Consider the following 72,089-nt stretch of genomic DNA (forward strand, 5'->3'; position numbering starts at 1 on the left):
CTGTGTTCCGCTTCACTTTCTGGGGTATTTATATTTACTACAACTGTATCTGACGCTTGAGGGTGGTAGCCAGCGCCACTCAGACGACACGGGGAGAAGGGGACCTTCTTTTTCAACCCCCGGGGCGTAACGCGAACGTCTACAGCCTGTCATGAGCGGTCAACCCGCGGGAAACCCTCTTATGCTACCTTGGCATCAAGGCTGCCAGAACCGAGGCCCTCGCTAAGCTTTCGCGCGATAATAGGGTTTGGAAATGTGGGGCTCGTCAGGAAATACAGAAAGAAATGCCGGCAGTATACAACACCAAAAAAGGCATAGGGGAAGGTTAAACAATTTTTTTTACCGTTAGTGACGTTACATTATTATTAATTTTTATTAATTACGTGATAAAGAAAGAAAGAAAAACACGCGCCCAGAGTGGGGACCGAATCCACGCCTTTCGATTAGATCTCGAATGCCTTACCAATTCGGCTATCTGGGCGACTGTGTTCCGCTTCACTTTCTGGGGTATTTATATTTACTACAACTGTATCTGACGCTTGAGGGTGGTAGCCAGCGCCACTCAGACTACACGGGGAGAAGGGGACCTTCTTTTTCAACCCCCGGTGCGTGACGCGAACGTCTACAGCCTGTCATGAGCGGTCAACCGGCGGGAAACTCTCTTATGCTACCTTGGCATCAAGGCTGCCAGAACCGAGGCCCTCGCTAAGCTTTCGCGCGATAATAGGGTTTGGAAATGAGGGGATCGTTAGGAAATACAGAAAGAAATGCCGGCAGTCTACAACGCCAAAGAAGGCATAGAGGAAGGTTAGACAATTTTTTTTACCGTTAGTGACGTTACAATATTAATAATTTTTATTAATTACGTGATAAAGAAAGAAAGAAAAACACGCGCCCAGAGTGGGGACCGAACCAACGCCTTTCGATTAGATCTCGAATGCTTTACCAATTCGGCTATCTGGGCGACTGTGTTCCGCTTCACTGTCTGGGGTATTTATATTTACTACAACTATATCTGACGCTTGAGGGTGGTAGCCAGCGCCACTCAGACTACACGGGGAGAAGGGGACCTTCTTTTTCAACCCCCGGGGCGTGACGCGAACGTCTACAGCCTGTCATGAGCGGTCAACCGGCGGGAAACCCTCTTATGCTACCTTGGCATCAAGGCTGCCAGAACCGAGGCCCTCGCTAAGCTTTCGCGCGATATTAGGGTTTGGAAATGAGGGGCTCGTTAGGAAATACAGAAAGAAATGCCGGCAGTCTACAACACCAAAGAAGGCATAGGGGAAGGTTAAACAATTTTTTTTACCATTAGTGACGTTACCTTATTATAATTTTTTTAATTACGTGATAAAGAATGAAAGAAAAACACCCGCCCAGAGTGGGGACTGAATCCACGCCTTTCGATTAGATCTCGAATGCCTTACCAATTCGGCTATCTGGGCAACTGTGTTCCGCTTCACTTTCTGGGGTATTTATATTTACTACAACTGTATCTGACGCTTCAGGGTGGTAGCCAGCGCCACTCAGACTACACGGGGAGAAGGGGACCTTCTTTTTCAACCCCCGGGGCGTGACGCGAACGTCTACAGCCTGTCATGAGCGGTGAACCGGCGGGAAACCCTCTTATGCTACCTTGGCATCAAGGCTGCCAGAACCGAGGCCCTCGCTAAGCTTTCGCGCGATAATAGGGTTTGGAAATGAGGGGCTCGTTAGGAAATACAGAAAGAAATGCCGGCAGTCTACAACGCCAAAGAAGGCATAGGGGAAGGTTAGACAATTTTTTTTACCGTTAGTGACGTTACATTATTATTAATTTTTATTAATTACGTGATAAAGAAAGAAAGAAAAACACGCGCCCAGAGTGGGGACCGAACCCACGCCTTTCGATTAAATCTCGAATGCCTTACCAATTCGGCTATCTGGGTGACTGTGTTCCGCTTCACTTTCTGGGGTATTTATATTTACTACAACTGTATCTGACGCTTGAGGGTGGTAGCCAGCGCCACTCAGACTACACGGGGAGAAGGGGACCTTCTTTTACAACCCCCGGGGCGTGACGCGAACATCTACAGCCTGTCATGAGCGGTCAGCCGGCGGGAAACCCTCATATGCTACCTTGGCATCAAGGCTGCCAGAACCGAGGCCCTTGCTAAGCTTTCGCGCGATAATAGGGTTTGGAAATGAGGGGCTCGTTAGGAAATACAGAAAGAAATGCCGGCAGTCTACAACGCCAAAGAAGGCATAGGGGAAGGTTAGGCAATTTTTTTACCGTTAGTGACGTTACATTATTATTAATTTTTATTAATTACGTGATACAAAAAGAAAGAAAAACACGCGCCCAGAGTGGGGACCGAACCCTCGCCTTTCGATTAGATCTCGAATGCTTTACCAATTCGGCTATCTGGGCGACTGTGTTCCGCTTCACTTTCTGGGGTATTTATATTTACTTCAACTGTATCTGACGCTTGAGGGTGGTAGCCAGCGCCACTCAGACTACACGGGGAGAAGGGGACCTTCTTTTTCAACCCCCGGGGCGTGACGCGAACGTCTACAGCCTGTCATGAGCGGTCAACCGGCGGGAAACCCTCTTATGCTATCTTGGCATCAAGGCTGCCAGAACCGAGGCCCTCGCTAAGCTTTCGCGCGATAATAGGGTTTGGAAATGAGGGGCTCATTAGGAAATACAGAAAGAAATGCCGGCAGTCTACAACACCAAAGAAGGCATAGGGGAAGGTTAAACAATTTTTTTACCGTTAGTGACGTTACATTATTATTAATTTTTATGAATTACGTGATAAAGAAAGAAAGAAAAATGCGCCCAGAGTGGGGACCGAATCCACGCCTTTCGATTAGATCTCGAATGCCTTACCAATTCGGCTATCTGGGCGACTGTGTTCCGCTTCACTTTCTGGGGTATTTAAATTTACTACAACTGTATCTGACGCTTGAGGGTGGTAGCCAGCGCCACTCAGACTACACGGGGAGAAGGGGACCTTCTTTTTCAACCCCCGGGGCGTGACGCGAACGTCTACAGCCTGTCATGAGCGGTCAACTGGCGGGAAACCCTCTTATGCTACCTTGGCATCAAGGCTGCCAGAACCGAGGCCCTCGCTAAGCTTTCGCGCGATAATAGGGTTTGGAAATGTGGGGCTCGTCCGGAAATACAGAAAGAAATGCCGGCAGTATACAACACCAAAAAAGGCATAGGGGAAGGTTAAACAATTTTTTTTACCGTTAGTGACGTTACATTATTATTAATTTTTATTAATTACGTGATAAAGAAAGAAAGAAAAACACGCGCCCAGAGTGGGGACCGAATCCACGCCTTTCGATTAGATCTCGAATGCCTTACCAATTCGGCTATCTGGGCGACTGTGTTCCGCTTCACTTTCTGGGGTATTTATATTTACTACAACTGTATCTGACGCTTGAGGGTGGTAGCCAGCGCCACTCAGACTACACGGGGAGAAGGGGACCTTCTTTTTCAACCCCCGGTGCGTGACGCGAACGTCTACAGCCTGTCATGAGCGGTCAACCGGCGGGAAACTCTCTTATGCTACCTTGGCATCAAGGCTGCCAGAACCGAGGCCCTCGCTAAGCTTTCGCGCGATAATAGGGTTTGGAAATGAGGGGATCGTTAGGAAATACAGAAAGAAATGCCGGCAGTCTACAACGCCAAAGAAGGCATAGAGGAAGGTTAGACAATTTTTTTTACCGTTAGTGACGTTACAATATTAATAATTTTTATTAATTACGTGATAAAGAAAGAAAGAAAAACACGCGCCCAGAGTGGGGACCGAACCAACGCCTTTCGATTAGATCTCGAATGCTTTACCAATTCGGCTATCTGGGCGACTGTGTTCCGCTTCACTGTCTGGGGTATTTATATTTACTACAACTATATCTGACGCTTGAGGGTGGTAGCCAGCGCCACTCAGACTACACGGGGAGAAGGGGACCTTCTTTTTCAACCCCCGGGGCGTGACGCGAACGTCTACAGCCTGTCATGAGCGGTCAACCGGCGGGAAACCCTCTTATGCTACCTTGGCATCAAGGCTGCCAGAACCGAGGCCCTCGCTAAGCTTTCGCGCGATATTAGGGTTTGGAAATGAGGGGCTCGTTAGGAAATACAGAAAGAAATGCCGGCAGTCTACAACACCAAAGAAGGCATAGGGGAAGGTTAAACAATTTTTTTTACCGTTAGTGACGTTACCTTATTATAATTTTTTTAATTACGTGATAAAGAATGAAAGAAAAACACCCGCCCAGAGTGGGGACTGAATCCACGCCTTTCGATTAGATCTCGAATGCCTTACCAATTCGGCTATCTGGGCAACTGTGTTCCGCTTCACTTTCTGGGGTATTTATATTTACTACAACTGTATCTGACGCTTCAGGGTGGTAGCCAGCGCCACTCAGACTACACGGGGAGAAGGGGACCTTCTTTTTCAACCCCCGGGGCGTGACGCGAACGTCTACAGCCTGTCATGAGCGGTCAACCGGCGGGAAACCCTCTTATGCTACCTTGGCATCAAGGCTGCCAGAACCGAGGCCCTTGCTAAGCTTTCGCGCGATAATAGGGTTTGGAAATGAGGGGCTCGTTAGGAAATACAGAAAGAAATGCCGGCAGTCTACAACACCAAAGAAGGTATAGGGGAAGGTTAAACAATTTTTTTTACTGTTAGTGACGTTACATTATTATTAATTTTTATTAATTACGTGATAAAGAAAGAAAGAAAAACGCGCCCAGAGTGGTGTCCGAATCCACGCCTTTCGATTAGATCTCGAATGCCTTACCAATTCGGCTATCTGGGCAACTGTGTTCCGCTTCACTTTCTGGGGTATTTATATTTACTTCAACTGTATCTGACGCTTGAGGGTGGTAGCCAGCGCCACTCAGACTACACGGGGAGAAGGGGACCTTCTTTTTCAACCCCCGGGGCGTGACGCGAACGTCTACAGCCTGTCATGAGCGGTCAACCGGCAGGAAACCCTCTTATGCTACCTTGGCATCAAGGCTGCCAGAACCGAGGCCCTCGCTAAGTTTTCGCGCGATAATAGGGTTTGGAAATGAGGGGCTCGTTAGGAAATACAGAAAGAAATGCCGGCAGTCTACAACGCCAAAGAAGGCATAGGGGAAGGTTAGACAATTTTTTTTACCGTTAGTGACGTTACATTATTATTAATTTTTATTAATTACGTGATAAAGAAAGAAGGAAAAACACGCGCCCAGAGTGGGGACCGAACCCACGCCTTTCGATTAGATCTCGAATGCCTTACCAATTCGGCTTTCTGGGCGACTGTGTTCCGCTTCAATTTCTGGGGTATTTATATTTACTACAACTGTATCTGACGCTTGAGGGTGGTAGCCAGCGCCACTCAGACTACACGGGGAGAAGGGGACCTTCTTTTTCAACCCCCGGGGCGTGACGCGAACGTCTACAGCCTGTCATGAGCGGTCAACCGGCGGGAAACCCTCTTATGCTACCTTGGCATCAAGGCTGCCAGAACCGAGCCCTCGCTAAGCTTTCGCGCGATAATAGGGTTTGGAAATGAGGGGCTCGTTAGGAAATACAGAAAGAAATGCCGGCAGTCTACAACACCAAAGAAGGCATAGAGGAAGGTTAGACAATTTTTTTTACCGTTAGTGACGTTACAATATTAATAATTTTTATTAATTACGTGATAAAGAAAGAAAGAAAAACACGCGCCCAGAGTGGGGACCGAACCAACGCCTTTCGATTAGATCTCGAATGCTTTACCAATTCGGCTATCTGGGCGACTGTGTTCCGCTTCACTGTCTGGGGTATTTATATTTACTACAACTATATCTGACGCTTGAGGGTGGTAGCCAGCGCCACTCAGACTACACGGGGAAAGGGGACCTTCTTTTTCAACCCCCGGGGCGTGACGCGAACGTCTACAGCCTGTCATGAGCGGTCAACCGGCGGGAAACCCTCTTATGCTACCTTGGCATCAAGGCTGCCAGAACCGAGGCCCTCGCTAAGCTTTCGCGCGATATTAGGGTTTGGAAATGATGGGCTCGTTAGGAAATACAGAAAGAAATGCCGGCAGTCTACAACACCAAAGAAGGCATAGGGGAAGGTTAAACAATTTTTTTTACCGTTAGTGACGTTACCTTATTATAATTTTTTTAATTACGTGATAAAGAATGAAAGAAAAACACCCGCCCAGAGTGGGGACTGAATCCACGCCTTTCGATTAGATCTCGAATGCCTTACCAATTCGGCTATCTGGGCAACTGTGTTCCGCTTCACTTTCTGGGGTATTTATATTTACTACAACTGTATCTGACGCTTGAGGGTGGTAGCCAGCGCCACTCAGACTACACGGGGAGAAGGGGACCTTCTTTTTCAACCCCCCGGGGCGTGACGCGAACGTCTACAGCCTGTCATGAGCGGTCAACCGGCGGGAAACCCTCTTATGCTACCTTGGCATCAAGGCTGCCAGAACCGAGGCCCTCGCTAAGCTTTCGCGCGATAATAGGGTTTGGAAATGAGGGGCTCGTTAGGAAATACAGAAAGAAATGCCGGCAGTCTACAACACCAAAGAAGGCATAGGGGAAGGTTAAACAATTTTTTTTACCGTTAGTGACGTTACATTATTATTAATTTTTATTATTACGTGATAAAGAATGAAAGAAAAACACGCGCCCAGAGTGGGGACTGAATCCACGCCTTTCGATTAGATCTCGAATGCCTTACCAATTCGGCTATCTGGGCGACTGTGTTCGGCTTCACTTTCTGGGGTATTTATATTTACTACAACTGTATCTGACGCTTGAGGGTGGTAGCCAGCGCCACTCAGACTACACGGGGAGAAGGGGACCTTCTTTTTCAACCCCCGGGGCGTGACGCGAACGTCTACAGCCTGTCATGAGCGGTCAACCGGCGGGAAACCCTCTTATGCTACCTTGGCATCAAGGCTGCCAGAACCGAGGCCCTCGCTAAGCTTTCGCGCGATATTAGGGTTTGGAAATGAGGGGCTCGTTAGGAAATACAGAAAGAAATGCCGGCAGTCTACAACACCAAAGAAGGCATAGGGGAAGGTTAAACAATTTTTTTTACCGTTAGTGACGTTACCTTATTATAATTTTTTTAATTACGTGATAAAGAATGAAAGAAAAACACCCGCCCAGAGTGGGGACTGAATCCACGCCTTTCGATTAGATCTCGAATGCCTTACCAATTCGGCTATCTGGGCAACTGTGTTCCGCTTCACTTTCTGGGGTATTTATATTTACTACAACTGTATCTGACGCTTGAGGGTGGTAGCCAGCGCCACTCAGACTACACGGGGAGAAGTGGACCTTCTTTTTCAACCCCCGGGGCGTGACGCGAACGTCTACAGCCTGTCATGAGCGGTCAATCGGCGGGAAACCCTCTTATGCTACCTTGGCATCAAGGCTGCCAGAACCGAGGCCCTCGCTAAGCTTTCGCGCGATAATAGGGTTTGGAAATGAGGGGCTCGTTAGGGAATACAGAAAGAAATGCCGGCAGTCTACAACACCAAAGAAGGCATAGGGGAAGGTTAAACAATTTTTTTACCGTTAGTGACGTTACATTATTATTAATTTTTATTAATTACGTGATAAAGAAAGAAAGAAAAACGCGCCCAGAGTGGTGTCCGAATCCACGCCTTTCGATTAGATCTCGAATGCCTTACCAATTCGGCTATCTGGGCGACTGTGTTCCGCTTCACTTTCTGGGGTATTTATATTTACTACAACTGTATCTGACGCTTGAGGGTGGTAGCCAGCGCCACTCAGACGACACGGGGAGAAGGGGACCTTCTTTTTCAACCCCCGGGGCGTAACGCGAACGTCTACAGCCTGTCATGAGCGGTCAACCCGCGGGAAACCCTCTTATGCTACCTTGGCATCAAGGCTGCCAGAACCGAGGCCCTCGCTAAGCTTTCGCGCGATAATAGGGTTTGGAAATGTGGGGCTCGTCAGGAAATACAGAAAGAAATGCCGGCAGTATACAACACCAAAAAAGGCATAGGGGAAGGTTAAACAATTTTTTTTACCGTTAGTGACGTTACATTATTATTAATTTTTATTAATTACGTGATAAAGAAAGAAAGAAAAACACGCGCCCAGAGTGGGGACCGAATCCACGCCTTTCGATTAGATCTCGAATGCCTTACCAATTCGGCTATCTGGGCGACTGTGTTCCGCTTCACTTTCTGGGGTATTTATATTTACTACAACTGTATCTGACGCTTGAGGGTGGTAGCCAGCGCCACTCAGACTACACGGGGAGAAGGGGACCTTCTTTTTCAACCCCCGGTGCGTGACGCGAACGTCTACAGCCTGTCATGAGCGGTCAACCGGCGGGAAACTCTCCTATGCTACCTTGGCATCAAGGCTGCCAGAACCGAGGCCCTCGCTAAGCTTTCGCGCGATAATAGGGTTTGGAAATGAGGGGATCGTTAGGAAATACAGAAAGAAATGCCGGCAGTCTACAACGCCAAAGAAGGCATAGAGGAAGGTTAGACAATTTTTTTTACCGTTAGTGACGTTACAATATTAATAATTTTTATTAATTACGTGATAAAGAAAGAAAGAAAAACACGCGCCCAGAGTGGGGACCGAACCAACGCCTTTCGATTAGATCTCGAATGCTTTACCAATTCGGCTATCTGGGCGACTGTGTTCCGCTTCACTGTCTGGGGTATTTATATTTACTACAACTATATCTGACGCTTGAGGGTGGTAGCCAGCGCCACTCAGACTACACGGGGAGAAGGGGACCTTCTTTTTCAACCCCCGGGGCGTGACGCGAACGTCTACAGCCTGTCATGAGCGGTCAACCGGCGGGAAACCCTCTTATGCTACCTTGGCATCAAGGCTGCCAGAACCGAGGCCCTCGCTAAGCTTTCGCGCGATATTAGGGTTTGGAAATGAGGGGCTCGTTAGGAAATACAGAAAGAAATGCCGGCAGTCTACAACACCAAAGAAGGCATAGGGGAAGGTTAAACAATTTTTTTTACCGTTAGTGACGTTACCTTATTATAATTTTTTTAATTACGTGATAAAGAATGAAAGAAAAACACCCGCCCAGAGTGGGGACTGAATCCACGCCTTTCGATTAGATCTCGAATGCCTTACCAATTCGGCTATCTGGGCAACTGTGTTCCGCTTCACTTTCTGGGGTATTTATATTTACTACAACTGTATCTGACGCTTCAGGGTGGTAGCCAGCGCCACTCAGACTACACGGGGAGAAGGGGACCTTCTTTTTCAACCCCCGGGGCGTGACGCGAACGTCTACAGCCTGTCATGAGCGGTGAACCGGCGGGAAACCCTCTTATGCTACCTTGGCATCAAGGCTGCCAGAACCGAGGCCCTCGCTAAGCTTTCGCGCGATAATAGGGTTTGGAAATGAGGGGCTCGTTAGGAAATACAGAAAGAAATGCCGGCAGTCTACAACGCCAAAGAAGGCATAGGGGAAGGTTAGACAATTTTTTTTCCGTTAGTGACGTTACATTATTATTAATTTTTATTAATTACGTGATAAAGAAAGAAAGAAAAACACGCGCCCAGAGTGGGGACCGAACCCACGCCTTTCGATTAAATCTCGAATGCCTTACCAATTCGGCTATCTGGGTGACTGTGTTCCGCTTCACTTTCTGGGGTATTTATATTTACTACAACTGTATCTGACGCTTGAGGGTGGTAGCCAGCGCCACTCAGACTACACGGGGAGAAGGGGACCTTCTTTTACAACCCCCGGGGCGTGACGCGAACATCTACAGCCTGTCATGAGCGGTCAACCGGTGGGAAACCCTCATATGCTACCTTGGCATCAAGGCTGCCAGAACCGAGGCCCTTGCTAAGCTTTCGCGCGATAATAGGGTTTGGAAATGAGGGGCTCGTTAGGAAATACAGAAAGAAATGCCGGCAGTCTACAACGCCAAAGAAGGCATAGGGGAAGGTTAGGCAATTTTTTTACCGTTAGTGACGTTACATTATTATTAATTTTTATTAATTACGTGATAAAGAAAGAAGGAAAAACACGCGCCCAGAGTGGGGACCGAACCCACGCCTTTCGATTAGATCTCGAATGCCTTACCAATTCGGCTTTCTGGGCGACTGTGTTCCGCTTCACTTTCTGGGGTATTTATATTTACTACAACTGTATCTGACGCTTGAGGGTGGTAGCCAGCGCCACTCAGACTACACGGGGAGAAGGGGACCTTCTTTTTCAACCCCCGGGGCGTGACGCGAACGTCTACAGCCTGTCATGAGCGGTCAACCGGCGGGAAACCCTCTTATGCTACCTTGGCATCAAGGCTGCCAGAACCGAGCCCTCGCTAAGCTTTCGCGCGATAATAGGGTTTGGAAATGAGGGGCTCGTTAGGAAATACAGAAAGAAATGCCGGCAGTCTACAACACCAAAGAAGGCATAGAGGAAGGTTAGACAATTTTTTTTACCGTTAGTGACGTTACAATATTAATAATTTTTATTAATTACGTGATAAAGAAAGAAAGAAAAACACGCGCCCAGAGTGGGGACCGAACCAACGCCTTTCGATTAGATCTCGAATGCTTTACCAATTCGGCTATCTGGGCGACTGTGTTCCGCTTCACTGTCTGGGGTATTTATATTTACTACAACTATATCTGACGCTTGAGGGTGGTAGCCAGCGCCACTCAGACTACACGGGGAGAAGGGGACCTTCTTTTTCAACCCCCGGGGCGTGACGCGAACGTCTACAGCCTGTCATGAGCGGTCAACCGGCGGGAAACCCTCTTATGCTACCTTGGCATCAAGGCTGCCAGAACCGAGGCCCTCGCTAAGCTTTCGCGCGATATTAGGGTTTGGAAATGATGGGCTCGTTAGGAAATACAGAAAAAAATGCCGGCAGTCTACAACACCAAAGAAGGCATAGGGGAAGGTTAAACAATTTTTTTTACCGTTAGTGACGTTACCTTATTATAATTTTTTTAATTACGTGATAAAGAATGAAAGAAAAACACCCGCCCAGAGTGGGGACTGAATCCACGCCTTTCGATTAGATCTCGAATGCCTTACGAATTCGGCTATCTGGGCAACTGTGTTCCGCTTCACTTTCTGGGGTATTTATATTTACTACAACTGTATCTGACGCTTGAGGGTGGTAGCCAGCGCCACTCAGACTACACGGGGAGAAGGGGACCTTCTTTTTCAACCCCCGGGGCGTGACGCGAACGTCTACAGCCTGTCATGAGCGGTCAACCGGCGGGAAACCCTCTTATGCTACCTTGGCATCAAGGCTGCCAGAACCGAGGCCCTCGCTAAGCTTTCGCGCGATAATAGGGTTTGGAAATGAGGGGCTCGTTAGGAAATACAGAAAGAAATGCCGGCAGTCTACAACACCAAAGAAGGCATAGGGGAAGGTTAAACAATTTTTTTTACCGTTAGTGACGTTACATTATTATTAATTTTTATTATTACGTGATAAAGAATGAAAGAAAAACACGCGCCCAGAGTGGGGACTGAATCCACGCCTTTCGATTAGATCTCGAATGCCTTACCAATTCGGCTATCTGGGCGACTGTGTTCCGCTTCACTTTCTGGGGTATTTATATTTACTACAACTGTATCTGACGCTTGAGGGTGGTAGCCAGCGCCACTCAGACTACACGGGGAGAAGGGGACCTTCTTTTTCAACCCCCGGGGCGTGACGCGAACGTCTACAGCCTGTCATGAGCGGTCAACCGGCGGGAAACCCTCTTATGCTACCTTGGCATCAAGGCTGCCAGAACCGAGGCCCTCGCTAAGCTTTCGCGCGATATTAGGGTTTGGAAATGAGGGGCTCGTTAGGAAATACAGAAAGAAATGCCGGCAGTCTACAACACCAAAGAAGGCATAGGGGAAGGTTAAACAATTTTTTTTACCGTTAGTGACGTTACCTTATTATAATTTTTTTAATTACGTGATAAAGAATGAAAGAAAAACACCCGCCCAGAGTGGGGACTGAATCCACGCCTTTCGATTAGATCTCGAATGCCTTACCAATTCGGCTATCTGGGCAACTGTGTTCCGCTTCACTTTCTGGGGTATTTATATTTACTACAACTGTATCTGACGCTTGAGGGTGGTAGCCAGCGCCACTCAGACTACACGGGGAGAAGTGGAGCTTCTTTTTCAACCCCCGGGGCGTGACGCGAACGTCTACAGCCTGTCATGAGCGGTCAACCGGCGGGAAACCCTCTTATGCTACCTTGGCATCAAGGCTGCCAGAACCGAGGCCCTCGCTAAGCTTTCGCGCGATAATAGGGTTTGGAAATGAGGGGCTCGTTAGGAAATACAGAAAGAAATGCCGGCAGTCTACAACACCAAAGAAGGCATAGGGGAAGGTTAAACAATTTTTTTACCGTTAGTGACGTTACATTATTATTAATTTTTATTAATTACGTGATAAAGAAAGAAAGAAAAACGCGCCCAGAGTGGTGTCCGAATCCACGCCTTTCGATTAGATCTCGAATGCCTTACCAATTCGGCTATCTGGGCGACTGTGTTCCGCTTCACTTTCTGGGGTATTTATATTTACTACAACTGTATCTGACGCTTGAGGGTGGTAGCCAGCGCCACTCAGACGACACGGGGAGAAGGGGACCTTCTTTTTCAACCCCCGGGGCGTAACGCGAACGTCTACAGCCTGTCATGAGCGGTCAACCCGCGGGAAACCCTCTTATGCTACCTTGGCATCAAGGCTGCCAGAACCGAGGCCCTCGCTAAGCTTTCGCGCGATAATAGGGTTTGGAAATGTGGGGCTCGTCAGGAAATACAGAAAGAAATGCCGGCAGTATACAACACCAAAAAAGGCATAGGGGAAGGTTAAACAATTTTTTTTACCGTTAGTGACGTTACATTATTATTAATTTTTATTAATTACGTGATAAAGAAAGAAAGAAAAACACGCGCCCAGAGTGGGGACCGAATCCACGCCTTTCGATTAGATCTCGAATGCCTTACCAATTCGGCTATCTGGGCGACTGTGTTCCGCTTCACTTTCTGGGGTATTTATATTTACTACAACTGTATCTGACGCTTGAGGGTGGTAGCCAGCGCCACTCAGACTACACGGGGAGAAGGGGACCTTCTTTTTCAACCCCCGGTGCGTGACGCGAACGTCTACAGCCTGTCATGAGCGGTCAACCGGCGGGAAACTCTCTTATGCTACCTTGGCATCAAGGCTGCCAGAACCGAGGCCCTCGCTAAGCTTTCGCGCGATAATAGGGTTTGGAAATGAGGGGATCGTTAGGAAATACAGAAAGAAATGCCGGCAGTCTACAACGCCAAAGAAGGCATAGAGGAAGGTTAGACAATTTTTTTTACCGTTAGTGACGTTACAATATTAATAATTTTTATTAATTACGTGATAAAGAAAGAAAGAAAAACACGCGCCCAGAGTGGGGACCGAACCAACGCCTTTCGATTAGATCTCGAATGCTTTACCAATTCGGCTATCTGGGCGACTGTGTTCCGCTTCACTGTCTGGGGTATTTATATTTACTACAACTATATCTGACGCTTGAGGGTGGTAGCCAGCGCCACTCAGACTACACGGGGAGAAGGGGACCTTCTTTTTCAACCCCCGGGGCGTGACGCGAACGTCTACAGCCTGTCATGAGCGGTCAACCGGCGGGAAACCCTCTTATGCTACCTTGGCATCAAGGCTGCCAGAACCGAGGCCCTCGCTAAGCTTTCGCGCGATATTAGGGTTTGGAAATGAGGGGCTCGTTAGGAAATACAGAAAGAAATGCCGGCAGTCTACAACACCAAAGAAGGCATAGGGGAAGGTTAAACAATTTTTTTTACCGTTAGTGACGTTACCTTATTATAATTTTTTTAATTACGTGATAAAGAATGAAAGAAAAACACCCGCCCAGAGTGGGGACTGAATCCACGCCTTTCGATTAGATCTCGAATGCCTTACCAATTCGGCTATCTGGGCAACTGTGTTCCGCTTCACTTTCTGGGGTATTTATATTTACTACAACTGTATCTGACGCTTCAGGGTGGTAGCCAGCGCCACTCAGACTACACGGGGAGAAGGGGACCTTCTTTTTCAACCCCCGGGGCGTGACGCGAACGTCTACAGCCTGTCATGAGCGGTGAACCGGCGGGAAACCCTCTTATGCTACCTTGGCATCAAGGCTGCCAGAACCGAGGCCCTCGCTAAGCTTTCGCGCGATAATAGGGTTTGGAAATGAGGGGCTCGTTAGGAAATACAGAAAGAAATGCCGGCAGTCTACAACGCCAAAGAAGGCATAGGGGAAGGTTAGACAATTTTTTTTACCGTTAGTGACGTTACATTATTATTAATTTTTATTAATTACGTGATAAAGAAAGAAAGAAAAACACGCGCCCAGAGTGGGGACCGAACCCACGCCTTTCGATTAAATCTCGAATGCCTTACCAATTCGGCTATCTGGGTGACTGTGTTCCGCTTCACTTTCTGGGGTATTTATATTTACTACAACTGTATCTGACGCTTGAGGGTGGTAGCCAGCGCCACTCAGACTACACGGGGAGAAGGGGACCTTCTTTTACAACCCCCGGGGCGTGACGCGAACATCTACAGCCTGTCATGAGCGGTCAACCGGCGGGAAACCCTCATATGCTACCTTGGCATCAAGGCTGCCAGAACCGAGGCCCTTGCTAAGCTTTCGCGCGATAATAGGGTTTGGAAATGAGGGGCTCGTTAGGAAATACAGAAAGAAATGCCGGCAGTCTACAACGCCAAAGAAGGCATAGGGGAAGGTTAGGCAATTTTTTTACCGTTAGTGACGTTACATTATTATTAATTTTTATTAATTACGTGATACAAAAAGAAAGAAAAACACGCGCCCAGAGTGGGGACCGAACCCTCGCCTTTCGATTAGATCTCGAATGCTTTACCAATTCGGCTATCTGGGCGACTGTGTTCCGCTTCACTTTCTGGGGTATTTATATTTACTTCAACTGTATCTGACGCTTGAGGGTGGTAGCCAGCGCCACTCAGACTACACGGGGAGAAGGGGACCTTCTTTTTCAACCCCCGGGGCGTGACGCGAACGTCTACAGCCTGTCATGAGCGGTCAACCGGCGGGAAACCCTCTTATGCTATCTTGGCATCAAGGCTGCCAGAACCGAGGCCCTCGCTAAGCTTTCGCGCGATAATAGGGTTTGGAAATGAGGGGCTCATTAGGAAATACAGAAAGAAATGCCGGCAGTCTACAACACCAAAGAAGGCATAGGGGAAGGTTAAACAATTTTTTTACCGTTAGTGACGTTACATTATTATTAATTTTTATGAATTACGTGATAAAGAAAGAAAGAAAAATGCGCCCAGAGTGGGGACCGAATCCACGCCTTTCGATTAGATCTCGAATGCCTTACCAATTCGGCTATCTGGGCGACTGTGTTCCGCTTCACTTTCTGGGGTATTTAAATTTACTACAACTGTATCTGACGCTTGAGGGTGGTAGCCAGCGCCACTCAGACTACACGGGGAGAAGGGGACCTTCTTTTTCAACCCCCGGGGCGTGACGCGAACGTCTACAGCCTGTCATGAGCGGTCAACTGGCGGGAAACCCTCTTATGCTACCTTGGCATCAAGGCTGCCAGAACCGAGGCCCTCGCTAAGCTTTCGCGCGATAATAGGGTTTGGAAATGTGGGGCTCGTCAGGAAATACAGAAAGAAATGCCGGCAGTATACAACACCAAAAAAGGCATAGGGGAAGGTTAAACAATTTTTTTTACCGTTAGTGACGTTACATTATTATTAATTTTTATTAATTACGTGATAAAGAAAGAAAGAAAAACACGCGCCCAGAGTGGGGACCGAATCCACGCCTTTCGATTAGATCTCGAATGCCTTACCAATTCGGCTATCTGGGCGACTGTGTTCCGCTTCACTTTCTGGGGTATTTATATTTACTACAACTGTATCTGACGCTTGAGGGTGGTAGCCAGCGCCACTCAGACTACACGGGGAGAAGGGGACCTTCTTTTTCAACCCCCGGTGCGTGACGCGAACGTCTACAGCCTGTCATGAGCGGTCAACCGGCGGGAAACTCTCTTATGCTACCTTGGCATCAAGGCTGCCAGAACCGAGGCCCTCGCTAAGCTTTCGCGCGATAATAGGGTTTGGAAATGAGGGGATCGTTAGGAAATACAGAAAGAAATGCCGGCAGTCTACAACGCCAAAGAAGGCATAGAGGAAGGTTAGACAATTTTTTTTACCGTTAGTGACGTTACAATATTAATAATTTTTATTAATTACGTGATAAAGAAAGAAAGAAAAACCCGCGCCCAGAGTGGGGACCGAACCAACGCCTTTCGATTAGATCTCGAATGCTTTACCAATTCGGCTATCTGGGCGACTGTGTTCCGCTTCACTGTCTGGGGTATTTATATTTACTACAACTATATCTGACGCTTGAGGGTGGTAGCCAGCGCCACTCAGACTACACGGGGAGAAGGGGACCTTCTTTTTCAACCCCCGCGGCGTGACGCGAACGTCTACAGCCTGTCATGAGCGGTCAACCGGCGGGAAACCCTCTTATGCTACCTTGGCATCAAGGCTGCCAGAACCGAGGCCCTCGCTAAGCTTTCGCGCGATATTAGGGTTTGGAAATGAGGGGCTCGTTAGGAAATACAGAAAGAAATGCCGGCAGTCTACAACACCAAAGAAGGCATAGGGGAAGGTTAAACAATTTTTTTTACCGTTAGTGACGTTACCTTATTATAATTTTTTTAATTACGTGATAAAGAATGAAAGAAAAACACCCGCCCAGAGTGGGGACTGAATCCACGCCTTTCGATTAGATCTCGAATGCCTTACCAATTCGGCTATCTGGGCAACTGTGTTCCGCTTCACTTTCTGGGGTATTTATATTTACTACAACTGTATCTGACGCTTCAGGGTGGTAGCCAGCGCCACTCAGACTACACGGGGAGAAGGGGACCTTCTTTTTCAACCCCCGGGGCGTGACGCGAACGTCTACAGCCTGTCATGAGCGGTCAACCGGCGGGAAACCCTCTTATGCTACCTTGGCATCAAGGCTGCCAGAACCGAGGCCCTTGCTAAGCTTTCGCGCGATAATAGGGTTTGGAAATGAGGGGCTCGTTAGGAAATACAGAAAGAAATGCCGGCAGTCTACAACACCAAAGAAGGTATAGGGGAAGGTTAAACAATTTTTTTTACTGTTAGTGACGTTACATTATTATTAATTTTTATTAATTACGTGATAAAGAAAGAAAGAAAAACGCGCCCAGAGTGGTGTCCGAATCCACGCCTTTCGATTAGATCTCGAATGCCTTACCAATTCGGCTATCTGGGCAACTGTGTTCCGCTTCACTTTCTGGGGTATTTATATTTACTTCAACTGTATCTGACGCTTGAGGGTGGTAGCCAGCGCCACTCAGACTACACGGGGAGAAGGGGACCTTCTTTTTCAACCCCCGGGGCGTGACGCGAACGTCTACAGCCTGTCATGAGCGGTCAACCGGCAGGAAACCCTCTTATGCTACCTTGGCATCAAGGCTGCCAGAACCGAGGCCCTCGGTAAGTTTTCGCGCGATAATAGGGTTTGGAAATGAGGGGCTCGTTAGGAAATACAGAAAGAAATGCCGGCAGTCTACAACGCCAAAGAAGGCATAGGGGAAGGTTAGACAATTTTTTTTACCGTTAGTGACGTTACATTATTATTAATTTTTATTAATTACGTGATAAAGAAAGAAGGAAAAACACGCGCCCAGAGTGGGGACCGAACCCACGCCTTTCGATTAGATCTCGAATGCCTTACCAATTCGGCTTTCTGGGCGACTGTGTTCCGCTTCACTTTCTGGGGTATTTATATTTACTACAACTGTATCTGACGCTTGAGGGTGGTAGCCAGCGCCACTCAGACTACACGGGGAGAAGGGGACCTTCTTTTTCAACCCCCGGGGCGTGACGCGAACGTCTACAGCCTGTCATGAGCGGTCAACCGGCGGGAAACCCTCTTATGCTACCTTGGCATCAAGGCTGCCAGAACCGAGCCCTCGCTAAGCTTTCGCGCGATAATAGGGTTTGGAAATGAGGGGCTCGTTAGGAAATACAGAAAGAAATGCCGGCAGTCTACAACACCAAAGAAGGCATAGAGGAAGGTTAGACAATTTTTTTTACCGTTAGTGACGTTACAATATTAATAATTTTTATTAATTACGTGATAAAGAAAGAAAGAAAAACACGCGCCCAGAGTGGGGACCGAACCAACGCCTTTCGATTAGATCTCGAATGCTTTACCAATTCGGCTATCTGGGCGACTGTGTTCCGCTTCACTGTCTGGGGTATTTATATTTACTACAACTATATCTGACGCTTGAGGGTGGTAGCCAGCGCCACTCAGACTACACGGGGAGAAGGGGACCTTCTTTTTCAACCCCCGGGGCGTGACGCGAACGTCTACAGCCTGTCATGAGCGGTCAACCGGCGGGAAACCCTCTTATGCTACCTTGGCATCAAGGCTGCCAGAACCGAGGCCCTCGCTAAGCTTTCGCGCGATATTAGGGTTTGGAAATGATGGGCTCGTTAGGAAATACAGAAAGAAATGCCGGCAGTCTACAACACCAAAGAAGGCATAGGGGAAGGTTAAACAATTTTTTTTACCGTTAGTGACGTTACCTTATTATAATTTTTTTAATTACGTGATAAAGAATGAAAGAAAAACACCCGCCCAGAGTGGGGACTGAATCCACGCCTTTCGATTAGATCTCGAATGCCTTACCAATTCGGCTATCTGGGCAACTGTGTTCCGCTTCACTTTCTGGGGTATTTATATTTACTACAACTGTATCTGACGCTTGAGGGTGGTAGCCAGCGCCACTCAGACTACACGGGGAGAAGGGGACCTTCTTTTTCAACCCCCGGGGCGTGACGCGAACGTCTACAGCCTGTCATGAGCGGTCAACCGGCGGGAAACCCTCTTATGCTACCTTGGCATCAAGGCTGCCAGAACCGAGGCCCTCGCTAAGCTTTCGCGCGATAATAGGGTTTGGAAATGAGGGGCTCGTTAGGAAATACAGAAAGAAATGCCGGCAGTCTACAACACCAAAGAAGGCATAGGGGAAGGTTAAACAATTTTTTTTACCGTTAGTGACGTTACATTATTATTAATTTTTATTATTACGTGATAAAGAATGAAAGAAAAACACGCGCCCAGAGTGGGGACTGAATCCACGCCTTTCGATTAGATCTCGAATGCCTTACCAATTCGGCTATCTGGGCGACTGTGTTCCGCTTCACTTTCTGGGGTATTTATATTTACTACAACTGTATCTGACGCTTGAGGGTGGTAGCCAGCGCCACTCAGACTACACGGGGAGAAGGGGACCTTCTTTTTCAACCCCCGGGGCGTGACGCGAACGTCTACAGCCTGTCATGAGCGGTCAACCGGCGGGAAACCCTCTTATGCTACCTTGGCATCAAGGCTGCCAGAACCGAGGCCCTCGCTAAGCTTTCGCGCGATATTAGGGTTTGGAAATGAGGGGCTCGTTAGGAAATACAGAAAGAAATGCCGGCAGTCTACAACACCAAAGAAGGCATAGGGGAAGGTTAAACAATTTTTTTTACCGTTAGTGACGTTACCTTATTATAATTTTTTTAATTACGTGATAAAGAATGAAAGAAAAACACCCGCCCAGAGTGGGGACTGAATCCACGCCTTTCGATTAGATCTCGAATGCCTTACCAATTCGGCTATCTGGGCAACTGTGTTCCGCTTCACTTTCTGGGGTATTTATATTTACTACAACTGTATCTGACGCTTGAGGGTGGTAGCCAGCGCCACTCAGACTACACGGGGAGAAGTGGACCTTCTTTTTCAAGCCCCGGGGCGTGACGCGAACGTCTACAGCCTGTCATGAGCGGTCAACCGGCGGGAAACCCTCTTATGCTACCTTGGCATCAAGGCTGCCAGAACCGAGGCCCTCGCTAAGCTTTCGCGCGATAATAGGGTTTGGAAATGAGGGGCTCGTTAGGGAATACAGAAAGAAATGCCGGCAGTCTACAACACCAAAGAAGGCATAGGGGAAGGTTAAACAATTTTTTTACCGTTAGTGACGTTACATTATTATTAATTTTTATTAATTACGTGATACAAAAAGAAAGAAAAACACGCGCCCAGAGTGGGGACCGAACCCTCGCCTTTCGATTAGATCTCGAATGCTTTACCAATTCGGCTATCTGGGCGACTGTGTTCCGCTTCACTTTCTGGGGTATTTATATTTACTTCAACTGTATCTGACGCTTGAGGGTGGTAGCCAGCGCCACTCAGACTACACGGGGAGAAGGGGACCTTCTTTTTCAACCCCCGGGGCGTGACGCGAACGTCTACAGCCTGTCATGAGCGGTCAACCGGCGGGAAACCCTCTTATGCTATCTTGGCATCAAGGCTGCCAGAACCGAGGCCCTCGCTAAGCTTTCGCGCGATAATAGGGTTTGGAAATGAGGGGCTCATTAGGAAATACAGAAAGAAATGCCGGCAGTCTACAACACCAAAGAAGGCATAGGGGAAGGTTAAACAATTTTTTTACCGTTAGTGACGTTACATTATTATTAATTTTTATTAATTACGTGATAAAGAAAGAAAGAAAAATGCGCCCAGAGTGGGGACCGAATCCACGCCTTTCGATTAGATCTCGAATGCCTTACCAATTCGGCTATCTGGGCGACTGTGTTCCGCTTCACTTTCTGGGGTATTTAAATTTACTACAACTGTATCTGACGCTTGAGGGTGGTAGCCAGCGCCACTCAGACTACACGGGGAGAAGGGGACCTTCTTTTTCAACCCCCGGGGCGTGACGCGAACGTCTACAGCCTGTCATGAGCGGTCAACCGGCGGGAAACCCTCTTATGCTACCTTGGCATCAAGGCTGCCAGAACCGAGCCCTCGCTAAGCTTTCGCGCGATAATAGGGTTTGGAAATGAGGGGCTCGTTAGGAAATACAGAAAGAAATGCCGGCAGTCTACAACACCAAAGAAGGCATAGAGGAAGGTTAGACAATTTTTTTTACCGTTAGTGACGTTACAATATTAATAATTTTTATTAATTACGTGATAAAGAAAGAAAGAAAAACACGCGCCCAGAGTGGGGACCGAACCAACGCCTTTCGATTAGATCTCGAATGCTTTACCAATTCGGCTATCTGGGCGACTGTGTTCCGCTTCACTGTCTGGGGTATTTATATTTACTACAACTGTAACTGACGCTTGAGGGTGGTAGGCAGCGCCACTCAGACTACACGGGGAGAAGGGGACCTTCTTTTTCAACCCCCGGGGCGTGACGCGAACGTCTACAGCCTGTCATGAGCGGTCAACCGGCGGGAAACCCTCTTATGCTACCTTGGCATCAAGGCTGCCAGAACCGAGGCCCTCGCTAAGCTTTCGCGCGATATTAGGGTTTGGAAATGAGGGGCTCGTTAGGAAATACAGAAAGAAATGCCGGCAGTCTACAACACCAAAGAAGGCATAGGGGAAGGTTAAACAATTTTTTTTACCGTTAGTGACGTTACCTTATTATAATTTTTTTAATTACGTGATAAAGAATGAAAGAAAAACACCCGCCCAGAGTGGGGACTGAATCCACGCCTTTCGATTAGATCTCGAATGCCTTACCAATTCGGCTATCTGGGCAACTGTGTTCCGCTTCACTTTCTGGGGTATTTATATTTACTACAACTGTATCTGACGCTTGAGGGTGGTAGCCAGCGCCACTCAGACGACACGGGGAGAAGGGGACCTTCTTTTTCAACCCCCGGGGCGTAACGCGAACGTCTACAGCCTGTCATGAGCGGTCAACCCGCGGGAAACCCTCTTATGCTACCTTGGCATCAAGGCTGCCAGAACCGAGGCCCTCGCTAAGCTTTCGCGCGATAATAGGGTTTGGAAATGTGGGGCTCGTCAGGAAATACAGAAAGAAATGCCGGCAGTATACAACACCAAAAAAGGCATAGGGGAAGGTTAAACAATTTTTTTTACCGTTAGTGACGTTACATTATTATTAATTTTTATTAATTACGTGATAAAGAAAGAAAGAAAAACACGCGCCCAGAGTGGGGACCGAATCCACGCCTTTCGATTAGATCTCGAATGCCTTACCAATTCGGCTATCTGGGCGACTGTGTTCCGCTTCACTTTCTGGGGTATTTATATATACTACAACTGTATCTGACGCTTGAGGGTGGTAGCCAGCGCCACTCAGACTACACGGGGAGAAGGGGACCTTCTTTTTCAACCCCCGGTGCGTGACGCGAACGTCTACAGCCTGTCATGAGCGGTCAACCGGCGGGAAACTCTCTTATGCTGCCTTGGCATCAAGGCTGCCAGAACCGAGGCCCTCGCTAAGCTTTCGCGCGATAATAGGGTTTGGAAATGAGGGGATCGTTAGGAAATACAGAAAGAAATGCCGGCAGTCTACAACGCCAAAGAAGGCATAGAGGAAGGTTAGACAATTTTTTTTACCGTTAGTGACGTTACAATATTAATAATTTTTATTAATTACGTGATAAAGAAAGAAAGAAAAACACGCGCCCAGAGTGGGGACCGAACCAACGCCTTTCGATTAGATCTCGAATGCTTTACCAATTCGGCTATCTGGGCGACTGTGTTCCGCTTCACTGTCTGGGGTATTTATATTTACTACAACTATATCTGACGCTTGAGGGTGGTAGCCAGCGCCACTCAGACTACACGGGGAGAAGGGGACCTTCTTTTTCAACCCCCGGGGCGTGACGCGAACGTCTACAGCCTGTCATGAGCGGTCAACCGGCGGGAAACCCTCTTATGCTACCTTGGCATCAAGGCTGCCAGAACCGAGGCCCTCGCTAAGCTTTCGCGCGATATTAGGGTTTGGAAATGAGGGGCTCGTTAGGAAATACAGAAAGAAATGCCGGCAGTCTACAACACCAAAGAAGGCATAGGGGAAGGTTAAACAATTTTTTTTACCGTTAGTGACGTTACCTTATTATAATTTTTTTAATTACGTGATAAAGAATGAAAGAAAAACACCCGCCCAGAGTGGGGACTGAATCCACGCCTTTCGATTAGATCTGGAATGCCTTACCAATTCGGCTATCTGGGCAACTGTGTTCCGCTTCACTTTCTGGGGTATTTATATTTACTACAACTGTATCTGACGCTTCAGGGTGGTAGCCAGCGCCACTCAGACTACACGGGGAGAAGGGGACCTTCTTTTTCAACCCCCGGGGCGTGACGCGAACGTCTACAGCCTGTCATGAGCGGTGAACCGGCGGGAAACCCTCTTATGCTACCTTGGCATCAAGGCTGCCAGAACCGAGGCCCTCGCTAAGCTTTCGCGCGATAATAGGGTTTGGAAATGAGGGGCTCGTTAGGAAATACAGAAAGAAATGCCGGCAGTCTACAACGCCAAAGAAGGCATAGGGGAAGGTTAGACAATTTTTTTTACCGTTAGTGACGTTACATTATTATTAATTTTTATTAATTACGTGATAAAGAAAGAAAGAAAAACACGCGCCCAGAGTGGGGACCGAACCCACGCCTTTCGATTAAATCTCGAATGCCTTACCAATTCGGCTATCTGGGTGACTGTGTTCCGCTTCACTTTCTGGGGTATTTATATTTACTAAACTGTATCTGACGCTTGAGGGTGGTAGCCAGCGCCACTCAGACTACACGGGGAGAAGGGGACCTTCTTTTACAACCCCCGGGGCGTGACGCGAACATCTACAGCCTGTCATGAGCGGTCAACCGGCGGGAAACCCTCATATGCTACCTTGGCATCAAGGCTGCCAGAACCGAGGCCCTTGCAAAGCTTTCGCGCGATAATAGGGTTTGGAAATGAGGGGCTCGTTAGGAAATACAGAAAGAAATGCCGGCAGTCTACAACGCCAAAGAAGGCATAGGGGAAGGTTAGGCAATTTTTTTACCGTTAGTGACGTTACATTATTATTAATTTTTATTAATTACGTGATACAAAAAGAAAGAAAAACACGCGCCCAGAGTGGGGACCGAACCCTCGCCTTTCGATTAGATCTCGAATGCTTTACCAATTCGGCTATCTGGGCGACTGTGTTCCGCTTCACGTTCTGGGGTATTTATATTTACTTCAACTGTATCTGACGCTTGAGGGTGGTAGCCAGCGCCACTCAGACTACACGAGGAGAAGGGGACCTTCTTTTTCAACCCCCGGGGCGTGACGCGAACGTCTACAGCCTGTCATGAGCGGTCAACCGGCGGGAAACCCTCTTATGCTATCTTGGCATCAAGGCTGCCAGAACCGAGGCCCTCGCTAAGCTTTCGCGCGATAATAGGGTTTGGAAATGAGGGGCTCATTAGGAAATACAGAAAGAAATGCCGGCAGTCTACAACACCAAAGAAGGCATAGGGGAAGGTTAAACAATTTTTTTACCGTTAGTGACGTTACATTATTATTAATTTTTATTAATTACGTGATAAAGAAAGAAAGAAAAATGCGCCCAGAGTGGGGACCGAATCCACGCCTTTCGATTAGATCTCGAATGCCTTACCAATTCGGCTATCTGGGCGACTGTGTTCCGCTTCACTTTCTGGGGTATTTAAATTTACTACAACTGTATCTGACGCTTGAGGGTGGTAGCCAGCGCCACTCAGACTACACGGGGAGAAGGGGACCTTCTTTTTCAACCCCCGGGGCGTGACGCGAACGTCTACAGCCTGTCATGAGCGGTCAACCGGCGGGAAACCCTCTTATGCTACCTTGGCATCAAGGCTGCCAGAACCGAGCCCTCGCTAAGCTTTCGCGCGATAATAGGGTTTGGAAATGAGGGGCTCGTTAGGAAATACAGAAAGAAATGCCGGCAGTCTACAACACCAAAGAAGGCATAGAGGAAGGTTAGACAATTTTTTTTACCGTTAGTGACGTTACAATATTAATAATTTTTATTAATTACGTGATAAAGAAAGAAAGAAAAACACGCGCCCAGAGTGGGGACCGAACCAACGCCTTTCGATTAGATCTCGAATGCTTTACCAATTCGGCTATCTGGGCGACTGTGTTCCGCTTCACTGTCTGGGGTATTTATATTTACTACAACTGTAACTGACGCTTGAGGGTGGTAGGCAGCGCCACTCAGACTACACGGGGAGAAGGGGACCTTCTTTTTCAACCCCCGGGGCGTGACGCGAACGTCTACAGCCTGTCATGAGCGGTCAACCGGCGGGAAACCCTCTTATACTACCTTGGCATCAAGGCTGCCAGAACCGAGGCCCTCGCTAAGCTTTCGCGCGATATTAGGGTTTGGAAATGAGGGGCTCGTTAGGAAATACAGAAAGAAATGCCGGCAGTCTACAACACCAAAGAAGGCATAGGGGAAGGTTAAACAATTTTTTTTACCGTTAGTGACGTTACCTTATTATAATTTTTTTAATTACGTGATAAAGAATGAAAGAAAAACACCCGCCCCGAGTGGGGACTGAATCCACGCCTTTCGATTAGATCTCGAATGCCTTACCAATTCGGCTATCTGGGCAACTGTGTTCCGCTTCACTTTCTGGGGTATTTATATTTACTACAACTGTATCTGACGCTTGAGGGTGGTAGCCAGCGCCACTCAGACTACACGGGGAGAAGTGGACCTTCTTTTTCAACCCCCGGGGCGTGACGCGAACGTCTACAGCCTGTCATGAGCGGTCAACCGGCGGGAAACCCTCTTATGCTACCTTGGCATCAAGGCTGCCAGAACCGAGGCCCTCGATAAGCTTTCGCGCGATAATAGGGTTTGGAAATGAGGGGCTCGTTAGGAAATACAGAAAGAAATGCCGGCAGTCTACAACACCAAAGAAGGCATAGGGGAAGGTTAAACAATTTTTTTTACCGTTAGTGACGTTACATTATTATTAATTTTTATTAATTACGTGATAAAGAAAGAAAGAAAAACGCGCCCAGAGTGGTGTCCGAATCCACGCCTTTCGATTAGATCTCGAATGCCTTACCAATTCGGCTATCTGGGCGACTGTGTTCCGCTTCACTTTCTGGGGTATTTATATTTACTACAACTGTATCTGACGCTTGAGGGTGGTAGCCAGCGCCACTCAGACGACACGGGGAGAAGGGGACCTTCTTTTTCAACCCCCGGGGCGTAACGCGAACGTCTACAGCCTGTCATGAGCGGTCAACCCGCGGGAAACCCTCTTATGCTACCTTGGCATCAAGGCTGCCAGAACCGAGGCCCTCGCTAAGCTTTCGCGCGATAATAGGGTTTGGAAATGTGGGGCTCGTCAGGAAATACAGAAAGAAATGCCGGCAGTATACAACACCAAAAAAGGCATAGGGGAAGGTTAAACAATTTTTTTTACCGTTAGTGACGTTACATTATTATTAATTTTTATTAATTACGTGATAAAGAAAGAAAGAAAAACACGCGCCCAGAGTGGGGACCGAATCCACGCCTTTCGATTAGATCTCGAATGCCTTACCAATTCGGCTATCTGGGCGACTGTGTTCCGCTTCACTTTCTGGGATATTTATATTTACTACAACTGTATCTGACGCTTGAGGGTGGTAGCCAGCGCCACTCAGACTACACGGGGAGAAGGGGACCTTCTTTTTCAACCCCCGGTGCGTGACGCGAACGTCTACAGCCTGTCATGAGCGGTCAACCGGCGGGAAACTCTCTTATGCTACCTTGGCATCAAGGCTGCCAGAACCGAGGCCCTCGCTAAGCTTTCGCGCGATAATAGGGTTTGGAAATGAGGGGATCGTTAGGAAATACAGAAAGAAATGCCGGCAGTCTACAACGCCAAAGAAGGCATAGAGGAAGGTTAGACAATTTTTTTTACCGTTAGTGACGTTACAATATTAATAATTTTTATTAATTACGTGATAAAGAAAGAAAGAAAAACACGCGCCCAGAGTGGGGACCGAACCAACGCCTTTCGATTAGATCTCGAATGCCTTACCAATTCGGCTATCTGGGCGACTGTGTTCCGCTTCACTTTCTGGGGTATTTATATTTACTACAACTGTATCTGACGCTTGAGGGTGGTAGCCAGCGCCACTCAGACGACACGGGGAGAAGGGGACCTTCTTTTTCAACCCCCGGGGCGTGACGCGAACGTCTACAGCCTGTCATGAGCGGTCAACCGGCGGGAAACCCTCTTATGCTACCTTGGCATCAAGGCTGCCAGAACCGAGGCCCTCGCTAAGCTTTCGCGCGATATTAGGGTTTGGAAATGAGGGGCTCGTTAGGAAATACAGAAAGAAATGCCGGCAGTCTACAACACCAAAGAAGGCATAGGGGAAGGTTAAACAATTTTTTTTACCGTTAGTGACGTTACCTTATTATAATTTTTTTAATTACGTGATAAAGAATGAAAGAAAAACACCCGCCCAGAGTGGGGACTGAATCCACGCCTTTCGATTAGATCTCGAATGCCTTACCAATTCGGCTATCTGGGCAACTGTGTTCCGCTTCACTTTCTGGGGTATTTATATTTACTACAACTGTATCTGACGCTTGAGGGTGGTAGCCAGCGCCACTCAGACTACACGGGGAGAAGTGGACCTTCTTTTTCAACCCCCGGGGCGTGACGCGAACGTCTACAGCCTGTCATGAGCGGTCAACCGGCGGGAAACCCTCTTATGCTACCTTGGCATCAAGGCTGCCAGAACCGAGGCCCTCGCTAAGCTTTCGCGCGATAATAGGGTTTGGAAATGAGGGGCTCGTTAGGGAATACAGAAAGAAATGCCGGCAGTCTACAACACCAAAGAAGGCATAGGGGAAGGTTAAACAATTTTTTTACCGTTAGTGACGTTACATTATTATTAATTTTTATTAATTACGTGATAAAGAAAGAAAGAAAAACGCGCCCAGAGTGGTGTCCGAATCCACGCCTTTCGATTAGATCTCGAATGCCTTACCAATTCGGCTATCTGGGCGACTGTGTTCCGCTTCACTTTCTGGGGTATTTATATTTACTACAACTGTATCTGACGCTTGAGGGTGGTAGCCAGCGCCACTCAGACGACACGGGGAGAAGGGGACCTTCTTTTTCAACCCCCGGGGCGTAACGCGAACGTCTACAGCCTGTCATGAGCGGTCAACCCGCGGGAAACCCTCTTATGCTACCTTGGCATCAAGGCTGCCAGAACCGAGGCCCTCGCTAAGCTTTCGCGCGATAATAGGGTTTGGAAATGTGGGGCTCGTCAGGAAATACAGAAAGAAATGCCGGCAGTATACAACACCAAAAAAGGCATAGGGGAAGGTTAAACAATTTTTTTTACCGTTAGTGACGTTACATTATTATTAATTTTTATTAATTACGTGATAAAGAAAGAAAGAAAAACACGCGCCCAGAGTGGGGACCGAATCCACGCCTTTCAATTAGATCTCGAATGCCTTACCAATTCGGCTATCTGGGCGACTGTGTTCCGCTTCACTTTCTGGGGTATTTATATTTACTACAACTGTATCTGACGCTTGAGGGTGGTAGCCAGCGCCACTCAGACTACACGGGGAGAAGGGGACCTTCTTTTTCAACCCCCGGTGCGTGACGCGAACGTCTACAGCCTGTCATGAGCGGTCAACCGGCGGGAAACTCTCCTATGCTACCTTGGCATCAAGGCTGCCAGAACCGAGGCCCTCGCTAAGCTTTCGCGCGATAATAGGGTTTGGAAATGAGGGGATCGTTAGGAAATACAGAAAGAAATGCCGGCAGTCTACAATGCCAAAGAAGGCATAGAGGAAGGTTAGACAATTTTTTTTACCGTTAGTGACGTTACAATATTAATAATTTTTATTAATTACGTGATAAAGAAAGAAAGAAAAACACGCGCCCAGAGTGGGGACCGAACCAACGCCTTTCGATTAGATCTCGAATGCTTTACCAATTCGGCTATCTGGGCGACTGTGTTCCGCTTCACTGTCTGGGGTATTTATATTTACTACAACTATATCTGACGCTTGAGGGTGGTAGCCAGCGCCACTCAGACTACACGGGGAGAAGGGGACCTTCTTTTTCAACCCCCGGGGCGTGACGCGAACGTCTACAGCCTGTCATGAGCGGTCAACCGGCGGGAAACCCTCTTATGCTACCTTGGCATCAAGGCTGCCAGAACCGAGGCCCTCGCTAAGCTTTCGCGCGATATTAGGGTTTGGAAATGAGGGGCTCGTTAGGAAATACAGAAAGAAATGCCGGCAGTCTACAACACCAAAGAAGGCATAGGGGAAGGTTAAACAATTTTTTTTACCGTTAGTGACGTTACCTTATTATAATTTTTTTAATTACGTGATAAAGAATGAAAGAAAAACACCCGCCCAGAGTGGGGACTGAATCCACGCCTTTCGATTAGATCTCGAATGCCTTACCAATTCGGCTATCTGGGCAACTGTGTTCCGCTTCACTTTCTGGGGTATTTATATTTACTACAACTGTATCTGACGCTTCAGGGTGGTAGCCAGCGCCACTCAGACTACACGGGGAGAAGGGGACCTTCTTTTTCAACCCCCGGGGCGTGACGCGAACGTCTACAGCCTGTCATGAGCGGTGAACCGGCGGGAAACCCTCTTATGCTACCTTGGCATCAAGGCTGCCAGAACCGAGGCCCTCGCTAAGCTTTCGCGCGATAATAGGGTTTGGAAATGAGGGGCTCGTTAGGAAATACAGAAAGAAATGCCGGCAGTCTACAACGCCAAAGAAGGCATAGGGGAAGGTTAGACAATTTTTTTTACCGTTAGTGACGTTACATTATTATTAATTTTTATTAATTACGTGATAAAGAAAGAAAGAAAAACACGCGCCCAGAGTGGGGACCGAACCCACGCCTTTCGATTAAATCTCGAATGCCTTACCAATTCGGCTATCTGGGTGACTGTGTTCCGCTTCACTTTCTGGGCTATTTATATTTACTACAACTGTATCTGACGCTTGAGGGTGGTAGCCAGCGCCACTCAGACTACACGGGGAGAAGGGGACCTTCTTTTACAACCCCCGGGGCGTGACGCGAACATCTACAGCCTGTCATGAGCGGTCAACCGGCGGGAAACCCTCATATGCTACCTTGGCATCAAGGCTGCCAGAACCGAGGCCCTTGCTAAGCTTTCGCGCGATAATAGGGTTTGGAAATGAGGGGCTCGTTAGGAAATACAGAAAGAAATGCCGGCAGTCTACAACGCCAAAGAAGGCATAGGGGAAGGTTAGGCAATTTTTTTACCGTTAGTGACGTTACATTATTATTAATTTTTATTAATTACGTGATACAAAAAGAAAGAAAAACACGCGCCCAGAGTGGGGACCGAACCCTCGCCTTTCGATTAGATCTCGAATGCTTTACCAATTCGGCTATCTGGGCGACTGTGTTCCGCTTCACTTTCTGGGGTATTTATATTTACTTCAACTGTATCTGACGCTTGAGGGTGGTAGCCAGCGCCACTCAGACTACACGGGGAGATGGGGACCTTCTTTTTCAACCCCCGGGGCGTGACGCGAACGTCTACAGCCTGTCATGAGCGGTCAACCGGCGGGAAACCCTCTTATGCTATCTTGGCATCAAGGCTGCCAGAACCGAGGCCCTCGCTAAGCTTTCGCGCGATAATAGGGTTTGGAAATGAGGGGCTCATTAGGAAATACAGAAAGAAATGCCGGCAGTCTACAACACCAAAGAAGGCATAGGGGAAGGTTAAACAATTTTTTTACCGTTAGTGACGTTACATTATTATTAATTTTTATTAATTACGTGATAAAGAAAGAAAGAAAAATGCGCCCAGAGTGGGGACCGAATCCACGCCTTTCGATTAGATCTCGAATGCCTTACCAATTCGGCTATCTGGGCGACTGTGTTCCGCTTCACTTTCTGGGGTATTTAAATTTACTACAACTGTATCTGACGCTTGAGGGTGGTAGCCAGCGCCACTCAGACTACACGGGGAGAAGGGGACCTTATTTTTCAACCCCCGGGGCGTGACGCGAACGTCTACAGCCTGTCATGAGCGGTCAACCGGCGGGAAACCCTCTTATGCTACCTTGGCATCAAGGCTGCCAGAACCGAGCCCTCGCTAAGCTTTCGCGCGATAATAGGGTTTGGAAATGAGGGGCTCGTTAGGAAATACAGAAAGAAATGCCGGCAGTCTACAACACCAAAGAAGGCATAGAGGAAGGTTAGACAATTTTTTTTACCGTTAGTGACGTTACAATATTAATAATTTTTATTAATTACGTGATAAAGAAAGAAAGAAAAACACGCGCCCAGAGTGGGGACCGAACCAACGCCTTTCGATTAGATCTCGAATGCTTTACCAATTCGGCTATCTGGGCGACTGTGTTCCGCTTCACTGTCTGGGGTATTTATATTTACTACAACTGTAACTGACGCTTGAGGGTGGTAGGCAGCGCCACTCAGACTACACGGGGAGAAGGGGACCTTCTTTTTCAACCCCCGGGGCGTGACGCGAACGTCTACAGCCTGTCATGAGCGGTCAACCGGCGGGAAACCCTCTTATGCTACCTTGGCATCAAGGCTGCCAGAACCGAGGCCCTCGCTAAGCTTTCGCGCGATATTAGGGTTTGGAAATGAGGGGCTCGTTAGGAAATACAGAAAGAAATGCCGGCAGTCTACAACACCAAAGAAGCCATAGGGGAAGGTTAAACAATTTTTTTTACCGTTAGTGACGTTACCTTATTATAATTTTTTTAATTACGTGATAAAGAATGAAAGAAAAACACCCGCCCAGAGTGGGGACTGAATCCACGCCTTTCGATTAGATCTCGAATGCCTTACCAAATCGGCTATCTGGGCAACTGTGTTCCGCTTCACTTTCTGGGGTATTTATATTTACTACAACTGTATCTGACGCTTGAGGGTGGTAGCCAGCGCCACTCAGACGACACGGGGAGAAGGGGACCTTCTTTTTCAACCCCCGGGGCGTAACGCGAACGTCTACAGCCTGTCATGAGCGGTCAACCCGCGGGAAACCCTCTTATGCTACCTTGGCATCAAGGCTGCCAGAACCGAGGCCCTCGCTAAGCTTTCGCGCGATAATAGGGTTTGGAAATGTGGGGCTCGTCAGGAAATACAGAAAGAAATGCCGGCAGTATACAACACCAAAAAAGGCATAGGGGAAGGTTAAACAATTTTTTTTACCGTTAGTGACGTTACATTATTATTAATTTTTATTAATTACGTGATAAAGAAAGAAAGAAAAACACGCGCCCAGAGTGGGGACCGAATCCACGCCTTTCGATTAGATCTCGAATGCCTTACCAATTCGGCTATCTGGGCGACTGTGTTCCGCTTCACTTTCTGGGGTATTTATATATACTACAACTGTATCTGACGCTTGAGGGTGGTAGCCAGCGCCACTCAGACTACACGGGGAGAAGGGGACCTTCTTTTTCAACCCCCGGTGCGTGACGCGAACGTCTACAGCCTGTCATGAGCGGTCAACCGGCGGGAAACTCTCTTATGCTGCCTTGGCATCAAGGCTGCCAGAACCGAGGCCCTCGCTAAGCTTTCGCGCGATAATAGGGTTTGGAAATGAGGGGATCGTTAGGAAATACAGAAAGAAATGCCGGCAGTCTACAACGCCAAAGAAGGCATAGAGGAAGGTTAGACAATTTTTTTTACCGTTAGTGACGTTACAATATTAATAATTTTTATTAATTACGTGATAAAGAAAGAAAGAAAAACACGCGCCCAGAGTGGGGACCGAACCAACGCCTTTCGATTAGATCTCGAATGCTTTACCAATTCGGCTATCTGGGCGACTGTGTTCCGCTTCACTGTCTGGGGTATTTATATTTACTACAACTATATCTGACGCTTGAGGGTGGTAGCCAGCGCCACTCAGACTACACGGGGAGAAGGGGACCTTCTTTTTCAACCCCCGGGGCGTGACGCGAACGTCTACAGCCTGTCATGAGCGGTCAACCGGCGGGAAACCCTCTTATGCTACCTTGGCATCAAGGCTGCCAGAACCGAGGCCCTCGCTAAGCTTTCGCGCGATATTAGGGTTTGGAAATGAGGGGCTCGTTAGGAAATACAGAAAGAAATGCCGGCAGTCTACAACACCAAAGAAGGCATAGGGGAAGGTTAAACAATTTTTTTTACCGTTAGTGACGTTACCTTATTATAATTTTTTTAATTACGTGATAAAGAATGAAAGAAAAACACCCGCCCAGAGTGGGGACTGAATCCACGCCTTTCGATTAGATCTGGAATGCCTTACCAATTCGGCTATCTGGGCAACTGTGTTCCGCTTCACTTTCTGGGGTATTTATATTTACTACAACTGTATCTGACGCTTCAGGGTGGTAGCCAGCGCCACTCAGACTACACGGGGAGAAGGGGACCTTCTTTTTCAACCCCCGGGGCGTGACGCGAACGTCTACAGCCTGTCATGAGCGGTGAACCGGCGGGAAACCCTCTTATGCTACCTTGGCATCAAGGCTGCCAGAACCGAGGCCCTCGCTAAGCTTTCGCGCGATAATAGGGTTTGGAAATGAGGGGCTCGTTAGGAAATACAGAAAGAAATGCCGGCAGTCTACAACGCCAAAGAAGGCATAGGGGAAGGTTAGACAATTTTTTTTACCGTTAGTGACGTTACATTATTATTAATTTTTATTAATTACGTGATAAAGAAAGAAAGAAAAACACGCGCCCAGAGTGGGGACCGAACCCACGCCTTTCGATTAAATCTCGAATGCCTTACCAATTCGGCTATCTGGGTGACTGTGTTCCGCTTCACTTTCTGGGGTATTTATATTTACTAAACTGTATCTGACGCTTGAGGGTGGTAGCCAGCGCCACTCAGACTACACGGGGAGAAGGGGACCTTCTTTTACAACCCCCGGGGCGTGACGCGAACATCTACAGCCTGTCATGAGCGGTCAACCGGCGGGAAACCCTCATATGCTACCTTGGCATCAAGGCTGCCAGAACCGAGGCCCTTGCAAAGCTTTCGCGCGATAATAGGGTTTGGAAATGAGGGGCTCGTTAGGAAATACAGAAAGAAATGCCGGCAGTCTACAACGCCAAAGAAGGCATAGGGGAAGGTTAGGCAATTTTTTTACCGTTAGTGACGTTACATTATTATTAATTTTTATTAATTACGTGATACAAAAAGAAAGAAAAACACGCGCCCAGAGTGGGGACCGAACCCTCGCCTTTCGATTAGATCTCGAATGCTTTACCAATTCGGCTATCTGGGCGACTGTGTTCCGCTTCACGTTCTGGGGTATTTATATTTACTTCAACTGTATCTGACGCTTGAGGGTGGTAGCCAGCGCCACTCAGACTACACGAGGAGAAGGGGACCTTCTTTTTCAACCCCCGGGGCGTGACGCGAACGTCTACAGCCTGTCATGAGCGGTCAACCGGCGGGAAACCCTCTTATGCTATCTTGGCATCAAGGCTGCCAGAACCGAGGCCCTCGCTAAGCTTTCGCGCGATAATAGGGTTTGGAAATGAGGGGCTCATTAGGAAATACAGAAAGAAATGCCGGCAGTCTACAACACCAAAGAAGGCATAGGGGAAGGTTAAACAATTTTTTTACCGTTAGTGACGTTACATTATTATTAATTTTTATTAATTACGTGATAAAGAAAGAAAGAAAAATGCGCCCAGAGTGGGGACCGAATCCACGCCTTTCGATTAGATCTCGAATGCCTTACCAATTCGGCTATCTGGGCGACTGTGTTCCGCTTCACTTTCTGGGGTATTTAAATTTACTACAACTGTATCTGACGCTTGAGGGTGGTAGCCAGCGCCACTCAGACTACACGGGGAGAAGGGGACCTTCTTTTTCAACCCCCGGGGCGTGACGCGAACGTCTACAGCCTGTCATGAGCGGTCAACCGGCGGGAAACCCTCTTATGCTACCTTGGCATCAAGGCTGCCAGAACCGAGCCCTCGCTAAGCTTTCGCGCGATAATAGGGTTTGGAAATGAGGGGCTCGTTAGGAAATACAGAAAGAAATGCCGGCAGTCTACAACACCAAAGAAGGCATAGAGGAAGGTTAGACAATTTTTTTTACCGTTAGTGACGTTACAATATTAATAATTTTTATTAATTACGTGATAAAGAAAGAAAGAAAAACACGCGCCCAGAGTGGGGACCGAACCAACGCCTTTCGATTAGATCTCGAATGCTTTACCAATTCGGCTATCTGGGCGACTGTGTTCCGCTTCACTGTCTGGGGTATTTATATTTACTACAACTGTAACTGACGCTTGAGGGTGGTAGGCAGCGCCACTCAGACTACACGGGGAGAAGGGGACCTTCTTTTTCAACCCCCGGGGCGTGACGCGAACGTCTACAGCCTGTCATGAGCGGTCAACCGGCGGGAAACCCTCTTATACTACCTTGGCATCAAGGCTGCCAGAACCGAGGCCCTCGCTAAGCTTTCGCGCGATATTAGGGTTTGGAAATGAGGGGCTCGTTAGGAAATACAGAAAGAAATGCCGGCAGTCTACAACACCAAAGAAGGCATAGGGGAAGGTTAAACAATTTTTTTTACCGTTAGTGACGTTACCTTATTATAATTTTTTTAATTACGTGATAAAGAATGAAAGAAAAACACCCGCCCCGAGTGGGGACTGAATCCACGCCTTTCGATTAGATCTCGAATGCCTTACCAATTCGGCTATCTGGGCAACTGTGTTCCGCTTCACTTTCTGGGGTATTTATATTTACTACAACTGTATCTGACGCTTGAGGGTGGTAGCCAGCGCCACTCAGACTACACGGGGAGAAGTGGACCTTCTTTTTCAACCCCCGGGGCGTGACGCGAACGTCTACAGCCTGTCATGAGCGGTCAACCGGCGGGAAACCCTCTTATGCTACCTTGGCATCAAGGCTGCCAGAACCGAGGCCCTCGATAAGCTTTCGCGCGATAATAGGGTTTGGAAATGAGGGGCTCGTTAGGAAATACAGAAAGAAATGCCGGCAGTCTACAACACCAAAGAAGGCATAGGGGAAGGTTAAACAATTTTTTTTACCGTTAGTGACGTTACATTATTATTAATTTTTATTAATTACGTGATAAAGAAAGAAAGAAAAACGCGCCCAGAGTGGTGTCCGAATCCACGCCTTTCGATTAGATCTCGAATGCCTTACCAATTCGGCTATCTGGGCGACTGTGTTCCGCTTCACTTTCTGGGGTATTTATATTTACTACAACTGTATCTGACGCTTGAGGGTGGTAGCCAGCGCCACTCAGACGACACGGGGAGAAGGGGACCTTCTTTTTCAACCCCCGGGGCGTAACGCGAACGTCTACAGCCTGTCATGAGCGGTCAACCCGCGGGAAACCCTCTTATGCTACCTTGGCATCAAGGCTGCCAGAACCGAGGCCCTCGCTAAGCTTTCGCGCGATAATAGGGTTTGGAAATGTGGGGCTCGTCAGGAAATACAGAAAGAAATGCCGGCAGTATACAACACCAAAAAAGGCATAGGGGAAGGTTAAACAATTTTTTTTACCGTTAGTGACGTTACATTATTATTAATTTTTATTAATTACGTGATAAAGAAAGAAAGAAAAACACGCGCCCAGAGTGGGGACCGAATCCACGCCTTTCGATTAGATCTCGAATGCCTTACCAATTCGGCTATCTGGGCGACTGTGTTCCGCTTCACTTTCTGGGATATTTATATTTACTACAACTGTATCTGACGCTTGAGGGTGGTAGCCAGCGCCACTCAGACTACACGGGGAGAAGGGGACCTTCTTTTTCAACCCCCGGTGCGTGACGCGAACGTCTACAGCCTGTCATGAGCGGTCAACCGGCGGGAAACTCTCTTATGCTACCTTGGCATCAAGGCTGCCAGAACCGAGGCCCTCGCTAAGCTTTCGCGCGATAATAGGGTTTGGAAATGAGGGGATCGTTAGGAAATACAGAAAGAAATGCCGGCAGTCTACAACGCCAAAGAAGGCATAGAGGAAGGTTAGACAATTTTTTTTACCGTTAGTGACGTTACAATATTAATAATTTTTATTAATTACGTGATAAAGAAAGAAAGAAAAACACGCGCCCAGAGTGGGGACCGAACCAACGCCTTTCGATTAGATCTCGAATGCCTTACCAATTCGGCTATCTGGGCGACTGTGTTCCGCTTCACTTTCTGGGGTATTTATATTTACTACAACTGTATCTGACGCTTGAGGGTGGTAGCCAGCGCCACTCAGACGACACGGGGAGAAGGGGACCTTCTTTTTCAACCCCCGGGGCGTAACGCGAACGTCTACAGCCTGTCATGAGCGGTCAACCCGCGGGAAACCCTCTTATGCTACCTTGGCATCAAGGCTGCCAGAACCGAGGCCCTCGCTAAGCTTTCGCGCGATAATAGGGTTTGGAAATGAGGCGCTCGTTAGGAAATACAGAAAGAAATGCCGGCAGTCTACAACGCCAAAGAAGGCATAGGGGAAGGTTAGGCAATTTTTTTACCGTTAGTGACGTTACATTATTATTAATTTTTATTAATTACGTGATACAAAAAGAAAGAAAAACACGCGCCCAGAGTGGGGACCGAACCCTCGCCTTTCGATTAGATCTCGAATGCTTTACCAATTCGGCTATCTGGGCGACTGTGTTCCGCTTCACTTTCTGGGGTATTTATATTTACTTCAACTGTATCTGACGCTTGAGGGTGGTAGCCAGCGCCACTCAGACTACACGGGGAGAAGGGGACCTTCTTTTTCAACCCCCGGGGCGTGACGCGAACGTCTACAGCCTGTCATGAGCGGTCAACCGGCGGGAAACCCTCTTATGCTATCTTGGCATCAAGGCTGCCAGAACCGAGGCCCTCGCTAAGCTTTCGCGCGATAATAGGGTTTGGAAATGAGGGGCTCATTAGGAAATACAGAAAGAAATGCCGGCAGTCTACAACACCAAAGAAGGCATAGGGGAAGGTTAAACAATTTTTTTACCGTTAGTGACGTTACATTATTATTAATTTTTATTAATTACGTGATAAAGAAAGAAAGAAAAATGCGCCCAGAGTGGGGACCGAATCCACGCCTTTCGATTAGATCTCGAATGCCTTACCAATTCGGCTATCTGGGCGACTGTGTTCCGCTTCACTTTCTGGGGTATTTAAATTTACTACAACTGTATCTGACGCTTGAGGGTGGTAGCCAGCGCCACTCAGACTACACGGGGAGAAGGGGACCTTCTTTTTCAACCCCCGGGGCGTGACGCGAACGTCTACAGCCTGTCATGAGCGGTCAACCGGCGGGAAACCCTCTTATGCTACCTTGGCATCAAGGCTGCCAGAACCGAGCCCTCGCTAAGCTTTCGCGCGATAATAGGGTTTGGAAATGAGGGGCTCGTTAGGAAATACAGAAAGAAATGCCGGCAGTCTACAACACCAAAGAAGGCATAGAGGAAGGTTAGACAATTTTTTTTACCGTTAGTGACGTTACAATATTAATAATTTTTATTAATTACGTGATAAAGAAAGAAAGAAAAACACGCGCCCAGAGTGGGGACCGAACCAACGCCTTTCGATTAGATCTCGAATGCTTTACCAATTCGGCTATCTGGGCGACTGTGTTCCGCTTCACTGTCTGGGGTATTTATATTTACTACAACTGTAACTGACGCTTGAGGGTGGTAGGCAGCGCCACTCAGACTACACGGGGAGAAGGGGACCTTCTTTTTCAACCCCCGGGGCGTGACGCGAACGTCTACAGCCTGTCATGAGCGGTCAACCGGCGGGAAACCCTCTTATGCTACCTTGGCATCAAGGCTGCCAGAACCGAGGCCCTCGCTAAGCTTTCGCGCGATATTAGGGTTTGGAAATGAGGGGCTCGTTAGGAAATACAGAAAGAAATGCCGGCAGTCTACAACACCAAAGAAGGCATAGGGGAAGGTTAAACAATTTTTTTTACCGTTAGTGACGTTACCTTATTATAATTTTTTTAATTACGTGATAAAGAATGAAAGAAAAACACCCGCCCAGAGTGGGGACTGAATCCACGCCTTTCGATTAGATCTCGAATGCCTTACCAATTCGGCTATCTGGGCAACTGTGTTCCGCTTCACTTTCTGGGGTATTTATATTTACTACAACTGTATCTGACGCTTGAGGGTGGTAGCCAGCGCCACTCAGACGACACGGGGAGAAGGGGACCTTCTTTTTCAACCCCCGGGGCGTAACGCGAACGTCTACAGCCTGTCATGAGCGGTCAACCCGCGGGAAACCCTCTTATGCTACCTTGGCATCAAGGCTGCCAGAACCGAGGCCCTCGCTAAGCTTTCGCGCGATAATAGGGTTTGGAAATGTGGGGCTCGTCAGGAAATACAGAAAGAAATGCCGGCAGTATACAACACCAAAAAAGGCATAGGGGAAGGTTAAACAATTTTTTTACCGTTAGTGACGTTACATTATTATTAATTTTTATTAATTACATGATAAAGAAAGAAAGAAAAACACGCGCCCAGAGTGGGGACCGAATCCACGCCTTTCGATTAGATCTCGAATGCCTTACCAATTCGGCTATCTGGGCGACTGTGTTCCGCTTCACTTTCTGGGGTATTTATATATACTACAACTGTATCTGACGCTTGAGGGTGGTAGCCAGCGCCACTCAGACTACACGGGGAGAAGGGGACCTTCTTTTTCAACCCCCGGTGCGTGACGCGAACGTCTACAGCCTGTCATGAGCGGTCAACCGGCGGGAAACTCTCTTATGCTGCCTTGGCATCAAGGCTGCCAGAACCGAGGCCCTCGCTAAGCTTTCGCGCGATAATAGGGTTTGGAAATGAGGGGATCGTTAGGAAATACAGAAAGAAATGCCGGCAGTCTACAACGCCAAAGAAGGCATAGAGGAAGGTTAGACAATTTTTTTTACCGTTAGTGACGTTACAATATTAATAATTTTTATTAATTACGTGATAAAGAAAGAAAGAAAAACACGCGCCCAGAGTGGGGACCGAACCAACGCCTTTCGATTAGATCTCGAATGCTTTACCAATTCGGCTATCTGGGCGACTGTGTTCCGCTTCACTGTCTGGGGTATTTATATTTACTACAACTATATCTGACGCTTGAGGGTGGTAGCCAGCGCCACTCAGACTACACGGGGAGAAGGGGACCTTCTTTTTCAACCCCCGGGGCGTGACGCGAACGTCTACAGCCTGTCATGAGCGGTCAACCGGCGGGAAACCCTCTTATGCTACCTTGGCATCAAGGCTGCCAGAACCGAGGCCCTCGCTAAGCTTTCGCGCGATATTAGGGTTTGGAAATGAGGGGCTCGTTAGGAAATACAGAAAGAAATGCCGGCAGTCTACAACACCAAAGAAGGCATAGGGGAAGGTTAAACAATTTTTTTTACCGTTAGTGACGTTACCTTATTATAATTTTTTTAATTACGTGATAAAGAATGAAAGAAAAACACCCGCCCAGAGTGGGGACTGAATCCACGCCTTTCGATTAGATCTCGAATGCCTTACCAATTCGGCTATCTGGGCAACTGTGTTCCGCTTCACTTTCTGGGGTATTTATATTTACTACAACTGTATCTGACGCTTCAGGGTGGTAGCCAGCGCCACTCAGACTACACGGGGAGAAGGGGACCTTCTTTTTCAACCCCCGGGGCGTGACGCGAACGTCTACAGCCTGTCATGAGCGGTGAACCGGCGGGAAACCCTCTTATGCTACCTTGGCATCAAGGCTGCCAGAACCGAGGCCCTCGCTAAGCTTTCGCGCGATAATAGGGTTTGGAAATGAGGGGCTCGTTAGGAAATACAGAAAGAAATGCCGGCAGTCTACAACGCCAAAGAAGGCATAGGGGAAGGTTAGACAATTTTTTTTACCGTTAGTGACGTTACATTATTATTAATTTTTATTAATTACGTGATAAAGAAAGAAAGAAAAACACGCGCCCAGAGTGGGGACCGAACCCACGCCTTTCGATTAAATCTCGAATGCCTTACCAATTCGGCTATCTGGGTGACTGTGTTCCGCTTCACTTTCTGGGGTATTTATATTTACTACAACTGTATCTGACGCTTGAGGGTGGTAGCCAGCGCCACTCAGACTACACGGGGAGAAGGGGACCTTCTTTTACAACCCCCGGGGCGTGACGCGAACATCTACAGCCTGTCATGAGCGGTCAACCGGCGGGAAACCCTCATATGCTACCTTGGCATCAAGGCTGCCAGAACCGAGGCCCTTGCTAAGCTTTCGCGCGATAATAGGGTTTGGAAATGAGGGGCTCGTTAGGAAATACAGAAAGAAATGCCGGCAGTCTACAACGCCAAAGAAGGCATAGGGGAAGGTTAGGCAATTTTTTTACCGTTAGTGACGTTACATTATTATTAATTTTTATTAATTACGTGATACAAAAAGAAAGAAAAACACGCGCCCAGAGTGGGGACCGAACCCTCGCCTTTCGATTAGATCTCGAATGCTTTACCAATTCGGCTATCTGGGCGACTGTGTTCCGCTTCACGTTCTGGGGTATTTATATTTACTTCAACTGTATCTGACGCTTGAGGGTGGTAGCCAGCGCCACTCAGACTACACGAGGAGAAGGGGACCTTCTTTTTCAACCCCCGGGGCGTGACGCGAACGTCTACAGCCTGTCATGAGCGGTCAACCGGCGGGAAACCCTCTTATGCTATCTTGGCATCAAGGCTGCCAGAACCGAGGCCCTCGCTAAGCTTTCGCGCGATAATAGGGTTTGGAAATGAGGGGCTCATTAGGAAATACAGAAAGAAATGCCGGCAGTCTACAACACCAAAGAAGGCATAGGGGAAGGTTAAACAATTTTTTTACCGTTAGTGACGTTACATTATTATTAATTTTTATTAATTACGTGATAAAGAAAGAAAGAAAAATGCGCCCAGAGTGGGGACCGAATCCACGCCTTTCGATTAGATCTCGAATGCCTTACCAATTCGGCTATCTGGGCGACTGTGTTCCGCTTCACTTTCTGGGGTATTTAAATTTACTACAACTGTATCTGACGCTTGAGGGTGGTAGCCAGCGCCACTCAGACTACACGGGGAGAAGGGGACCTTCTTTTTCAACCCCCGGGGCGTGACGCGAACGTCTACAGCCTGTCATGAGCGGTCAACCGGCGGGAAACCCTCTTATGCTACCTTGGCATCAAGGCTGCCAGAACCGAGCCCTCGCTAAGCTTTCGCGCGATAATAGGGTTTGGAAATGAGGGGCTCGTTAGGAAATACAGAAAGAAATGCCGGCAGTCTACAACACCAAAGAAGGCATAGAGGAAGGTTAGACAATTTTTTTTACCGTTAGTGACGTTACAATATTAATAATTTTTATTAATTACGTGATAAAGAAAGAAAGAAAAACACGCGCCCAGAGTGGGGACCGAACCAACGCCTTTCGATTAGATCTCGAATGCTTTACCAATTCGGCTATCTGGGCGACTGTGTTCCACTTCACTGTCTGGGGTATTTATATTTACTACAACTGTAACTGACGCTTGAGGGTGGTAGGCAGCGCCACTCAGACTACACGGGGAGAAGGGGACCTTCTTTTTCAACCCCCGGGGCGTGACGCGAACGTCTACAGCCTGTCATGAGCGGTCAACCGGCGGGAAACCCTCTTATGCTACCTTGGCATCAAGGCTGCCAGAACCGAGGCCCTCGCTAAGCTTTCGCGCGATATTAGGGTTTGGAAATGAGGGGCTCGTTAGGAAATACAGAAAGAAATGCCGGCAGTCTACAACACCAAAGAAGGCATAGGGGAAGGTTAAACAATTTTTTTTACCGTTAGTGACGTTACCTTATTATAATTTTTTTAATTACGTGATAAAGAATGAAAGAAAAACACCCGCCCAGAGTGGGGACTGAATCCACGCCTTTCGATTAGATCTCGAATGCCTTACCAATTCGGCTATCTGGGCAACTGTGTTCCGCTTCACTTTCTGGGGTATTTATATTTACTACAACTGTATCTGACGCTTGAGGGTGGTAGCCAGCGCCACTCAGACGACACGGGGAGAAGGGGACCTTCTTTTTCAACCCCCGGGGCGTAACGCGAACGTCTACAGCCTGTCATGAGCGGTCAACCCGCGGGAAACCCTCTTATGCTACCTTGGCATCAAGGCTGCCAGAACCGAGGCCCTCGCTAAGCTTTCGCGCGATAATAGGGTTTGGAAATGTGGGGCTCGTCAGGAAATACAGAAAGAAATGCCGGCAGTATACAACACCAAAAAAGGCATAGGGGAAGGTTAAACAATTTTTTTACCGTTAGTGACGTTACATTATTATTAATTTTTATTAATTACGTGATAAAGAAAGAAAGAAAAACACGCGCCCAGAGTGGGGACCGAATCCACGCCTTTCGATTAGATCTCGAATGCCTTACCAATTCGGCTATCTGGGCGACTGTGTTCCGCTTCACTTTCTGGGGTATTTATATATACTACAACTGTATCTGACGCTTGAGGGTGGTAGCCAGCGCCACTCAGACTACACGGGGAGAAGGGGACCTTCTTGTTCAACCCCCGGTGCGTGACGCGAACGTCTACAGCCTGTCATGAGCGGTCAACCGGCGGGAAACTCTCTTATGCTGCCTTGGCATCAAGGCTGCCAGAACCGAGGCCCTCGCTAAGCTTTCGCGCGATAATAGGGTTTGGAAATGAGGGGATCGTTAGGAAATACAGAAAGAAATGCCGGCAGTCTACAACGCCAAAGAAGGCATAGAGGAAGGTTAGACAATTTTTTTTACCGTTAGTGACGTTACAATATTAATAATTTTTATTAATTACGTGATAAAGAAAGAAAGAAAAACACGCGCCCAGAGTGGGGACCGAACCAACGCCTTTCGATTAGATCTCGAATGCTTTACCAATTCGGCTATCTGGGCGACTGTGTTCCGCTTCACTGTCTGGGGTATTTATATTTACTACAACTATATCTGACGCTTGAGGGTGGTAGCCAGCGCCACTCAGACTACACGGGGAGAAGGGGACCTTCTTTTTCAACCCCCGGGGCGTGACGCGAACGTCTACAGCCTGTCATGAGCGGTCAACCGGCGGGAAACCCTCTTATGCTACCTTGGCATCAAGGCTGCCAGAACCGAGGCCCTCGCTAAGCTTTCGCGCGATATTAGGGTTTGGAAATGAGGGGCTCGTTAGGAAATACAGAAAGAAATGCCGGCAGTCTACAACACCAAAGAAGGCATAGGGGAAGGTTAAACAATTTTTTTTACCGTTAGTGACGTTACCTTATTATAATTTTTTTAATTACGTGATAAAGAATGAAAGAAAAACACCCGCCCAGAGTGGGGACTGAATCCACGCCTTTCGATTAGATCTCGAATGCCTTACCAATTCGGCTATCTGGGCAACTGTGTTCCGCTTCACTTTCTGGGGTATTTATATTTACTACAACTGTATCTGACGCTTCAGGGTGGTAGCCAGCGCCACTCAGACTACACGGGGAGAAGGGGACCTTCTTTTTCAACCCCCGGGGCGTGACGCGAACGTCTACAGCCTGTCATGAGCGGTGAACCGGCGGGAAACCCTCTTATGCTACCTTGGCATCAAGGCTGCCAGAACCGAGGCCCTCGCTAAGCTTTCGCGCGATAATAGGGTTTGGAAATGAGGGGCTCGTTAGGAAATACAGAAAGAAATGCCGGCAGTCTACAACGCCAAAGAAGGCATAGGGGAAGGTTAGACAATTTTTTTTACCGTTAGTGACGTTACATTATTATTAATTTTTATTAATTACGTGATAAAGAAAGAAAGAAAAACACGCGCCCAGAGTGGGGACCGAACCCACGCCTTTCGATTAAATCTCGAATGCCTTACCAATTCGGCTATCTGGGTGACTGTGTTCCGCTTCACTTTCTGGGGTATTTATATTTACTACAACTGTATCTGACGCTTGAGGGTGGTAGCCAGCGCCACTCAGACTACACGGGGAGAAGGGGACCTTCTTTTACAACCCCCGGGGCGTGACGCGAACATCTACAGCCTGTCATGAGCGGTCAACCAGCGGGAAACCCTCATATGCTACCTTGGCATCAAGGCTGCCAGAACCGAGGCCCTTGCTAAGCTTTCGCGCGATAATAGGGTTTGGAAATGAGGGGCTCGTTAGGAAATACAGAAAGAAATGCCGGCAGTCTACAACGCCAAAGAAGGCATAGGGGAAGGTTAGGCAATTTTTTTACCGTTAGTGACGTTACATTATTATTAATTTTTATTAATTACGTGATACAAAAAGAAAGAAAAACACGCGCCCAGTGTGGGGACCGAACCCTCGCCTTTCGATTAGATCTCGAATGCTTTACCAATTCGGCTATCTGGGCGACTGTGTTCCGCTTCACGTTCTGGGGTATTTATATTTACTTCAACTGTATCTGACGCTTGAGGGTGGTAGCCAGCGCCACTCAGACTACACGAGGAGAAGGGGACCTTCTTTTTCAACCCCCGGGGCGTGACGCGAACGTCTACAGCCTGTCATGAGCGGTCAACCGGCGGGAAACCCTCTTATGCTATCTTGGCATCAAGGCTGCCAGAACCGAGGCCCTCGCTAAGCTTTCGCGCGATAATAGGGTTTGGAAATGAGGGGCTCATTAGGAAATACAGAAAGAAATGCCGGCAGTCTACAACACCAAAGAAGGCATAGGGGAAGGTTAAACAATTTTTTTACCGTTAGTGACGTTACATTATTATTAATTTTTATTAATTACGTGATAAAGAAAGAAAGAAAAATGCGCCCAGAGTGGGGACCGAATCCACGCCTTTCGATTAGATCTCGAATGCCTTACCAATTCGGCTATCTGGGCGACTGTGTTCCGCTTCACTTTCTGGGGTATTTAAATTTACTACAACTGTATCTGACGCTTGAGGGTGGTAGCCAGCGCCACTCAGACTACACGGGGAGAAGGGGACCTTCTTTTTCAACCCCCGGGGCGTGACGCGAACGTCTACAGCCTGTCATGAGCGGTCAACCGGCGGGAAACCCTCTTATGCTACCTTGGCATCAAGGCTGCCAGAACCGAGCCCTCGCTAAGCTTTCGCGCGATAATAGGGTTTGGAAATGAGGGGCTCGTTAGGAAATACAGAAAGAAATGCCGGCAGTCTACAACACCAAAGAAGGCATAGAGGAAGGTTAGACAATTTTTTTTACCGTTAGTGACGTTACAATATTAATAATTTTTATTAATTACGTGATAAAGAAAGAAAGAAAAACACGCGCCCAGAGTGGGGACCGAACCAACGCCTTTCGATTAGATCTCGAATGCTTTACCAATTCGGCTATCTGGGCGACTGTGTTCCACTTCACTGTCTGGGGTATTTATATTTACTACAACTGTAACTGACGCTTGAGGGTGGTAGGCAGCGCCACTCAGACTACACGGGGAGAAGGGGACCTTCTTTTTCAACCCCCGGGGCGTGACGCGAACGTCTACAGCCTGTCATGAGCGGTCAACCGGCGGGAAACCCTCTTATACTACCTTGGCATCAAGGCTGCCAGAACCGAGGCCCTCGCTAAGCTTTCGCGCGATATTAGGGTTTGGAAATGAGGGGCTCGTTAGGAAATACAGAAAGAAATGCCGGCAGTCTACAACACCAAAGAAGGCATAGGGGAAGGTTAAACAATTTTTTTTACCGTTAGTGACGTTACCTTATTATAATTTTTTTAATTACGTGATAAAGAATGAAAGAAAAACACCCGCCCAGAGTGGGGACTGAATCCACGCCTTTCGATTAGATCTCGAATGCCTTACCAATTCGGCTATCTGGGCAACTGTGTTCCGCTTCACTTTCTGGGGTATTTATATATACTACAACTGTATCTGACGCTTGAGGGTGGTAGCCAGCGCCACTCAGACTACACGGGGAGAAGTGGACCTTCTTTTTCAACCCCCGGGGCGTGACGCGAACGTCTACAGCCTGTCATGAGCGGTCAACCGGCGGGAAACCCTCTTATGCTACCTTGGCATCAAGGCTGCCAGAACCGAGGCCCTCGCTAAGCTTTCGCGCGATAATAGGGTTTGGAAATGAGGGGCTCGTTAGGAAATACAGAAAGAAATGCCGGCAGTCTACAACACCAAAGAAGGCATAGGGGAAGGTTAAACAATTTTTTTTACCGTTAGTGACGTTACATTATTATTAATTTTTATTAATTACGTGATAAAGAAAGAAAGAAAAACGCGCCCAGAGTGGTGTCCGAATCCACGCCTTTCGATTAGATCTCGAATGCCTTACCAATTCGGCTATCTGGGCGACTGTGTTCCGCTTCACTTTCTGGGGTATTTATATTTACTACAACTGTATCTGACGCTTGAGGGTGGTAGCCAGCGCCACTCAGACGACACGGGGAGAAGGGGACCTTCTTTTTCAACCCCCGGGGCGTAACGCGAACGTCTACAGCCTGTCATGAGCGGTCAACCCGCGGGAAACCCTCTTATGCTACCTTGGCATCAAGGCTGCCAGAACCGAGGCCCTCGCTAAGCTTTCGCGCGATAATAGGGTTTGGAAATGTGGGGCTCGTCAGGAAATACAGAAAGAAATGCCGGCAGTATACAACACCAAAAAAGGCATAGGGGAAGGTTAAACAATTTTTTTTACCGTTAGTGACGTTACATTATTATTAATTTTTATTAATTACGTGATAAAGAAAGAAAGAAAAACACGCGCCCAGAGTGGGGACCGAATCCACGCCTTTCGATTAGATCTCGAATGCCTTACCAATTCGGCTATCTGGGCGACTGTGTTCCGCTTCACTTTCTGGGGTATTTATATTTACTACAACTGTATCTGACGCTTGAGGGTGGTAGCCAGCGCCACTCAGACTGCACGGGGAGAAGGGGACCTTCTTTTTCAACCCCCGGTGCGTGACGCGAACGTCTACAGCCTGTCATGAGCGGTCAACCGGCGGGAAACTCTCTTATGCTACCTTGGCATCAAGGCTGCCAGAACCGAGGCCCTCGCTAAGCTTTCGCGCGATAATAGGGTTTGGAAATGAGGGGATCGTTAGGAAATACAGAAAGAAATGCCGGCAGTCTACAACGCCAAAGAAGGCATAGAGGAAGGTTAGACAATTTTTTTTACCGTTAGTGACGTTACAATATTAATAATTTTTATTAATTACGTGATAAAGAAAGAAAGAAAAACACGCGCCCAGAGTGGGGACCGAACCAACGCCTTTCGATTAGATCTCGAATGCTTTACCAATTCGGCTATCTGGGCGACTGTGTTCCGCTTCACTGTCTGGGGTATTTATATATACTACAACTATATCTGACGCTTGAGGGTGGTAGCCAGCGCCACTCAGACTACACGGGGAGAAGGGGACCTTCTTTTTCAACCCCCGGGGCGTGACGCGAACGTCTACAGCCTGTCATGAGCGGTCAACCGGCGGGAAACCCTCTTATGCTACCTTGGCATCAAGGCTGCCAGAACCGAGGCCCTCGCTAAGCTTTCGCGCGATAATAGGGTTTGGAAATGAGGGGCTCGTTAGGAAATACAGAAAGAAATGCCGGCAGTCTACAACGCCAAAGAAGGCATAGGGGAAGGTTAAACAATTTTTTTTACCGTTAGTGACATTACAATATTATTAATTTTTATTAATTACGTGATAAAAAAAGAAAGAAAAACACGCGCCCAGAGTGGGGACCGAACCCTCGCCTTTCGATTAGATCTCGAATTCTTTACCAATTCGGCTATCTGGGCGACTGTGTTCCGCTTCACTTTCTGGGGTATTTATATTTACTACAACTGTATCTGACACTTGAGGGTGGTAGCCAGCGCCACTCAGACTACACGGGGAGAAGGGGACCTTCTTTTTCAACCCCAGGGGCGTGACGCGAACGTCTACAGCCTGTCATGAGCGGTCAACCGGCGGGAAACCCTCTTATGCTACCTTGGCATCAAGGCTGCCAGAACCGAGGCCCTCGCTAAGCTTTCGCGCGATAATAGGGTTTGGAAATGAGGGGCTCGTTAGGAAATACAGAAAGAAATGCCGGCAGTCTACAACACCAAAAAAGGCATAGGGGAAGGTTAAACAATTTTTTTTACCGTTAGTGACGTTACATTATTATTAATTTTTATTAATTACGTGATAAAGAAAGAAAGAAAAACACGCGCCCAGAGTAGGGACCGAATCCACGCCTTTCGATTAGATCTCGAATGCCTTACCAATTCGCCTATCTGGGCGACTGTGTTCCGCTTCACTTTCTGGGGTATTTATATATACTGCAACTGTATCTGACGCTTGAGGGTGGTAGCCAGCGCCACTCATACTACACGGGGAGAAGGGGACCTTCTTTTTCAACCCCCGGGGCGTGACGCGAACGTCTACAGCTTTTCATGAGCGGTCAACCGGAGGGAAACCCTCTTATGCTACCTTGGCATCAAGGCTGCCAGAACCGAGGCCCTCGCTAAGCTTTCGCGCGATAATAGGGTTTGGAAATGAGGGGCTCGTTAGGAAATACAGAAAGAAATGCCGGCAGTGTACAACGCCAAAGAAGGCATAGGGGAACGTTAGACAATTTTTTTACCGTTAGTGACGTTACATTATTATTAATTTTTATTAATTACGTGATAAAGAAAGAAAGAAAAACACGCGCCCAGAGTGGGGACCGAACCCACGCCTTTCGATTAGATCTCGAATGCCTTACCAATTCGGCTATCTGGGCGACTGTGTTCAGCTTCACTTTCTGGGGTATTTATATTTACTACAACTGTATCTGACGCTTGAGGGTGGTAGCCAGCGCCACTCAGACTACACGGGGAGAAGGGGACCTTCTTTTTCAACCCCCGGGGCGTGACGCGAACGTCTACAGCCTGTCATGAGCGGTGAACCGGCGGGAAACCCTCTTATGCTACCTTGGCATCAAGGCTGCCAGAACCGAGGCCCTCGCTAAGCTTTCGCGCGAATATAGGGTTTGGAAATGAGGGGCTCGTTAGGAAATACAGAAAGAAATGCCGGCAGTCTACAACGCCAAAGAAGGCATAGGGGAAGGTTAGACAATTTTTTTTACCGTTAGTGACGTTACATTATTATTAATTTTTATTAATTACGTGATAAAGAAAGAAAGAAAAACACGCGCCCAGAGTGGGGACCGAACCCACGCCTTTCGATTAAATCTCGAATGCCTTACCAATTCGGCTATCTGGGTGACTGTGTTCCGCTTCACTTTCTGGGGTATTTATATTTACTACAACTGTATCTGACGCTTGAGGGTGGTAGCCAGCGCCACTCAGACTACACGGGGAGAAGGGGACCTTCTTTTACAACCCCCGGGGCGTGACGCGAACATCTACAGCCTGTCATGAGCGGTCAACCGGCGGGAAACCCTCATATGCTACCTTGGCATCAAGGCTGCCAGAACCGAGGCCCTTGCTAAGCTTTCGCGCGATAATAGGGTTTGGAAATGAGGGGCTCGTTAGGAAATACAGAAAGAAATGCCGGCAGTCTACAACGCCAAAGAAGGCATAGGGGAAGGTTAGGCAATTTTTTTACCGTTAGTGACGTTACATTATTATTAATTTTTATTAATTACGTGATACAAAAAGAAAGAAAAACACGCGCCCAGAGTGGGGACCGAACCCTCGCCTTTCGATTAGATCTCGAATGCTTTACCAATTCGGCTATCTGGGCGACTGTGTTCCGCTTCACTTTCTGGGGTATTTATATTTACTTCAACTGTATCTGACGCTTGAGGGTGGTAGCCAGCGCCACTCAGACTACACGGGGAGAAGGGGACCTTCTTTTTCAACCCCCGGGGCGTGACGCGAACGTCTACAGCCTGTCATGAGCGGTCAACCGGTGGGAAACCCTCTTATGCTATCTTGGCATCAAGGCTGCCAGAACCGAGGCCCTCGCTAAGCTTTCGCGCGATAATAGGGTTTGGAAATGAGGGGCTCATTAGGAAATACAGAAAGAAATGCCCGCAGTCTACAACACCAAAGAAGGCATAGGGGAAGGTTAAACAATTTTTTTACCGTTAGTGACGTTACATTATTATTAATTTTTATTAATTACGTGATAAAGAAAGAAAGAAAAATGCGCCCAGAGTGGGGACCGAATCCACGCCTTTCGATTAGATCTCGAATGCCTTACCAATTCGGCTATCTGGGCGACTGTGTTCCGCTTCACTTTCTGGGGTATTTAAATTTACTACTACTGTATCTGACGCTTGAGGGTGGTAGCCAGCGCCACTCAGACTACACGGGGAGAAGGGGACCTTCTTTTTCAACCCCCGGGGCGTGACGCGAACGTCTACAGCCTGTCATGAGCGGTCAACCGGCGGGAAACCCTCTTATGCTACCTTGGCATCAAGGCTGCCAGAACCGAGCCCTCGCTAAGCTTTCGCGCGATAATAGGGTTTGGAAATGAGGGGCTCGTTAGGAAATACAGAAAGAAATGCCGGCAGTCTACAACACCAAAGAAGGCATAGAGGAAGGTTAGACAATTTTTTTTACCGTTAGTGACGTTACAATATTAATAATTTTTATTAATTACGTGATAAAGAAAGAAAGAAAAACACGCGCCCAGAGTGGGGACCGAACCAACGCCTTTCGATTAGATCTCGAATGCTTTACCAATTCGGCTATCTGGGCGACTGTGTTCCGCTTCACTGTCTGGGGTATTTATATTTACTACAACTGTAACTGACGCTTGAGGGTGGTAGGCAGCGCCACTCAGACTACACGGGGAGAAGGGGACCTTCTTTTTCAACCCCCGGGGCGTGACGCGAACGTCTACAGCCTGTCATGAGCGGTCAACCGGCGGGAAACCCTCTTATGCTACCTTGGCATCAAGGCTGCCAGAACCGAGGCCCTCGCTAAGCTTTCGCGCGATATTAGGGTTTGGAAATGAGGGGCTCGTTAGGAAATACAGAAAGAAATGCCGGCAGTCTACAACACCAAAGAAGGCATAGGGGAAGGTTAAACAATTTTTTTTACCGTTAGTGACGTTACCTTATTATAATTTTTTTAATTACGTGATACAAAAAGAAAGAAAAACACCCGCCCAGAGTGGGGACTGAATCCACGCCTTTCGATTAGATCTCGAATGCCTTACCAATTCGGCTATCTGGGCAACTGTGTTCCGCTTCACTTTCTGGGGTATTTATATTTACTACAACTGTATCTGACGCTTGAGGGTGGTAGCCAGCGCCACTCAGACTACACGGGGAGAAGTGGACCTTCTTTTTCAACCCCCGGGGCGTGACGCGAACGTCTACAGCCTGTCATGAGCGGTCAACCGGCGGGAAACCCTCTTATGCTACCTTGGCATCAAGGCTGCCAGAACCGAGCCCTCGCTAAGCTTTCGCGCGATAATAGGGTTTGGAAATGAGGGGCTCGTTAGGAAATACAGAAAGAAATGCCGGCAGTCTACAACACCAAAGAAGGCATAGAGGAAGGTTAGACAATTTTTTTTACCGTTAGTGACGTTACAATATTAATAATTTTTATTAATTACGTGATAAAGAAAGAAAGAAAAACACGCGCCCAGAGTGGGGACCGAACCAACGCCTTTCGATTAGATCTCGAATGCTTTACCAATTCGGCTATCTGGGCGACTGTGTTCCGCTTCACTGTCTGGGGTATTTATATTTACTACAACTATATCTGACGCTTGAGGGTGGTAGCCAGCGCCACTCAGACTACACGGAGAGAAGGGGACCTTCTTTTTCAACCCCCGGGGCGTGACGCGAACGTCTACAGCCTGTCATGAGCGGTCAACCGGCGGGAAAACCTCTTATGCTACCTTGGCATCAAGGCTGCCAGAACCGAGGCCCTCGCTAAGCTTTCGCGCGATATTAGGGTTTGGAAATGAGGGGCTCGTTAGGAAATACAGAAAGAAATGCCGGCAGTCTACAACACCAAAGAAGGCATAGGGGAAGGTTAAACAATTTTTTTTACCGTTAGTGACGTTACCTTATTATAATTTTTTTAATTACGTGATAAAGAATGAAAGAAAAACACCCGCCCAGAGTGGGGACTGAATCCACGCCTTTCGATTAGATCTCGAATGCCTTACCAATTCGGCTATCTGGGCGACTGTATTCCGCTTCACTGTCTGGGGTATTTATATTTACTACAACTGTAACTGACGCTTGAGGGTGGTAGGCAGCGCCACTCAGACTACACGGGGAGAAGGGGACCTTCTTTTTCAACCCCCGGGGCGTGACGCAAACGTCTACAGCCTGTCATGAGCGGTCAACCGGCGGGAAACCCTCTTATGCTACCTTGGCATCAAGGCTGCCAGAACCGAGGCCCTCGCTAAGCTTTCGCGCGATAATAGGGTTTGGAAATGAGGGGCTCGTTAGGAAATACAGAAAGAAATGCCGGCAGTCTACAACACCAAAGAAGGCATAGGGGAAGGTTAAACAATTTTTTTTACCGTTAGTGACGTTACATTATTATTAATTTTTATTAATTACGTGATAAAGAAAGAAAGAAAAACGCGCCCAGAGTGGTGTCCGAATCCACGCCTTTCGATTAGATCTCGAATGCCTTACCAATTCGGCTATCTGGGCGACTGTGTTCCGCTTCACTTTCTGGGGTATTTATATTTACTACAACTGTATCTGACGCTTGAGGGTGGTAGCCAGCGCCACTCAGACGACACGGGGAGAAGGGGACCTTCTTTTTCAACCCCCGGGGCGTAACGCGAACGTCTACAGCCTGTCATGAGCGGTCAACCCGCGGGAAACCCTCTTATGCTACCTTGGCATCAAGGCTGCCAGAACCGAGGCCCTCGCTAAGCTTTCGCGCGATAATAGGGTTTGGAAATGTGGGGCTCGTCAGGAAATACAGAAAGAAATGCCGGCAGTATACAACACCAAAAAAGGCATAGGGGAAGGTTAAACAATTTTTTTTACCGTTAGTGACGTTACATTATTATTAATTTTTATTAATTACGTGATAAAGAAAGAAAGAAAAACACGCGCCCAGAGTGGGGACCGAATCCACGCCTTTCGATTAGATCTCGAATGCCTTACCAATTCGGCTATCTGGGCGACTGTGTTCCGCTTCACTTTCTGGGGTATTTATATTTACTACAACTGTATCTGACGCTTGAGGGTGGTAGCCAGCGCCACTCAGACTACACGGGGAGAAGGGGACCTTCTTTTTCAACCCCCGGTGCGTGACGCGAACGTCTACAGCCTGTCATGAGCGGTCAACCGGCGGGAAACTCTCTTATGCTACCTTGGCATCAAGGCTGCCAGAACCGAGGCCCTCGCTAAGCTTTCGCGCGATAATAGGGTTTGGAAATGAGGGGATCGTTAGGAAATACAGAAAGAAATGCCGGCAGTCTACAACGCCAAAGAAGGCATAGAGGAAGGTTAGACAATTTTTTTTACCGTTAGTGACGTTACAATATTAATAATTTTTATTAATTACGTGATAAAGAAAGAAAGAAAAACACGCGCCCAGAGTGGGGACCGAACCAACGCCTTTCGATTAGATCTCGAATGCTTTACCAATTCGGCTATCTGGGCGACTGTGTTCCGCTTCACTGTCTGGGGTATGTATATTTACTACAACTATATCTGACGCTTGAGGGTGGTAGCCAGCGCCACTCAGACTACACGGGGAGAAGGGGACCTTCTTTTTCAACCCCCGGGGCGTGACGCGAACGTCTACAGCCTGTCATGAGCGGTCAACCGGCGGGAAACCCTCTTATGCTACCTTGGCATCAAGGCTGCCAGAACCGAGGCCCTCGCTAAGCTTTCGCGCGATATTAGGGTTTGGAAATGAGGGGCTCGTTAGGAAATACAGAAAGAAATGCCGGCAGTCTACAACACCAAAGAAGGCATAGGGGAAGGTTAAACAATTTTTTTTACCGTTAGTGACGTTACCTTATTATAATTTTTTTAATTACGTGATAAAGAATGAAAGAAAAACACCCGCCCAGAGTGGGGACTGAATCCACGCCTTTCGATTAGATCTCGAATGCCTTACCAATTCGGCTATCTGGGCAACTGTGTTCCGCTTCACTTTCTGGGGTATTTATATTTACTACAACTGTATCTGACGCTTCAGGGTGGTAGCCAGCGCCACTCAGACTACACGGGGAGAAGGGGACCTTCTTTTTCAACCCCCGGGGCGTGACGCGAACGTCTACAGCCTGTCATGAGCGGTCAACCGGCGGGAAACCCTCTTATGCTACCTTGGCATCAAGGCTGCCAGAACCGAGGCCCTCGCTAAGCTTTCGCGCGATAATAGGGTTTGGAAATGAGGGGCTCGTTAGGAAATACAGAAAGAAATGCCGGCAGTCTACAACGCCAAAGAAGGCATAGGGGAAGGTTAGACATTTTTTTTTACCATTAGTTACGTTACATTATTATTAATTTTTTTAATTACGTGATAAAGAAAGAAAGAAAAACACGCGCCCAGAGTGGGGACCGAACCCACGCGTTTCGATTAGATCTCGAATGCCTTACCAATTCGGCTATCTGGGCGACTGTGTTCTGCTTCACTTTCTGGGGTATTTATATTTACTACTACTGTATCTGACGCTTGAGGGTGGTAGCCAGCGCCACTCAGACTACACGGGGAGAAGGGGACCTTCTTTTTCAACCCCCGGGGTGTGAGGCGAACGTCTACAGCCTGTCATGAGCGGTCAACCGGCGGGAAACCCTTTTATGCTACCTTGGCATCAAGGCTGCCAGAACCGAGGCCCTCGCTAAGCTTTCGCGCGATAATAGGGTTTGGAAATGAGGGGCTCGTTAGGAAATACAGAAAGAAATGCCGGCAGTCTACAACGCCAAAGAAGGCATAGGGGAAGGTTAAACAATTTTTTTTACCGTTAGTGACATTACAATATTATTAATTTTTATTAATTACGTGATAAAAAAAGAAAGAAAAACACGCGCCCAGAGTGGGGACCGAACCCTCGCCTTTCGATTAGATCTCGAATTCTTTACCAATTCGGCTATCTGGGCGACTGTGTTCCGCTTCACTTTCTGGGGTATTTATATTTACTACAACTGTATCTGACACTTGAGGGTGGTAGCCAGCGCCACTCAGACTACACGGGGAGAAGGGGACCTTCTTTTTCAACCCCAGGGGCGTGACGCGAACGTCTACAGCCTGTCATGAGCGGTCAACCGGCGGGAAACCCTCTTATGCTACCTTGGCATCAAGGCTGCCAGAACCGAGGCCCTCGCTAAGCTTTCGCGCGATAATAGGGTTTGGAAATGAGGGGCTCGTTAGGAAATACAGAAAGAAATGCCGGCAGTCTACAACACCAAAAAAGGCATAGGGGAAGGTTAAACAATTTTTTTTACCGTTAGTGACGTTACATTATTATTAATTTTTATTAATTACGTGATAAAGAAAGAAAGAAAAACACGCGCCCAGAGTAGGGACCGAATCCACGCCTTTCGATTAGATCTCGAATGCCTTACCAATTCGGCTATCTGGGCGACTGTGTTCCGCTTCACTTTCTGGGGTATTTATATATACTGCAACTGTATCTGACGCTTGAGGGTGGTAGCCAGCGCCACTCATACTACACGGGGAGAAGGGGACCTTCTTTTTCAACCCCCGGGGCGTGACGCGAACGTCTACAGCTTTTCATGAGCGGTCAACCGGAGGGAAACCCTCTTATGCTACCTTGGCATCAAGGCTGCCAGAACCGAGGCCCTCGCTAAGCTTTCGCGCGATAATAGGGTTTGGAAATGAGGGGCTCGTTAGGAAATACAGAAAGAAATGCCGGCAGTGTACAACGCCAAAGAAGGCATAGGGGAAGGTTAGACAATTTTTTTACCGTTAGTGACGTTACATTATTATTAATTTTTATTAATTACGTGATAAAGAAAGAAAGAAAAACACGCGCCCAGAGTGGGGACCGAACCCACGACTTTCGATTAGATCTCGAATGCCTTACCAATTCGGCTATCTGGGCGACTGTGTTCCGCTTCACTTTCTGGGGTATTTATATTTACTACAACTGTATCTGACGCTTGAGGGTGGTAGCCAGCGCCACTCAGACTACACGGGGAGAAGGGGACCTTCTTTTTCAACCCCCGGGGCGTGACGCGAACGTCTACAGCCTGTCATGAGCGGTGAACCGGCGGGAAACCCTCTTATGCTACCTTGGCATCAAGGCTGCCAGAACCGAGGCCCTCGCTAAGCTTTCGCGCGATAATAGGGTTTGGAAATGAGGGGCTCGTTAGGAAATACAGAAAGAAATGCCGGCAGTCTACAACGCCAAAGAAGGCATAGGGGAAGGTTAGACAATTTTTTTTACCGTTAGTGACGTTACATTATTATTAATTTTTATTAATTACGTGATAAAGAAAGAAAGAAAAACACGCGCCCAGAGTGGGGACCGAACCCACGCCTTTCGATTAAATCTCGAATGCCTTACCAATTCGGCTATCTGGGTGACTGTGTTCCGCTTCACTTTCTGGGGTATTTATATTTACTACAACTGTATCTGACGCTTGAGGGTGGTAGCCAGCGCCACTCAGACTACACGGGGAGAAGGGGACCTTCTTTTACAACCCCCGGGGCGTGACGCGAACATCTACAGCCTGTCATGAGCGGTCAACCGGCGGGAAACCCTCATATGCTACCTTGGCATCAAGGCTGCCAGAACCGAGGCCCTTGCTAAGCTTTCGCGCGATAATAGGGTTTGGAAATGAGGGGCTCGTTAGGAAATACAGAAAGAAATGCCGGCAGTCTACAACGCCAAAGAAGGCATAGGGGAAGGTTAGGCAATTTTTTTACCGTTAGTGACGTTACATTATTATTAATTTTTATTAATTACGTGATACAAAAAGAAAGAAAAACACGCGCCCAGAGTGGGGACCGAACCCTCGCCTTTCGATTAGATCTCGAATGCTTTACCAATTCGGCTATCTGGGCGACTGTGTTCCGCTTCACTTTCTGGGGTATTTATATTTACTTCAACTGTATCTGACGCTTGAGGGTGGTAGCCAGCGCCACTCAGACTACACAGGGAGAAGGGGACCTTCTTTTTCAACCCCCGGGGCGTGACGCGAACGTCTACAGCCTGTCATGAGCGGTCAACCGGCGGGAAACCCTCTTATGCTATCTTGGCATCAAGGCTGCCAGAACCGAGGCCCTCGCTAAGCTTTCGCGCGATAATAGGGTTTGGAAATGAGGGGCTCATTAGGAAATACAGAAAGAAATGCCGGCAGTCTACAACACCAAAGAAGGCATAGGGGAAGGTTAAACAATTTTTTTACCGTTAGTGACGTTACATTATTATTAATTTTTATTAATTACGTGATAAAGAAAGAAAGAAAAATGCGCCCAGAGTGGGGACCGAATCCACGCCTTTCGATTAGATCTCGAATGCCTTACCAATTCGGCTATCTGGGCGACTGTGTTCCGCTTCACTTTCTGGGGTATTTAAATTTACTACAACTGTATCTGACGCTTGAGGGTGGTAGCCAGCGCCACTCAGACTACACGGGGAGAAGGGGACCTTCTTTTTCAACCCCCGGGGCGTGACGCGAACGTCTACAGCCTGTCATGAGCGGTCAACCGGCGGGAAACCCTCTTATGCTACCTTGGCATCAAGGCTGCCAGAACCGAGCCCTCGCTAAGCTTTCGCGCGATAATAGGGTTTGGAAATGAGGGGCTCGTTAGGAAATACAGAAAGAAATGCCGGCAGTCTACAACACCAAAGAAGGCATAGAGGAAGGTTAGACAATTTTTTTTACCGTTAGTGACGTTACAATATTAATAATTTTTATTAATTACGTGATAAAGAAAGAAAGAAAAACACGCGCCCAGAGTGGGGACCGAACCAACGCCTTTCGATTAGATCTCGAATGCTTTACCAATTCGGCTATCTGGGCGACTGTGTTCCGCTTCACTGTCTGGGGTATTTATATTTACTACAACTGTAACTGACGCTTGAGGGTGGTAGGCAGCGCCACTCAGACTACACGGGGAGAAGGGGACCTTCTTTTTCAACCCCCGGGGCGTGACGCGAACGTCTACAGCCTGTCATGAGCGGTCAACCGGCGGGAAACCCTCTTATGCTACCTTGGCATCAAGGCTGCCAGAACCGAGGCCCTCGCTAAGCTTTCGCGCGATATTAGGGTTTGGAAATGAGGGGCTCGTTAGGAAATACAGAAAGAAATGCCGGCAGTCTACAACACCAAAGAAGGCATAGGGGAAGGTTAAACAATTTTTTTTACCGTTAGTGACGTTACCTTATTATAATTTTTTTAATTACGTGATACAAAAAGAAAGAAAAACACCCGCCCAGAGTGGGGACTGAATCCACGCCTTTCGATTAGATCTCGAATGCCTTACCAATTCGGCTATCTGGGCAACTGTGTTCCGCTTCACTTTCTGGGGTATTTATATTTACTACAACTGTATCTGACGCTTGAGGGTGGTAGCCAGCGCCACTCAGACTACACGGGGAGAAGTGGACCTTCTTTTTCAACCCCCGGGGCGTGACGCGAACGTCTACAGCCTGTCATGAGCGGTCAACCGGCGGGAAACCCTCTTATGCTACCTTGGCATCAAGGCTGCCAGAACCGAGGCCCTCGCTAAGCTTTCGCGCGATATTAGGGTTTGGAAATGAGGGGCTCGTTAGGAAATACAGAAAGAAATGCCGGCAGTCTACAACACCAAAGAAGGCATAGGGGAAGGTTAAACAATTTTTTTTACCGTTAGTGACGTTACCTTATTATAATTTTTTTAATTACGTGATAAAGAATGAAAGAAAAACACCCGCCCAGAGTTGGGACTGAATCCACGCCTTTCGATTAGATCTCGAATGCCTTACCAATTCGGCTATCTGGGCGACTGTGTTCCGCTTCACTGTCTGGGGTATTTATATTTACTACAACTGTAACTGACGCTTGAGGGTGGTAGGCAGCGCCACTCAGACTACACGGGGAGAAGGGGACCTTCTTTTTCAACCCCCGGGGCGTGACGCGAACGTCTACAGCCTGTCATGAGCGGTCAACCGGCGGGAAACCCTCTTATGCTACCTTGGCATCAAGGCTGCCAGAACCGAGGCCCTCGCTAAGCTTTCGCGCGATAATAGGGTTTGGAAATGAGGGGCTCGTTAGGAAATACAGAAAGAAATGCCGGCAGTCTACAACACCAAAGAAGGCATAGGGGAAGGTTAAACAATTTTTTTTACCGTTAGTGACGTTACATTATTATTAATTTTTATTAATTACGTGATAAAGAAAGAAAGAAAAACGCGCCCAGAGTGGTGTCCGAATCCACGCCTTTCGATTAGATCTCGAATGCCTTACCAATTCGGCTATCTGGGCGACTGTGTTCCGCTTCACTTTCTGGGGTATTTATATTTACTACAACTGTATCTGACGCTTGAGGGTGGTAGCCAGCGCCACTCAGACTACACGGGGAGAAGGGGACCTTCTTTTTCAACCCCCGGGGCGTGACGCGAATGTCTACAGCCTGTCATGAGCGGTCAACCGGCGGGAAACCCTCTTATGCTACCTTGGCATCAAGGCTGCCAGAACCGAGGCCCTCGCTAAGCTTTCGCGCGATAATAGGGTTTGCAAATGAGGGGCTTGTTAGGAAATACAGAAAGAAATGCCGGCAGTCTACAACACCAAAGAAGGCATAGGGGAAGGTTAAACAATTTTTTTTACCGTTAGTGACGTTTCATTATTATTAATTTTTAATAATTACGTGATAAAGAAAGAAAGAAAAACACGCGCCCAGAGTGGGGACCGAATCCACGCCTTTCGATTAGATCTCGAATGCCTTACCAATTTGGCTATCTGGGCGACTGTGTTCCGCTTCACTTTCTGGGGTATTTATATATACTACAACTGTATCTGACGCTTGAGGGGGGTAGCCAGCGCCACTTAGACTACACGGGGAGAAGGGGACCTTCTTTTTCAACCCCCGGGGCGTGACGCGAACGTCTACAGCCTGTCATGAGCGGTCAACCGGCGGGAAACCCTCTTATGCTACCTTGGCATCAAGGCTGCCAGAACCGAGGCCCTCGCTAAGCTTTCGCGCGATAATAGGGTTTGGAAATGAGGGGCTCGTTAGGAAATACAGAAAGAAATGCCGGCAGTCTACAACGCCAAAGAAGGCGTAGGGGAAGGTTAGACAATTTTTTTTACCGTTAGTTACGTTACATTATTATTAATTTTTTTAATTACGTGATAAAGAAAGAAAGAAAAACACGCGCCCAGAGTGCGGACCGAACCCACGCGTTTCGATTAGATCTCGAATGCCTTACCAATTCGGCTATCTGGGCGACTGTGTTCTGCTTCACTTTCTGGGGTATTTATATTTACTACTACGGTATCTGACGCTTGAGGGTGGTAGCCAACGCCACTCAGACTACACGGGGAGAAGGGGACCTTCTTTTTCAACCCCCGGGGTGTGACGCGAACGTCTACAGCCTGTCATGAGCGGTCAACCGGCGGGAAACCCTCTTATGCTACCTTGGCATCAAGGCTGCCAGAACCGAGGCCCTCGCTAAGCTTTCGCGCGATAATAGGGTTTGGAAATGAGGGGCTCGTTAGGAAATACAGAAAGAAATGCCGGCAGTCTACAACGCCAAAGAAGGCATAGGGGAAGGTTAAACAATTTTTTTTACCGTTAGTGACTTTACAATATTATTAATTTTTATTAATTACGTGATAAAGAAAGAAAGAAAAATACGCGCCCAGAGTGGGGACCGAACCAACGCCTTTCGATCAGATCTCGAATGCTTTACCAATTCGGCTATCTGGGCGACTGTGTTCCGCTTCACTTTCTGGGGTATTTATATTTACTACAACTGTATCTGACGCTTGAGGGTGGTAGCCAGCGCCACTCAGACTACACGGGGAGAAGGGGACCTTCTTTTTCAACCCCCGGGGCGTGACGCGAACGTCTACAGCCTGTCATGAGCGGTCAACCGGCGGGAAATCATCTTATGCTACCTTGGCATCAAGGCTGCCAGAACCGAGGCCCTCGCTAAGCTTTCGCGCGATAATAGGGTTTGGAAATGAGGGGCTTGTTAGGAAATACAGAAAGAAATGCCGGCAGTCTACAACACCAAAGAAGGCATAGGGGAAGGTTAAACAATTTTTTTTACCGTTAGTGACGTTACATTATTATTAATTTTTATTAATTACGTGATAAAGAAAGAAAGAAAAACGCGCCCAGAGTGGGGACCGAATCCACGCCTTTCGATTAGATCTCGAATGCCTTACCAATTTGGCTATCTGGGCGACTGTGTTCCGCTTCACTTTCTGGGGTATTTAAATTTACTACAACTGTATCTGACGCTTAAAGGTGGTAGCCAGCGCCACTCAGACTACACGGGGAGAAGGGGACCTTCTTTTTCAACCCCCGGGGCGTGACGCGAACGTCTACAGCCTGTCATGAGCGGTCAACCGGCGGGAAACCCTCTTATGCTACCTTGGCATCAAGGCTGCCAGAACCGAGCCCTCGCTAAGCTTTCGCGCGATAATAGGGTTTGGAAATGAGGGGCTCGTTAGGAAATACAGAAAGAAATGCCGGCAGTCTACAACACCAAAGAAGGCATAGAGGAAGGTTAGACAATTTTTTTTACCGTTAGTGACGTTACAATATTAATAATTTTTATTAATTACGTGATAAAGAAAGAAAGAAAAACACGCGCCCAGAGTGGGGACCGAACCAACGCCTTTCGATTAGATCTCGAATGCTTTACCAATTCGGCTATCTGGGCGACTGTGTTCCGCTTCACTGTCTGGGGTATTTATATTTACTACAACTGTAACTGACGCTTGAGGGTGGTAGGCAGCGCCACTCAGACTACACGGGGAGAAGGGGACCTTCTTTTTCAACCCCCGGGGCGTGACGCGAACGTCTACAGCCTGTCATGAGCGGTCAACCGGCGGGAAACCCTCTTATGCTACCTTGGCATCAAGGCTGCCAGAACCGAGGCCCTCGCTAAGCTTTCGCGCGATATTAGGGTTTGGAAATGAGGGGCTCGTTAGGAAATACAGAAAGAAATGCCGGCAGTCTACAACACCAAAGAAGGCATAGGGGAAGGTTAAACAATTTTTTTTACCGTTAGTGACGTTACCTTATTATAATTTTTTTAATTACGTGATACAAAAAGAAAGAAAAACACCCGCCCAGAGTGGGGACTGAATCCACGCCTTTCGATTAGATCTCGAATGCCTTACCAATTCGGCTATCTGGGCAACTGTGTTCCGCTTCACTTTCTGGGGTATTTATATTTACTTGAACTGTATCTGACGCTTGAGGGTGGTAGCCAGCGCCACTCAGACTACACGGGGAGAAGTGGACCTTCTTTTTCAACCCCCGGGGCGTGACGCGAACGTCTACAGCCTGTCATGAGCGGTCAACCGGCGGGAAACCCTCTTATGCTACCTTGGCATCAAGGCTGCCAGAACCGAGGCCCTCGCTAAGCTTTCGCGCGATATTAGGGTTTGGAAATGAGGGGCTCGTTAGGAAATACAGAAAGAAATGCCGGCAGTCTACAACACCAAAGAAGGCATAGGGGAAGGTTAAACAATTTTTTTTACCGTTAGTGACGTTACCTTATTATAATTTTTTTAATTACGTGATAAAGAATGAAAGAAAAACACCCGCCCAGAGTTGGGACTGAATCCACGCCTTTCGATTAGATCTCGAATGCCTTACCAATTCGGCTATCTGGGCGACTGTGTTCCGCTTCACTGTCTGGGGTATTTATATTTACTACAACTGTAACTGACGCTTGAGGGTGGTAGGCAGCGCCACTCAGACTACACGGGGAGAAGGGGACCTTCTTTTTCAACCCCCGGGGCGTGACGCGAACGTCTACAGCCTGTCATGAGCGGTCAACCGGCGGGAAACCCTCTTATGCTACCTTGGCATCAAGGCTGCCAGAACCGAGGCCCTCGCTAAGCTTTCGCGCGATAATAGGGTTTGGAAATGAGGGGCTCGTTAGGAAATACAGAAAGAAATGCCGGCAGTCTACAACACCAAAGAAGGCATAGGGGAAGGTTAAACAATTTTTTTTACCGTTAGTGACGTTACATTATTATTAATTTTTATTAATTACGTGATAAAGAAAGAAAGAAAAACGCGCCCAGAGTGGTGTCCGAATCCACGCCTTTCGATTAGATCTCGAATGCCTTACCAATTCGGCTATCTGGGCGACTGTGTTCCGCTTCACTTTCTGGGGTATTTATATTTACTACAACTGTATCTGACGCTTGAGGGTGGTAGCCAGCGCCACTCAGACTACACGGGGAGAAGGGGACCTTCTTTTTCAACCCCCGGGGCGTGACGCGAATGTCTACAGCCTGTCATGAGCGGTCAACCGGCGGGAAACCCTCTTATGCTACCTTGGCATCAAGGCTGCCAGAACCGAGGCCCTCGCTAAGCTTTCGCGCGATAATAGGGTTTGCAAATGAGGGGCTTGTTAGGAAATACAGAAAGAAATGCCGGCAGTCTACAACACCAAAGAAGGCATAGGGGAAGGTTAAACAATTTTTTTTACCGTTAGTGACGTTTCATTATTATTAATTTTTAATAATTACGTGATAAAGAAAGAAAGAAAAACACGCGCCCAGAGTGGGGACCGAATCCACGCCTTTCGATTAGATCTCGAATGCCTTACCAATTTGGCTATCTGGGCGACTGTGTTCCGCTTCACTTTCTGGGGTATTTATATATACTACAACTGTATCTGACGCTTGAGGGTGGTAGCCAGCGCCACTTAGACTACACGGGGAGAAGGGGACCTTCTTTTTCAACCCCCGGGGCGTGACGCGAACGTCTACAGCCTGTCATGAGCGGTCAACCGGCGGGAAACCCTCTTATGCTACCTTGGCATCAAGGCTGCCAGAACCGAGGCCCTCGCTAAGCTTTCGCGCGATAATAGGGTTTGGAAATGAGGGGCTCGTTAGGAAATACAGAAAGAAATGCCGGCAGTCTACAACGCCAAAGAAGGCGTAGGGGAAGGTTAGACAATTTTTTTTACCGTTAGTTACGTTACATTATTATTAATTTTTTTAATTACGTGATAAAGAAAGAAAGAAAAACACGCGCCCAGAGTGCGGACCGAACCCACGCGTTTCGATTAGATCTCGAATGCCTTACCAATTCGGCTATCTGGGCGACTGTGTTCTGCTTCACTTTCTGGGGTATTTATATTTACTACTACGGTATCTGACGCTTGAGGGTGGTAGCCAACGCCACTCAGACTACACGGGGAGAAGGGGACCTTCTTTTTCAACCCCCGGGGTGTGACGCGAACGTCTACAGCCTGTCATGAGCGGTCAACCGGCGGGAAACCCTCTTATGCTACCTTGGCATCAAGGCTGCCAGAACCGAGGCCCTCGCTAAGCTTTCGCGCGATAATAGGGTTTGGAAATGAGGGGCTCGTTAGGAAATACAGAAAGAAATGCCGGCAGTCTACAACGCCAAAGAAGGCATAGGGGAAGGTTAAACAATTTTTTTTACCGTTAGTGACTTTACAATATTATTAATTTTTATTAATTACGTGATAAAGAAAGAAAGAAAAATACGCGCCCAGAGTGGGGACCGAACCAACGCCTTTCGATCAGATCTCGAATGCTTTACCAATTCGGCTATCTGGGCGACTGTGTTCCGCTTCACTTTCTGGGGTATTTATATTTACTACAACTGTATCTGACGCTTGAGGGTGGTAGCCAGCGCCACTCAGACTACACGGGGAGAAGGGGACCTTCTTTTTCAACCCCCGGGGCGTGACGCGAACGTCTACAGCCTGTCATGAGCGGTCAACCGGCGGGAAACCATCTTATGCTACCTTGGCATCAAGGCTGCCAGAACCGAGGCCCTCGCTAAGCTTTCGCGCGATAATAGGGTTTGGAAATGAGGGGCTTGTTAGGAAATACAGAAAGAAATGCCGGCAGTCTACAACACCAAAGAAGGCATAGGGGAAGGTTAAACAATTTTTTTACCGTTAGTGACGTTACATTATTATTAATTTTTATTAATTACGTGATAAAGAAAGAAAGAAAAACGCGCCCAGAGTGGGGACCGAATCCACGCCTTTCGATTAGATCTCGAATGCCTTACCAATTCGGCTATCTGGGCGACTGTGTTCCGCTTCACTTTCTGGGGTATTTATATTTACTACAACTGTATCTGACGCTTCAGGGTGGTAGCCAGCGCCACTCAGACTACACGGGGAGAAGGGGACCTTCTTTTTCAACCCCCGGGGCGTGACGCGAATGTCTACAGCCTGTCATGAGCGGTCAACCGGCGGGAAACCCTCTTATGCTACCTTGGCATCAAGGCTGCCAGAACCGAGGCCCTCGCTAAGCTTTCGCGCGATAATAGGGTTTGCAAATGAGGGGCTTGTTAGGAAATACAGAAAGAAATGCCGGCAGTCTACAACACCAAAGAAGGCATAGGGGAAGGTTAAACAATTTTTTTTACCGTTAGTGACGTTTCATTATTATTAATTTTTAATAATTACGTGATAAAGAAAGAAAAAAAACACGCGCCCAGAGTGGGGACCGAATCCACGCCTTTCGATTAGATCTCGAATGCCTTACCAATTTGGCTATCTGGGCGACTGTGTTCCGCTTCACTTTCTGGGGTATTTATATATACTACAACTGTATCTGACGCTTGAGGGTGGTAGCCAGCGCCACTCAGACTACACGGGGAGAAGGGGACCTTCTTTTTCAACCCCCGGGGCGTGACGCGAACGTCTACAGCCTGTCATGAGCGGTCAACCGGCGGGAAACCCTCTTATGCTACCTTGGCAACAAGGCTGCCAGAACCGAGGCCCTCGCTAAGCTTTCGCGCGATAATAGGGTTTGGAAATGAGGGGCTCGTTAGGAAATACAGAAAGAAATGCCGGCAGTCTACAACGCCAAAGAAGGCATAGGGGAAGGTTAGACAATTTTTTTTACCGTTAGTTACGTTACATTATTATTAATTTTTTTAATTACGTGATAAAGAAAGAAAGAAAAACACGCGCCCAGAGTGGGGACCGAACCCACGCGTTTCGATTAGATCTCGAATGCCTTACCAATTCGGCTATCTGGGCGACTGTGTTCTGCTTCACTTTCTGGGGTATTTATATTTACTACTATGGTATCTGACGCTTGAGGGTGGTAGCCAGCGCCACTCAGACTACACGGGGAGAAGGGGACCTTCTTTTTCAACCCCCGGGGTGTGACGCGAACGTCTACAGCCTGTCATGAGCGGTCAACCGGCGGGAAACCCTCTTATGCTACCTTGGCATCAAGGCTGCCAGAACCGAGGCCCTCGCTAAGCTTTCGCGCGATAATAGGGTTTGGAAATGAGGGGCTCGTTAGGAAATACAGAAAGAAATGCCGGCAGTCTACAACGCCAAAGAAGGCATAGGGGAAGGTTAGACAATTTTTTTTACCGTTAGTGACGTTACATTATTATTAATTTTTATTAATAAGGTGATAAAAAAAGAAAGAAAAACACGCGCCCAGAGTGGGAACCGAACCCTCGCCTTTCGATTAGATCTCGAATTCTTTACCAATTCGGCTATCTGGGCGACTGTGTTCCGCTTCACTTTCTGGGGTATTTATATATACTACAACTGTATCTGACGCTTGAGGGTGGTAGCCAGCGCCACTCAGACTACACGGGGAGAAGGGGACCTTCTTTTTCAACCCCAGGGGCGTGACGCGAACGTCTACAGCCTGTCATGAGCGGTCAACCGGCGGGAAACCCTCTTATGCTACTTTGGCATCAAGGCTGCCAGAACCGAGGCCCTCGCTATCTTTTGCGCGATAATAGGGTTTGGAAATGAGGGGCTCGTTAGGAAATACAGAAAGAAATGCCGGCAGTCTACAACACCAAAAAAGGCATAGGGGAAGGTTAAACAATTTTTTTACCGTTAGTGACGTTACATTATTATTAATTTTTATTAATTACGTGATAAAGAAAGAAAGAAAAATGCGCCCAGAGTGGGGACCGAATCCACGCCTTTCGATTAGATCTCGAATGCCTTACCATTTCGGCTATCTGGGCGACTGTGTTCCGCTTCACTTTCTGGGGTATTTAAATTTACTACAACTGTATCTGACGCTTGAGGGTGGTAGCCAGCGCCACTCAGACTACACAGGGAGAAGGGGACCTTCTTTTTCAACCCCCGGGGCGTGACGCGAACGTCTACAGCCTGTCATGAGCGGTCAATCGGCGGGAAACCCTCTTATGCTATCTTGGCATCAAGGCTGCCAGAACCGAGGCCCTCGCTAAGCTTTCGCGCGATAATAGGGTTTGGAAATGAGGGGCTCATTAGGAAATACAGAAAGAAATGCCGGCAGTCTACAACACCAAAGAAGGCATAGGGGAAGGTTAAACAATTTTTTTACCGTTAGTGACGTTACATTATTATTAATTTTTATTAATTACGTGATAAAGAAAGAAAGAAAAATGCGCCCAGAGTGGGGACCGAATCCACGCCTTTCGATTAGATCTCGAATGCCTTACCAATTCGGCTATCTGGGCGACTGTGTTCCGCTTCACTTTCTGGGGTATTTAAATTTACTACAACTGTATCTGACGCTTGAGGGTGGTAGCCAGCGCCACTCAGACTACACGGGGAGAAGGGGACCTTCTTTTTCAACCCCCGGGGCGTGACGCGAACGTCTACAGACTGTCATGAGCGGTCAACCGGCGGGAAAGCCTCTTATGCTACCTTGGCATCAAGGCTGCCAGAACCGAGCCCTCGCTAAGCTTTCGCGCGATAATAGGGTTTGGAAATGAGGGGCTCGTTAGGAAATACAGAAAGAAATGCCGGCAGTCTACAACACCAAAGAAGGCATAGAGGAAGGTTAGACAATTTTTTTTACCGTTAGTGACGTTACAATATTAATAATTTTTATTAATTACGTGATAAAGAAAGAAAGAAAAACACGCGCCCAGAGTGGGGACCGAACCAACGCCTTTCGATTAGATCTCGAATGCTTTACCAATTCGGCTATCTGGGCGACTGTGTTCCGCTTCACTGTCTGGGGTATTTATATTTACTACAACTGTAACTGACGCTTGAGGGTGGTAGGCAGCGCCACTCAGACTACACGGGGAGAAGGGGACCTTCTTTTTCAACCCCCGGGGCGTGACGCGAACGTCTACAGCCTGTCATGAGCGGTCAACCGGCGGGAAACCCTCTTATGCTACCTTGGCATCAAGGCTGCCAGAACCGAGGCCCTCGCTAAGCTTTCGCGCGATATTAGGGTTTGGAAATGAGGGGCTCGTTAGGAAATACAGAAAGAAATGCCGGCAGTCTACAACACCAAAGAAGGCATAGGGGAAGGTTAAACAATTTTTTTTACCGTTAGTGACGTTACCTTATTATAATTTTTTTAATTACGTGATACAAAAAGAAAGAAAAACACCCGCCCAGAGTGGGGACTGAATCCACGCCTTTCGATTAGATCTCGAATGCCTTACCAATTCGGCTATCTGGGCAACTGTGTTCCGCTTCACTTTCTGGGGTATTTATATTTACTACAACTGTATCTGACGCTTGAGGGTGGTAGCCAGCGCCACTCAGACTACACGGGGAGAAGTGGACCTTCTTTTTCAACCCCCGGGGCGTGACGCGAACGTCTACAGCCTGTCATGAGCGGTCAACCGGCGGGAAACCCTCTTATGCTACCTTGGCATCAAGGCTGCCAGAACGGAGGCCCTCGCTAAGCTTTCGCGCGATAATAGGGTTTGGAAATGAGGGGCTCGTTAGGAAATACAGAAAGAAATGCCGGCAGTCTACAACACCAAAGAAGGCATAGGGGAAGGTTAAACAATTTTTTTTACCGTTAGTGACGTTACATTATTATTAATTTTTATTAATTACGTGATAAAGAAAGAAAGAAAAACGCGCCCAGAGTGGTGTCCGAATCCACGCCTTTCGATTAGATCTCGAATTCCTTACCAATTCGGCTATCTGGGCGACTGTGTTCCGCTTCACTTTCTGGGGTATTTATATTTACTACAACTGTATCTGACGCTTGAGGGTGGTAGCCAGCGCCACTCAGACTACACGGGGAGAAGGGGACCTTCTTTTTCAACCCCCGGGGCGTGACGCGAACGTCTACAGCCTGTCATGAGCGGTCAACCGGCGGGAAACCATCTTATGCTACCTTGGCATCAAAGCTGCCAGAACCGAGGCCCTCGCTAAGCTTTCGCGCGATAATAGGGTTTGGAAATGAGGGGCTTGTTAGGAAATACAGAAAGAAATGCCGGCAGTCTACAACACCAAAGAAGGCATAGGGGAAGGTTAAACAATTTTTTTTACCGTTAGTGACGTTACATTATTATTAATTTTTATTAATTACGTGATAAAGAAAGAAAGAAAAACGCGCCCAGAGTGGGGACCGAATCCACGCCTTTCGATTAGATCTCGAATGCCTTACCAATTCGGCTATCTGGGCGACTGTGTTCCGCTTCACTTTCTGGGGTATTTATATTTACTACAACTGTATCTGACGCTTCAGGGTGGTAGCCAGCGCCACTCAGACTACACGGGGAGAAGGGGACCTTCTTTTTCAACCCCCGGGGCGTGACGCGAATGTCTACAGCCTGTCATGAGCGGTCAACCGGCGGGAAACCCTCTTATGCTACCTTGGCATCAAGGCTGCCAGAACCGAGGCCCTCGCTAAGCTTTCGCGCGATAATAGGGTTTGCAAATGAGGGGCTTGTTAGGAAATACAGAAAGAAATGCCGGCAGTCTACAACACCAAAGAAGGCATAGGGGAAGGTTAAACAATTTTTTTTACCGTTAGTGACGTTTCATTATTATTAATTTTTAATAATTACGTGATAAAGAAAGAAAAAAAACACGCGCCCAGAGTGGGGACCGAATCCACGCCTTTCGATTAGATCTCGAATGCCTTACCAATTTGGCTATCTGGGCGACTGTGTTCCGCTTCACTTTCTGGGGTATTTATATATACTACAACTGTATCTGACGCTTGAGGGTGGTAGCCAGCGCCACTCAGACTACACGGGGAGAAGGGGACCTTCTTTTTCAACCCCCGGGGCGTGACGCGAACGTCTACAGCCTGTCATGAGCGGTCAACCGGCGGGAAACCCTCTTATGCTATCTTGGCATCAAGGCTGCCAGAACCGAGGCCCTCGCTAAGCTTTCGCGCGATAATAGGGTTTGGAAATGAGGGGCTCATTAGGAAATACAGAAAGAAATGCCGGCAGTCTACAACACCAAAGAAGGCATAGGGGAAGGTTAAACAATTTTTTTACCGTTAGTGACGTTACATTATTATTAATTTTTATTAATTACGTGATAAAGAAAGAAAGAAAAATGCGCCCAGAGTGGGGACCGAATCCACGCCTTTCGATTAGATCTCGAATGCCTTACCAATTCGGCTATCTGGGCGACTGTGTTCCGCTTCACTTTCTGGGGTATTTAAATTTACTACAACTGTATCTGACGCTTGAGGGTGGTAGCCAGCGCCACTCAGACTACACGGGGAGAAGGGGACCTTCTTTTTCAACCCCCGGGGCGTGACGCGAACGTCTACAGCCTGTCATGAGCGGTCAACCGGCGGGAAACCCTCTTATGCTACCTTGGCATCAAGGCTGCCAGAACCGAGCCCTCGCTAAGCTTTCGCGCGATAATAGGGTTTGGAAATGAGGGGCTCGTTAGGAAATACAGAAAGAAATGCCGGCAGTCTACAACACCAAAGAAGGCATAGAGGAAGGTTAGACAATTTTTTTTACCGTTAGTGACGTTACAATATTAATAATTTTTATTAATTACGTGATAAAGAAAGAAAGAAAAACACGCGCCCAGAGTGGGGACCGAACCAACGCCTTTCGATTAGATCTCGAATGCTTTACCAATTCGGCTATCTGGGCGACTGTGTTCCGCTTCACTCTCTGGGGTATTTATATTTACTACAACTGTAACTGACGCTTGAGGGTGGTAGGCAGCGCCACTCAGACTACACGGGGAGAAGGGGACCTTCTTTTTCAACCCCCGGGGCGTGACGCGAACGTCTACAGCCTGTCATGAGCGGTCAACCGGCGGGAAACCCTCTTATGCTACCTTGGCATCAAGGCTGCCAGAACCGAGGCCCTCGCTAAGCTTTCGCGCGATATTAGGGTTTGGAAATGAGGGGCTCGTTAGGAAATACAGAAAGAAATGCCGGCAGTCTACAACACCAA

At 47.8% G+C, this 72,089-nt stretch overlaps 10 non-coding genes across 10 annotated transcripts; all 10 read right to left on the minus strand.

Moving 5' to 3' along the window:
• Positions 1-1,856: 1,856 nt before the first annotated feature.
• On the minus strand, positions 1,857-1,928 carry Trnak-uuu (transfer RNA lysine (anticodon UUU)). The gene has a single exon. It is a non-coding gene; the product is annotated as a tRNA-Lys (tRNA).
• A 7,636-nt stretch (positions 1,929-9,564) lies between these two features.
• On the minus strand, positions 9,565-9,636 carry Trnak-uuu (transfer RNA lysine (anticodon UUU)). Its single transcript has one exon. It is a non-coding gene; the product is annotated as a tRNA-Lys (tRNA).
• A 4,746-nt stretch (positions 9,637-14,382) lies between these two features.
• Trnak-uuu (transfer RNA lysine (anticodon UUU)) lies at positions 14,383-14,454 on the minus strand. The gene has a single exon. It is a non-coding gene; the product is annotated as a tRNA-Lys (tRNA).
• Positions 14,455-23,536: 9,082 nt separating this feature from the next.
• Trnak-uuu (transfer RNA lysine (anticodon UUU)) lies at positions 23,537-23,608 on the minus strand. Its single transcript has one exon. It is a non-coding gene; the product is annotated as a tRNA-Lys (tRNA).
• Positions 23,609-29,798: 6,190 nt separating this feature from the next.
• Positions 29,799-29,870, minus strand: Trnak-uuu (transfer RNA lysine (anticodon UUU)). Its single transcript has one exon. It is a non-coding gene; the product is annotated as a tRNA-Lys (tRNA).
• Positions 29,871-33,653: 3,783 nt separating this feature from the next.
• Positions 33,654-33,725, minus strand: Trnak-uuu (transfer RNA lysine (anticodon UUU)). The gene has a single exon. It is a non-coding gene; the product is annotated as a tRNA-Lys (tRNA).
• Positions 33,726-40,878: 7,153 nt separating this feature from the next.
• Positions 40,879-40,950, minus strand: Trnak-uuu (transfer RNA lysine (anticodon UUU)). The gene has a single exon. It is a non-coding gene; the product is annotated as a tRNA-Lys (tRNA).
• Positions 40,951-44,732: 3,782 nt separating this feature from the next.
• Positions 44,733-44,804, minus strand: Trnak-uuu (transfer RNA lysine (anticodon UUU)). The gene has a single exon. It is a non-coding gene; the product is annotated as a tRNA-Lys (tRNA).
• Positions 44,805-50,035: 5,231 nt separating this feature from the next.
• On the minus strand, positions 50,036-50,107 carry Trnak-uuu (transfer RNA lysine (anticodon UUU)). Its single transcript has one exon. It is a non-coding gene; the product is annotated as a tRNA-Lys (tRNA).
• Positions 50,108-57,264: 7,157 nt separating this feature from the next.
• Trnak-uuu (transfer RNA lysine (anticodon UUU)) lies at positions 57,265-57,336 on the minus strand. Its single transcript has one exon. It is a non-coding gene; the product is annotated as a tRNA-Lys (tRNA).
• Between the last annotated feature and the right edge of the window lie 14,753 nt (positions 57,337-72,089).

The sequence above is a fragment of the Haemaphysalis longicornis genome, unplaced genomic scaffold (genome assembly GCF_048455015.1).
Source record: "Haemaphysalis longicornis isolate Haplotype H1 unplaced genomic scaffold, Haemaphysalis longicornis Haplotype H1 scaffold_13, whole genome shotgun sequence".
Lineage (NCBI taxonomy): Eukaryota > Metazoa > Arthropoda > Arachnida > Ixodida > Ixodidae > Haemaphysalis > Haemaphysalis longicornis.